Source organism: Sitodiplosis mosellana, unplaced genomic scaffold (genome assembly GCF_009176505.1).
Source record: "Sitodiplosis mosellana isolate CC-2019 unplaced genomic scaffold, AAFC_SMos_1.0 Smas_scaffold_3, whole genome shotgun sequence".
NCBI classification, from domain to species: Eukaryota; Metazoa; Arthropoda; class Insecta; order Diptera; family Cecidomyiidae; genus Sitodiplosis; species Sitodiplosis mosellana.
In genome coordinates this window covers 9,221,693-9,286,281 of record NW_022595246.1, presented here as the reverse complement: position 1 = coordinate 9,286,281, position 64,589 = coordinate 9,221,693, and the positions used below count along the sequence as shown (strand labels likewise).

Genomic DNA, 64,589 nt, shown 5'->3' with positions numbered 1-64,589 from the left:
TTGTGGGCTGTTTTTTTATGGTTAGCCGTGTTAAATGATGTTCTCACCACGATGGACGTATTTGATGTCCTTTTTACTGTTTCGAAAAACGCACAAAAATTCCTTGTAAACACGATAACTTTCGAACCTCTTGAGCGATTTTGTTTAAATTTTGCAACGAGCTGTCTTATATAAATATCTTGAATGTTGGACCCAATCGGACCAGTCTATCTGGTACTTTTGGTATATCATGGAATTTCACACAAGGGTCCCCCTCGGATTTTTCGATCGAAAAAAAATTCTATAATTTTTTTTACTGTTTTTACACGATTTTCCCATGGTAAGTGATGTTAAATGGTGTTATAACACGATGGTCGACCACGATGGACTTCATACCATTTTTACATAGTATAGTCAATATGGGTATCATATGAAAGGTCTTTGAACGGAGATGAACATGAACACCATATCGGTCCACTACGGTTATGTTAACACCACTTAACATCATTTTTTTATATGAATAGTTGACATGGGTGTCATATGAAAGGTTGTAAAATGGGCGTGGACATGGACACTATATCCGTCCATCATGGTGACCATAAAAATCCAAACATACACTGTAAGTTTTCGGAGGGGAATGAGTAATCTAGATACAGTGCGAAATAGCGGTTTCAACTGTTTTTGGATGAATTTATACTAATTTTAGGGGAAAATGTGTTATTGCTTATGCGAACGCTCAAGTGGCTACTATTCATATACGTGTCAATACATGAACACGCACTGGTCACCAAGCCTGTGCAGTTGTATGTATTGTAAATTTTGCACACAGCAACTCGTTCAATACATACAACTGCACAGACTTGGTGACCAGTGCGTGTCTATGTATTGGCACGTATATGAATAGTAGCCACTTGAGCGTTCGCATAAGCCATAACACATTTTCCCCTAAAATTAGTGTAAATTCATCCAAAAACAGTTGAAACCACTATTTCGCACTGTATCTAGATTACCCATTCCCCTTCGAAATTTTGGTGTGTACTTTGAAATAAGAACAATTGCAACATTCTATCCAAGTGATCTATATTTTACATTCTACCGAAAATGTGCGGAAAAGTTCGTTTTACATGGTAAAACATTTTATAAACTTGTCGTCATTATGACACGTATAGCAGAACAAAATTCTTTACGACTGAAATCGAAAACAAATTATTTGAAAACATGTTTTTAATTCGAGCTTCTTGCGTCAATTCGTCGCGTTTTGTTATTTTGACAGGTGCAAATGTTTGGATATGTAAATGAACTCGTATTGACCCAAGGGAAATTGCGCATGCAAACCACATGAGTAACAAATTTTTCTGAAACTTATTTATTTTCGAACTCAGTGAACGTACGATTAAGTGTCCTTGTGTAAATTCTCGCTTGTTCATTACACAGATGCAGATGTGTAAATATGTAAATGAACTCGTGTTGAAACGCAAAAATAATAATAATTCATTATTATTATTCTTTTGCGTTTCAAAATTCCCTCTACTTATTCAGCATTGACGATTTTATTGTGTCCAATCAATTACAATTTGGATTTTTACTCAAAGTAATAAATGAAAACGATTAATAAATATGTTTTGATAAAAACCATACCTAGAATTCTATCAGAATATTTGAGAATTCAAATTGTGGATGAACGGTAGATAAAAGAATACCTGCAACAATTTCATTCGACATAATTTTGAATACATAAAATACAGAATTATTTGTTAAATTTTCTTTAAAAAAAAAATCGAAATAAACATGGAAATCCAATAAATTTGTGGTCATTCGCCGTTTTTGCATTTTTTGAGGAACGAATTTCTTAGTGCGACTCAATTCTTCATGTATTTTCCTCGTTTTTTCACATCTATGGTATCTTGGAATTCTTGATTAGATCGTCTAATCACATTTTTTTTTCAACAGTTTTTCGTCTGACAAAAATTGACATGTTTTTTACATGAAACTTTTTTTGCGATTTTTTTTTTGCACCAAAAGTAATAAGATACTTATTACAATCTTATTACTCTAATAAGATGGACTTATTACTTATTACGCATCTTATTACAAAGTAATAAAATGAAAGTAATAAGTAATAAGTTACTTATTACTTCACTTCTATAATAAACTATCGACATATTCATCTGGTGCCGTTGATTTTCCCAGTACAAAAATGTTCAAAATTTGCTTGATTGATGCCAGCCCTTTGTTCTTTGCTGCGCGTTTACTTCAATATCGCACATTAAACTTAACAAAACTTTGCCATCCGTACGAAATTGGCCTGGAAATTCCGTCAACATTCGTTCGAAAAATTCTTTTTAACTTTCTTTACCCTTCCGCATGTCGATGTCGTTTTTGTCACTCAACTCAGAGAACTAATTGTTTCAATCGAGACTGTCTCGAATCGAGAACGAAATTCAAAATACCAAATTTCATTTGTGCGCGAGACTAAATATTATCGTTAGTTGTTTACATGAAATGCGATTATTGACAATTTGCGAGCAAGCAATATTTCGGCGAACAGCAGTATAAAAAAATGTCGATCTGGCTACACAGTAAAATGTATATACATTTTGCAAACACCATTATATTGCAGAGTTGCTGTTTTGTTTTAATTGATCATGGTTTGTCAAGTCGTGCACAGACGTGTAAACGAGGGGCAAATCTCTCCAAAGTAATTTGTAATAGAAAAAGTAATCGAGAAAGTAATTTACGTGTAAAAATCTCGATTACTTTTCAATTTTTTAAAAGTAATCAAGGTTTTTACACGTAAATTACTTTCTCTATTACAAATTACTTTAGAGTGATTTGCCCCTCGCGTGTAAAGAGTGTTGGGATTTATTCGACGAAATATTCATTTCGGGATATGTATCAATGCTCAAAATATGTATGAAAAGCGAAGGTCCTGCATCTAAGCGTCTGACAGCTCACTTCTAGCGCTACGAGACAAGTGTCAAAAGTTGTGACACAGATCGTTCAATCTATTATTGAATCTTTTTTATATTTGTTAATAAAGTAGACAAAAAAAAAATGTCACGAATGTGCAAAATTGATTTTTTTGAGAGCGTAATACGTGATAAACATAAATTTTATAAGTAAAAAATGTTTCTTTCATTACGGAACATTGTTGATGTGTTCAATTTGTCGCGTTCATGAGTGCGTCTAACGACGTAAAGAATTGAAATGAACTTCACTGAATGCGCTCATCGCAAATTCGTGTTTTACTTTGTTTTGTTAGTGTGGTGCAGGGGTTGTGCCCAAGTATCGTATGTTGCGGCAGCGCAAACAGAAAATTATCGCGCGATAATTATGCGATACTGTTTTTATGCGTTCTGGACAAATTGAATGAAATACTGGAGCATCAGAAAATGTTGTCGAAAATGACAACTGTTTTTCTGATCATTTGAACACTTATCTCGTCCTTACGCGACAGACAAATCATTTGAAAGTGGACTTCTGAAACCGAAACTGTGAACTATGCTATATTAATCCATCAGTATTCGATTGGAGATAAGTTTCAGTTCAAACAAGACAAAGCTCCATGCCAAGTTGAATTAAAATGAAACACTGAAACATCTTCGTCTTTGCTTTGTTAGCTATTTGACTCCTTCAATCAGGCACATTACGAATAAGTAACTTATATTTACTAAACATCACAATAAATCAATAAAAATAGAATATTCCCAATTCGATCGAAAAAAATATAGTTAAAATTAAAATATTTGTTTGTGAGACGATTTTCGTTTGCATGTCTCACATATCGCTTTGACATTTACATGTATTCTGATATTGAGCAACTGCCAACGCCATCTGTTAGTGTAACGAAGTATAACGAAGGAATTGTTGTATTCTATGAACGCTTTGCGCAGCTTACTCTTCGAATCGCTGCGAAGCTTGTGTGCCCGAGGGGCAAATCACTCTTAGGTATTACTTTTACATAAATGGTATTACTTGGTATTACTTGGATATTACTTTTTTTCGGTATTACTTTTTTCATAGAAATATCAAAAGTAATACCAGAGGTATTACTAGAAATAACTGAGGTATTACTTTTCTATTTGGTATTACTTTTGAGTGATTTCCCCCTTGTGTGTGCCACTGGACAAATTGCGTGTAGCGCTCAGATGTTCAACGTCACGCTAACAGATGGCGTTATATGTTCAATATTGATTCATTATTTGAGGCATGTTCGTTTGGATGGCAACAAGAAGTGGATTTTGAACAAAATCAGAGCTTATCTATAGTGAAAATGACTAGAGTGTATCAACCATTCAAGTTATTTTACTTTTTAAGTCTAATTTGGCATTATCATTGTTATTGTGCCATAAGCCACCTATGGGAATCCTTCACGAAACATTAAAAGTGAGATAAATTGCAACCATTCAACGAAAAATTCAGCCGAATTTAATTGAGGATTTATACTAACAACGTTTAAAATTATAGTCAGTTAACATTTGCAAAGATACAAATATAAGAATAATTTCAATTTTATGTCGAATGGTTGCGAAATATTTACGCTAAATTTACTCCAAATTAGCGATGAACGTGAAAAAAAAATCGGATTTGAAAAGGGAATAAATAGCTAGAGGTATTTATATCATTTGAATTTATCGAATTTGACTGTTTTGTTGCAATTTTATTCCGAATTTGCATATTCTTTGAGAACTTCCCACATTCAATTCTTTGTTACTACGAATGACAACTAAAATATTGCCATAGTTGTTACTGTTTTGGATTCGACAAATTCGCAAAATTGTAAAATATTCGAAAGTTTCTGAAGTCGAAATGTATTCGAATGGTGTGAACTCCGGCCAATTCGGTAATAAATATATTTCCCTAGATAAATAAGTGGTCGCGATAAAACAATGCCAAAGTATAAAAGCACGGTTTAAACTTGCGAAAAGCAATCTTATTTCGGATTGGGCTGAACACAAACCTACAATTTATAATGGACTTGAGAGTTGCCGCTTTCAGACTGCTGTTTGTATTGCTGTTGCAGTCAATTTTTGTTGCTTGTGCGACTCCGAGACGATGGGAACGTTTCAATGGAAAGTTTTACATTTTAAATTCGATTTGATATTTTGGATGAACATTCAAAAAATTTAAGAAGAAAAAATCCTGCAGCGAATGATCGACATAATTTTAACATCATTTTTCAATAATAGCAGTTAGAATTTGAAAATTATTGTGAATTTTATGCGCATATAAATCAAACAGATGGTGAATATGGGAATTACTTTGAAGGCGACATGGATTTAACGATCGAACAGGCACGTGCTTTGGATACGTCATCACGAAATGGATTAATCGAATCTAGCAAACGATGGCCAAACAACCGAGTTTTCTATGAAATTAACGACGAACACACGATGGAAGAACTGGTTGAAATTGAAAGAGCAATGCAAGTAATTGAATCGGTCTCATGCGTTCAATTCAAAGAACGTACCCATGAGCACGGATATATTGTATTTGGCGTAAGTATGCTTTCAATTTGGGAATATTTATGCAATTTCTAACAAATATGTAATTTGTTATGTGTTGAATAATTCATTCATTTATTCCATTCATAAGTTAAAAAAAAGTGGATAGGCTTTGATGAATCTTGTCATTGCTTCAGCTTCATTCTATTTGTCAGGCATCAGGATCAGGCTGTTCATCTAAAGTAGGATACCATGGCAATGCACAAACAATAAATTTGGCTCCAAAATGTTTTCAACGTTTCGGAACTATTATCCACGAATTATTGCATGGTGAGAATTATTGTTGGAGATTTCTTCATTTCTTTGGTAGATTATGTACTATATTAATTGCCCAATGATTCAGCTCTTGGATTCTATCACATGCAAAGCACCCATGATCGTGACGATTATATAAAAATCAATTATGAAAATATTCGAACTGGCATGGAGAGAAACTTTAACAAGTATGACTTGCAAAGGGTCACCAATTTTGGACAAAAATACGATTATGAAAGTGTAATGCATTACAGTGGATATGGCTTCTCAAAAAATGGACAACCAACCATTGAGCCGTATGTAAGTGAACGTGATTTCTTCTTTGTTGTCTTAAATACGACTTTCGAATAAACCTAATTGGATCGTTTATTCGGTTTGAATAAAATGTTTTGTATTAATTAGAACAAATCATACACAAATGTCATTGGACAGCGAATTGGAATGAGTAGCACAGACATATTGAAACTAAATATAATGTACAACTGTAATTCTCTAGATGAAACTTATGAATCTGGGCCATTTTGTACAAGGAATCTCAATCTACCAATGTGCTTACTAAAACCGAGTACTTGACTAAAACTCTTGTCCAAAATAGAATGAACAAAAATTGAAACAACTTTTATTTAATAAACTTTTTATGGACATTTATTTAATATCAATGACTTTTTTTTTCGTTATCAAATCTTAGCTAATAATTGAATTCATAATTTCAAATTTTGATAACACTCAAATAAAATAGGACTTTTATAATTCTAATTCTAATCGTTGGAAATCTTAATCAACATCATGTTCTCAATTAGGAATTGGGTAATTACAATGTGAGGTAATATTTATCAATTAAAAAAATACTGAATATGTGTCACATTTCTTTGGCTTCACTTCGATGTTTCGATTATCGAATTTTTTTTTACATAAAAATCCTCCAACTTCCAATCAGTTCAAGTCAAATGATTGCCTTGATGTGCCGAATATGGTAAAAATCCTTGATATCGGTCGGGTGGTGTTGTTGTTGGGTTGTGGCTCTTTTGACACCCTTTGCGATTCGATATCAATTTTCGAACGTATACTTTGCATCATAACCAATTCATTCCTAGTGGCCTTGCGTAGCATGAATACAATTAGACTGACTAAAATCGTTGCGACTACGGTAGCTGATAAGCATACGACTAGTGTGAGAAACCCATGTGGACTACCGTCAGTCGACACTCTTGCCACTGAAATGAAAAGAAAAAAAAAATTAAAAAATGAAATAAAAAAAATTAATTCAGCACAACACTGAAATGATTATGTTCTGTTTTGTGTGTGTTGCTTAAACCAATTTAATCGAGTAAATAATTTAAGCGTTGTGTGTGTGTGATAAGTGACTCTAATCTAATATCACTGACCTATGGCGTAGTATTTTACGATGAATGTTCTTGTTGCGAATCAAATTCGCAATGGAACTTGCCACAGTCTTGTTTGTCGCTTTGTCCTAATTGAACCACTGAACAATGGTCCATATCATCAAAATCGTACTATTTTCCATAATTAATTTAATTCTGCTATTAGAATTTTGCGCTGGTAGAAGTAAGTACATAATAATTTCATGGCAAAGCAAAAAAAAGTGTTTCAACCGAATTCGAAATCATTTTCAGATGTGAATGAGTGTTCTGCGGTGCCATCGGATGATATTTGTTCATTTGGTGAAGGAAATTGGGTAGAACGTTGGTATTTTGATACCAAAGCAAGGAAATGCGAACACTTTCTCTACGATATTGAATGTGGCAGTAGCAACGGAAATATTTTCCTCACCAAACATAAATGTGAAGTAAAATGCTTGTGATTATTGATTGTAATCGCCGCTTTTCTTGGAATTATTGCGTATCAACGGCGAAAACGTATCACATTCGAATATTCCAACGAGCAAAAATTGTATTTCAATCAAATATGCAATAAAATTGATTGTAAAAATTGTTGTTCTTGATTTTACGTCGAAAATTTTCCCAACATCAAAGCATCATCAGCTGGGTTGTTTTTTATTTCGCTCAACATTTTGTGCGTTGTTGTTTGCTATTGAAATCAAGCGTACAATTTCAGTTTTTATCAGCTAAACTGGTTTCATACAGAGAATAACCGCTTCCTCACTGGCTTTTTTGCAGTTTCTCACGTATTGTGTAATCAACGAATGACACAAGTATGACAACATAAGAACGCTTTGTGCCAGTATTCACCAGACAGTCAAAAAATTTGCTTATGTTAGATAAGTTGTGTTGAGTTCTGGTGTTTTTATTTTGCTTTGCTGTGAATTGCTGTAATCAGACGCATTAAAAAAAAATTTCTTTCTTCCCTGGTCTGTGTCCATAGCGTGAGAATTTTTTACATTTCATGAAAAAGAAAATAATGATAGGTTATGGTTGCTATAATTAATGGAATTGATAGGTGCGAGTACTTTTTTACTCTTAACGCTGGTATTGTTATCATGACAATGTGGAAGCGATTAGTATCATGTGTTGTGTGATTCACCAGGGGAAGTGTCTACTGTCTTCGTGTGACTGTGTATCGCGAATTTAAGTATTTCTCATTTAATTACACCTGCACCCACGATTTCAGCCACTTGATTTTTAATATTTATAATTTTTTACGATGAAAAATGCAACCATTTGAAAGAAAAAAACCAAACATTTTTAATCCAAAAAAGCGAAATAATAAAAATTTGTAGATCCATTTTCACGACCATTGGTTTGAATAGAACTGATGAGCCACGATGTGGCCACGAAATATTCGACCACGTTCCCATTTATTGAAATTACTTAATTCAAAGATAACCCATTTTATGTGATGTTCAAAACTCGAACATCACAATGCCATCGCATCGATAATGACCGCAAAATTGGAGACAATAAACTTTATCGATTGCGTCTGGGTAATGCAACTCGTTTACTCCAAAATAAAATGAAAATCGCTGTATTTCTGTAAAAGTCATTGTAGCCAAGTTCAAGTCTGTTGTGCCACGTAACAAGAATAATAATGAATGTGCAGCGTTACACAATTGCATTTATAAACATATGTTTCAAGCACCTTTTTTTTGCAATGTTACTTTAAACAATGCAAAGACTTCCAATGCATATATCAAGTTTTTAGTGCCATTCAGCAAAAGAAAAAGAGACAGACTATTTATTTAGCTGGCGCACATATGCCTTACATTACAGTGCAAACCCGCACTAACATATGAAATCAATGCACAGAGTTAGCGCATAGCAGGTAATCTGATTGTTTTTGAAAAAAAATAATATAAAATTGCATTCATGAGACTGCATTTAATGGATTAGCTCATGCAATTTCCGCTTTATTTTCATCCATTTTAATTTCTAATTAAATTAAAATTGATATTTGCATGTCCAAATGATATGGTTCTAAAATGCACGTTTTAACGGAAGAAATGGCTCAATCCTCCGAACAATAGCAACAAATCTCGCCACTTCCTTGCATTCTATCGCTCACTTTCAATTCGACGCAGCAACAATTTGCAATTGTAGCTATTTTTACGCCTTTAATCCATTCTATCCATTATCAGCGGTAAATATTCCATATGCATTCATTTACAGCGTTAATAATTGCAGCCCGAACCGGCGCATTATCATGAATATGTAAATAGTGTCGGATTCAAAGGCGAACACAATTTCGGTTTCATTGATAACCACAGAAAATTTCCATGGCTTACACAAAAACAACTATTTTTACGTTTTTGCCTGCAATTTACTTGCTTCGCTGCATTTCTTCAAAAATAGAAGGTCAACACTGGTAAAAGTGAAGTTAATGCTCGCATTTATGGACACATTACCATAAATATGATCCAAATTTGACGGCATTTCGAGTATGTATATCGAGGTGTTATACCTACAGCGCGTGGGGTAAATAAACCTTGCTCTTGAATTAGTTTTATGATATTTATGGTGCTTTGTTTTAATTTCGAATTTAAGTGTCTGTTGTATATATTTATTTGCCTTGTATTCGAATTGTTATCAAAACATCACCTGTTTTTTTTACTGCAACGAAAGAAAACTATAAAAACGAAGAAGGTGTGCAACAAATGGCATTTTAATTATTTATTATCAGGTCAAATTTTCTATTTTTTTTCTGTTGTTTTTACTCCCGAACAGGTTTGTTCTCCCGAAAATAGAAAATAAAATTGTTATTGCCACATACTTTAATCAATACTCCAGAAATTTGCAATGAAACGATAAGAAATTATATCATTAGTAACGTGACCATTTTCTATTTTTCTGAGTTTTGTTCCGCTTTTTGTGTGTTGTTTTTATCAAGATATAAATTTTGTTTGCGAAAAAAGTTTAAATGGTCATTTTCTTAATCAGTTGAAAGAAAAAAATTCGGCGGAAATAGCGGATTTTGCCCTTTTTCACATGATCTATTTATTAGGTAATGATAATTTTTAGCCTGTAAATCCCCAAATTTTAGAGATATTCAACGTAAAAACGTGCTTTTTTTCTGTACACAAACATGTTTGTACTCTTGTACACATACAAAATTGCATCACATTCATTTCAATTTAATCGCGTCTATTAAACTAATTTATTACAATTTCAATTGGACATTAACCGAAATATGTACATACTCTGTTGATTAGAAAAACAGATTTATTATCCAAAATGTTCGGGCAAACCGAACGAATGAATCATAAACATGTACGGGACTACGATGTGTTCATCACACGTCCCTCACTTTAACCGAATCAAATGTGATAATTAAGTTAAAGTGTTGCACGTGATCGACGCAAAAAGTTCCTACAGTCCGCCAGCCTATCGACGGATTTTACGGAACGAATTTGCATGTGGTTCGTCAATTGGAAGATGACCGGCTCACATGACGGAAATGAGGCCGTTTGATAAACAAAATTGTTGAAGTGTTTCATGTGGTTCTTCATTGATTGTTTACAATGTGATTGTCACATGCTGTTGATTGAGACAGTTGGTATGAGAAACGGTTAGCCAATTGCCAAGAATCCTGTCTCTCTGTTGCCAATCGATTAATCTGTTGCATTACAGTCGGCGACTGACAACTGGAGAGATTTATCTTGTTAACAACAAACACTACGCTATCAATTCATTTGCGTTCACTTTTGCACTTGATTTGTGTTTTTTTTTTCTTCTGTTCGTTCGTTTATTTGCCATAATGGAAAACGTGTGATTGCACGTTCAGAACTGTTTGAGCTGCACGCATAACACTCGGCGATCTCCGTCTGGGAGTCAATCGGAGCAATGAACATGACTGAGAATTTTTAATGATCGATGTCCAAAGATTTTCAATTGAAATCGAATGAGCACGAGTAAAATCACACAATATCTGTCTACTTTCGATATCGCTGACATTGAATTAGAGAAAAATTTCGACATTTTTCTTCCCCAATTAAATTTCGAATTAAAAAAACGAGAGAAACAAAAAAAAAACAGAACAATGTGGAAACGTACCGGTTCCAAAATCATAGCGATTAGGATCGTTGATTAGTTTTTCCATAGTCGTATCGTGTAATGTGATAGTGACGCTATTGGCTTCAATGTTGATAACAAATCCACAATTTAAACCACCGATCGTGACCACTGTTTGCGATCAACTGACGAACAGCCCGCTTTGTTTACTGCAATAAATGCGGTGATGCCGTTTGTTTTTATACGTCATTCGTGGGCTATTTTACTTTACCGTAGTTACTGCCTGTATTCATGCTGACGCTGAGAGTGGTGCTTTCAGTACACCTACGAGCATATATTACTAAAGAAAGCCGATTCACTCTGAAAGTGGATTAAATGTCTATATTTACATTTTTTTCTGCTCTTATCGCACAACTTAGAATAAATTCCAAGAGATTTTTTTTTTCATTGTTCTGAACAACATCTAGAACACATTTATTTTCATTAAAATTTCTTCTAGAATTTCTGTTGTTGTTCATATAAACATACATATAATATGGTTAATCATTTTGTTTTGGGTGAAATGGAAATTTGAAACGAACGTGATAAACAGCAGCGAACTTAGCAGCGAATTATTTCGCAACGGTTGTTTATCTTCAATTTCAATTCATCTTGGTCATATACGTATCGGTGAACAAAAAACGTGTACATTTTTCCAATTCCCACGAATGCCCTGTTTGAAACTTCTGGATGATTATGACGTCCGGCTATAATCGCACTTCTTTTTGCAAAGAACATTTGTTCGCATGGGACAGCAGACGGTTGTTCGATTTGAGATTAGATAATACACAAATTTATTATCGATAGAAATTTGACGACGCTCGTAATTTGAATAGGTATACACTTATTGGCACAATTGATTGGAAAAACAATGAGAAAAAATGAAGAAAAAAAATTAAAAGAAATAAATAAAACGCCGGCGCAATGCATTTTATTTGAATTGGTTTTGCGTTTTTTTCTGCTAATGTTATTTATTCATTGGAATATAATTGAAGTGTTGGATGTTCATGTTTTAATACAATAGAAAGGGGCATTTTAGAAAAGTCATGATAAACATTTGTCATGTTTTTGATTGTCAAATTGCTTAATTTAATTGAGGTATCTACTGTTGTCGAGAACTTATATCTATTAAACAAATCAAATTCGGTTGACTCAATCGCGCCATGACAATTTTCATAAATAAATAGTTGGTTGATTTAAAAATGCTCAAGCAGTGTATCGGTGTGTGAGTCTCAATTCAAATTTGAAACGAAAAATCTCTCTCAATCTAACACCCGATGTCGGTAGTACAGATCTCGTATACACACATTTTGATCGTCTATGTGTCAAGCGAACGAAGTGTCAACATTTAGTACAGTGGAGAAAAAGCAAAAGCAAAAGCATAAACAATGCCATAGGATTGTCTATCAACGCGATATTTTTAAGTTTTTTTTTTTGTTTTGAAGACAATTGCACAAAGTTTTTAGCTTAAAAAATGAATCGAGATGATGTAATACCGCCGAGTCCGCAGTTGAAAGAGAAAAAATCGCGTTCACGGTCGAAAAACTCCAAAACATCATCTCGTCAGAAGAAACAACCTCGTTCAATACTGAGTTTACGGATGAAAAAATTACAAGTTGCGGCCGCCGAAAATTCGAATGTTGCTGGGTCATCGAGTGGAGCAAGTCCGGGAGAAAGTCATGGTATGCAAGTATGTGATATTTACGCAGGTATTGATGATGTGTCGGCTGAAGAGAAAAACCACACAATATCAGTGTTGAGTGGTTTTGACATTCTGGGACAGCCAAAACTCATCGAACAATGTAACCGATACGATATGACACAAGCACGGAAAACGGATACGTCACAGCGATTTTCACAAACACGCCGTTTGATTTCGCTGAAAGAGCTATTGTCGTCACAAGATTTACCACAATCCGATACGGAATCACCCGATTCGCCATGCGCACAAGGTTTGTCCAATTCGGGCATTGAAAAGGAAGCCAGAGATGTGTCGTGTGAAAATTTTCATTTTTCCGAGTGGCCACATCCAATTTGCAACACACCAAATCAACCATCAAATTCGAATCGAGTTCTCAATTTATCGCTGCAATCTGTGAATGAATCGCTTTGTTCGGTGCATTCAAATGACAATCAACAACAGCCAGTTTCTGCTGAGCAGCCACAAATCAAACAATCAACCACACACAATGAAATGAATGCTTCATCTTTTGTTCAAAGCATTTTGGATGATTTTGACAGTGGTGACGATTCAAATCAAGAGGTTACTACACAATTGCCTCCGCTGTGGTTAGTTAGGCGAACTAAAAGGAAAATGTACGATCGAACACGAGTCGCTCGAGTGAAACAATTGCTGGATGATTCTGATATGGGTTTGAATTTAAGTTTTTCCTTTCGTCAAAATCTAACGGATCTTGCTACAGGTCTCACACAATCGAATTCATGTGACTTTGTTTCCAAGAAAGATTCACTTCAAACGATAACAATTTCGGATAACGGAGACACGGACACAGAACAAATGTCAATGGTATTTTACCTATTTGTGCATGATCAAAAGGATGATTTTCTAAATGCCGATGGTATTTTACCAAAGGAAAACGTTGACAATGACCAAAAAGAGATCGCTGATGATACACCGTGGAGATGTCCAAAAGAACGAAAACCACCAAAAGAAAATGATCCATCAATTCATTTGTTGAATTTGGAAGATGACATTTTTGCAAACATTGAAACACCGAAAGCATCAGCACGGTGTAAAGCGAAAAAACCGAATTTAGTTTCAACGCCTCTTTCGACATCAACAAAAGGGCGTTCTGGAGACTCAGTGATGTACACAACACCGTCCACGTCGAAACAGGCCATTTTGAGTGAACAGAGAATACCAAAACGATTGCACTTCGGTGCTGAAATGGTAAATCATCCTGAATCGCCTGCAATGGAGGCCTTTAAGACGGCTGCGTCAACATTTTCCGGCTTTGCAACGGCACGTGGTAAGACGCTTCAAATGTCGACCGCTCAAATGAAACGAACCGCTGCCATATTTGCCGATATTGATGAAAAATATAAGGAAATCGACCCAACTTTAGAGGAAGTGCCGAGTGCGAAGAAAGTCAAGCATGGAGGAGAAATGGTGCCTGATTCAAATCGAATCAGTGATCCTAGTCGAATGAAACCAGAACGAAATGTGATTGAGCCCAGCAATCAACATCAAAAGTTTGGTGGTTTTGGAAAAGCAAGTGGCGCTAGTACAAGTGTGGCGGCTACGAAGAAAGCATTAAACCTTTTTGGAGAAGATTTCAGTGATTTTGGATTCAAGAATCAGCCACAATCAAATTTCAAGCCATCAAATGTAGCTGGACCAAGTGGTTTGGCTGGTTTTGCCACAGCTCGCGGTTCCAATATCAAAGTATCTGCCGATAATATGCTAAAATACGCAAACACACTGAAAGAAGTCGACCGTGGTGTGCGCGAAGAGTTTGGTATCAAAGAGAATATCAATTTAAATGATGAAAATTTGTTGTGCAAAACGCCATTGGGTAAATTAAATCAGCGAACAAATGCTTTCGCCACTAGTACACCAAACCCGAATTCAATGGCTGGCTTCAAAAATTATCCACCGATCACACCGATTACTAAAAACTCAACCACTCATGATGTCTTGTACGATGATAATGATGAACTATTCAATGAAATTAGTACGCAACCTCAGAAGTTGGAACCGGCCATTGCAAGCAATAACACGTCTGTGAATTTGAACGATACATCCGCCAGTGATTTTCAGCTGCTCAATGTCAGTGTCGCAGGTGTTAATGTTCTGAATATTCCAGAAGAAATCAAATGTGAACGAGAAAAAGCCTTGAATGAACAGCAAGTTGAGTGTTTTAAAAAACCGAGACCAATTCGGCCACTCCATGGTTCAATTTGGATACAGCGATTATTGGAGCCAGTGAAACTTCAGGAATTGGGCCAACCAAAAAAGTGCCAACGCGATGAATTGGAACGACTTGGAGTTCCAGCGAATATCATTGAACTGAGTGCTGAGAATGTGCTGCAATTCAAATTCGATATGTGGAAATTCTATTCGGAGGAAGAGTGCCATACGAATGTCGACGGAATCATTATGTCGGATGAGATGTGCTTGATTATGGATGGAAATTCGCGAGTTGGAATCAAAGAATTGACGAGCGCATTTTTGAATTGTCCATCAGTCGACCCAACATTAGTGCCCGACCATTGGATAAAAAATGCCATAAAATGGATCTTTCTCAAATTGGCCAGCTACGAACGATCGTATCCACACCAGTTTTCAGGAAAATCTTTGACACCGGAAAATGTAAGTAACTCATTTGGTTGAGAGAAAGAAAACGAATTTTGCTCAAGTAAACCGATGAAGCAATTCTAATTTTCATCCTTGTTTTATTTCAGGTTTTGGTCCATCTCAAATATCGATACGACCAAGAAATTGACAACGTACAACGGTCGGCAATTCAAAAAATCGTTGAAAAAGACGATTCAGCTGCCAAACGAATGGTGTTGTTTGTTAGCCGAATTCTCGACAATAACTTGGCCTGCACGCTTGAGCTAAGCGACGGATGGTATTCGATAAAAACGAGTGTATTGGACGCGGTTTTAACCCATGCTGTAATTAATCGCAAAATTGTGATTGGTACGAAACTAGTCATTCAAGGAGCTGAAGTGGTTGGATTCGAAGAAGCGTGTAGCCCGCTTGAAGTAAGAATATCTTCTATGGTTCCCTTTCAAAATTCAAGTTTTCATATTTTCCTGTTTTTTTTCCTTCTTTTTTGTGTGTGTCATCAATTCAGTCTTTGATTAAATGGTGAAATAAATAATAATAATTCTCTATTGTAATTGTCATTGTGCTCTATTTTCAGATGCCCGGTTCAGTGGCGTTGAAAATACAAGCGAATTCAACGAGAAGAGCCAGATGGTTCGCTAAACTTGGCTTCTGCAAAGAAACATGGCCATTCGCCATATCGTTGAATTCTGTGAAAGGAGATGGTGGTGTTATAACACGGATGAAGGCATATGTACTTCGTGTTTATCCACTGGTTTTTATGGTTAAACAAAAAGTTGAAGATGGACACAAAACAGGTAAATATTTTTTTCGGATGGTGAACTATAATTTCAATCAGAACACTAATTACACTTTCAATACTACAGTGTTCCGATCGAATAAAGTGGAGCAACGTCAAAATAAGCAAGACGACAAGAAGCATTTGGATATTATCGAAAAGCTATACGCTGAAGCCAATGCGGAGGTTGAGAAAGAATACGAGGGAAAGCGAAAGAAATCCAAACGAAGATCAAAGCAAAAGATTTGTGATATTGAGGATGGCGAAGAGCTGTGGAATTACTTGGAGGATTCGAACGATAGTATAGAGGTACGATCAGAAGAGATGGGAAATGATGCAGGGAATCCATTTATTTATTTTCCATTTTATTTCTTTTTCATTTCCCCAACAGATGGATTTATCAACGACTCAAATCAAATTATTAGAAGATTATCAGACGAAACTCAGCGATGAGAAGCAGAACAAAATCAAAGCAATAGTCCACGAGAAACTGATTGCAATGGGAAACCCAACTAGATCAGTATCGCTACAAAAACTGCGTTTAATTGATGCAACTTCACCGTGTGCAACGAAGTCAGCGATTCTATCAATTTGGAATGCTGGCGATGCGTACGCTTCATTGCGGGAGAATACATTTTTGGATCTTCATAATGTCACAGCAAATGGAGTGCGTGGTAAAGATCTGCAATTGACGGCCAGTAATTTTACATCGATTCGACCTGTTCAGTTGAGTCCCTTGTCTTCGCATGCTACATTTGCGCGCAAATTGACTCCCCTTGCTGAACTCGATCCATATCGTTTTCATCCACATTTCAACGAGTTTGACACGCTTGGTTTTGTGCTGAAAGTCGAAGATATCGTGCCAAATTTTCCGTTTCAATCGGTGTTCATTGTGGATGCCTTTCGAAATATACTTTGCATAAAATTCTGGGGTAACATTCAACAGCATGCCTATGATGACATTGTCAGAGTGAACAAATTCCTAGTGATAAGCCAATTGGAATGGAGACCACACAATCGATTCAATCGAACTGGTGTGACACAAGCATTTGTCACCGAACTAACAACATTCTCAGAGAGTCCAAAGTTGGCTGAACGGTCATTGGCACTAGATGATTTACGTGAAAAAATCGAACAAATGGATATGAATGAGTTTATCGAAGGCTGTTGCAACAAATTGGGTGAGGGAGTTCATGCGAATAAAGAAAATTCAACGTCAAACATATCGTCAAATTCGACTTTGAATCAATCAATGGTGATTCGAACTGGAGCCATAGCATCGCCAGCGATTCAATCGCCAACAGTGATTATGCAGAAAGTCGATCGGCTTCGACACGTTGGAAGTCCGCCTCCATTCAGAAGCTCATATCTACAAAATGGTCAAACACCAAATGGATCACGTAAACCATTCAAAACACCATCCCGAGCACAACAATCAACATCGTCATGACAAACCATTGAACATTGTCATTTCATAAACCTTTTTTTTTTAAAGATTCATACTTTTTGATTCAATTCTCAAGTTGAAAAAAATTACTATATTCAAAGCGTGATACGATTTATTTATTTTCTTCTTTTTCGTTATCGATTGTTGATCATTACAATTTTAGTCATATCATTTGATTAGCTACCGAATAAATTTAACTTCACGTTGAAGTTGTAACGAACTAATTCGCATGAGTTTGCATTTCAATTGTGTTTCAAAAGTGCAATACTTTTCATTTTGACACAAAACATTGAACATAACCTCCAAGTGGCATACAGTATTTTATCAACTGGCGATCATGTCGGACGAAGTAGCATTGGCTCAAGCCGCTGTACCAACCGAAGATACCATCTTTGGGAAAATTTTACGCAAAGAAATCCCATGCACATTCATCTATGAGGATGATAAAGTAAGACAATTGCATTGACATCATCGATATTATCTTGTTTGACAGTCGCATTGCTATGGTGCATTCCGAAACAAACAAAGCGATTTTTATCATTTGCAAACAATGTGAAGAAAAATTTACGTAACAATGTGATTCATCCTTTTTTTCTGCAGTGCGTGGCATTCAACGATGTGAATCCACAAGCGCCAGTTCATTTCTTGGTTATTCCACGTAAGCCAATTTCGCAACTTTCAAAGGCACAAGAGGAAGACGAAGCATTGTTGGGTCATTTGTTGTTTGTTGGCCAAAAAGTCGCTGCTCAAGTTGGATTGGAGAATGGTTTTCGTGTAGTTATCAATGATGGCAAGGATGGTGCACAATCGGTTTACCATTTGCATCTTCATTTCTTGGGCAAACGTCAACTCAAATGGCCACCAGGCTAATTTCAATCAAAACTGGAGAACATCACATACCAAATGCATTTGAAATTGATGCAATTAGCTTCAACCGAAGCCGATAACTTCAATAAAAAAAAAGGAAAAAATCATTTAAAAAAACATTGTCTTTCATTTTATTCAATTTTTTCTTCAAATTCTTTAGCTTAAATACAAATAAACAGTTGATTCAACTAAATGACACTGTCCGACGATGTGGGTCGGTTAGCTGGTGCATATGACGGCGGTGACATGCTATATGGTGCATATTTTCGCTTATCGTTTCCCAGAGATTCGTGTTTGGAAAAGTATTTACGTTCGATAACCTTATCAAAAAATCGATTCAACTTGGCCGAGTTTGTTGTACCGGTTGCTAGGCTTCTTGCTTCATGGCAGTTCAGGCAAATTACATCAGCACCACATTGCTCGGCTAAAATTATGGAAAATGTACAAATTAATCAGGATAATGTGTATGGTCACGACGGACTTCGCACTCGGACACAACAATTGCAACAACGATTTCAATATTTATTGTGTAAAAGAAAATTACCAATATTTCCACCTCGATTCAGCTCTTTGATACGCTCTTTATCATCCACCATATCGGCTTTGGTTCCAACCACAAAAATTGGTATCTGAAACGATTTTAACTGAATTTGTTTTTGGTTGCTATTAAGAATCACATGAATCACGCTCATTCTACTTTAATCCCAATCAAATATGAAATCCCTTCAAACCAAACCGACAATAAAACTGGAGTTGAAAATCGGTACCTGTGTCGATCCAAGAAAGCATTCGGGGTCAAAGTCACTATCACAACTATTTGATCGATTAATGTCTTTGCCATCTTTGTTGATAATTTCGTAGAGCCATCGCTGTAGATTGTCGTGACTTTTGCGATTTGTGAGATCATGCACGAGTATAATGCCGTGTGTTGGATTATAAAAAACGCCACGCGTATTTTTATGACTGATGGAACCGCCTATGTCGAATAATTCAATGAAAAATGTCTGCTGTTGATTCGTTCCTTCTTTGTATTCGTGAAGTTTTACTTCGACAGAACAACCGATGGTCCAGCCGGGCGACACTAACGCTTCATTGTGTGCCATTAAATGAACGAGTGATGTTTTGCCAACACCTAAAATATTTCACAATCACAGTAAACATTTAGTATTTTAGACGAAATACAGGAATAATTGATTTCAATGAATTTCAAAAATTATTTCGATTTTATTGTTTACCTGAATCGCCGACCACAATAATTCGTACTTTATCTAACGAAGCCATCTAAATATATGTACAAAATAACCGAAGAATTCAACAGTAATTCGTTGAATAAACAGAAAAAAACCACTTTGCCAGCGTCATGTGTCCGGACGATTTTATTTGTGTATTGAGCGAAACAAGCGCATCTGTCATTAACGTGTCACGCACACCAACAAACGCCATTTGACACACATATGGACAATTTGCTACATAACATGTAATACATATTAACAACGCAATAATAGTATACACATATGCTATGCACGCTTATGGCTTTCAATCAAAATCACTGAATAAGCAAATGAAAACGAAAAGACGAAGAAAAAAGAGAACAAATATCGCATGTTTGTTTTTTTTTTGCGGTCCCAAAAGCAGAGGTTTTATTTTTTATGATTTTTCACGGATTGAACACAATTGCAGAATTACATAATTTGTACGATTGTGTGAGACATTTTGTTGGTTGTTCATGTCTCAGCCTACTAAATGTTCTAATCTCCACTGTCTCAAAAATTGACAACCAGTTAAATTAGTATTTAGGTTAATATAATATAAGAGGGAATATATTAAAATTGGTAATTGTATTTTTTTTTGTTCCATCGAAAAACGCACGCTCATTGCAATTTATTTTGTTTCTTTACTTAAATCAAAGTGAAATTGAAATTAAACTAATAAAAAAAAACTTAGAACACATAGAAGAGGAAAAAGAAAATTGGCTATTGGTAACTTATTCAAATGTTTTTCTGGTGTTCCCATTTGAGAATCCGTTACTGTTGCCACCACCGCCATAGCCACCGCCGTTGCGTTGTCTATTGCCACCCCAGCTGTTGCCATTGCCGTAACTGTTTCCATTTCGGAAGCCACCGCCATTCGATCGGCCGAAACCGCCGTAACGTCGAGCTTTGTCAAAACTGTTACCGCCACGGCCACGATTGCGATTGGCCATATCCAACAGTTTGGGTTCGATATCTTGTTTGGCTTCGCGCAACACCGCCACTAAATCGCTGGCCTGTCGGGCATTGTTATCTGTGAAGAATGTGTATGATGTTCCCAATGTATCTGATCGACCTGTGCGTCCAATTCGATGAATATAATCTTCTGAGTTGCCTGGATAATCATAATTAACCACGTGTCGAATGCCGTCAACGTCAAGACCTCTAGCTGCAACATCGGTTGCAACCAAAATGTTCGCTTTTCCCATACGGAATTGTCTTAGTACGAAGTCACGTTCTTGCTGTGATTTGTCACCGTGAATCTATATGATGCAGAAACAAAGGAGAAGAAATCGGTGAAAGCAACAATTATTTACCGTTATGAGTCATGTTTGACATAGTTTTCTGTAAATGGTCATGTATTCATAAACAAATCATTACAAACAAAATGGAAATTAAAAAAAAAAACAGATTGGCGAGAAAAAAAACTGGCCATAAAAAAGGAGAAATAAAATTGAGCTTAAAATGTATGGATAGAGAGAGAGAGAGAGATAACGAGAAAAAAAAAATCGATAATCAAACGATGACATATTTACTTACAGCAACACAGTGAACGTTGAAGCTGCGAATGTAACGAGCGACATTTTCAACACGAGCTTTTGTTTCCGCAAATATGATGATTTTGCCTGGTTCTTTGTCACTGTCATAGATTGACTCAAGCAATGTTTGAAGTTTCTCTTCTTTTTCCGAGTCTGCGCAAATGTTAACGATTTGGCGAATATTGTGATTGGCTGCCAATTCCAATGAGCCGATGTTCAATTGAATGTAATCTTCGCCAAGGAAATCAGCTGCCAATCGACGCACTTCCTTTGGCCAAGTGGCTGACCACATCAACACTTGACGATCGGGCCGAATCTGTTCGATAATCTTACGGATTTGCGGCTCGAAACCCATGTCAAGCATACGATCGGCTATTGAATAATAAATTATAATGAAATTAATATCGACCGTCGACCCCAAAAAACGCAAAGTTAGCTACAGAAATTAAGCAAGGGACAAAGTGTTAACAAAAAAAAGAACTTACCTTCATCCAAAACCAAGTATGTGCATCGTTTGAGATTGGTTTGTCCCGATTCCAAGAAATCAATTAAGCGTCCTGGTGTGGCGATAACAATTTCGCAGCCACGTTGCAAGTCACGGGCCTGTGGACCACGGCTTGCGCCACCAAAACAGCATGTATTTCGTACGTGTGATTCCGATCCAAATTCGCCTGCAACTTGTTGGATTTGCTGTGCAAGTTCACGTGTTGGTGCCAACACCAAGGCGATTGGTCCATCGCCACGGCACAAACGTTGTTGATTGTTGATGTGAATGATGGCTGGCAAAATGTACGCTAATGTTTTTCCACTACCAGTCTTAGCGATTCCGACCATATTTGCACCACTCAATGCGATTGGCCAGCCTTGTGCTTGAATCGGGGTTGGTCTTTCGTAACCCTGTCGTCTGATCTCGTTCATCACGTAGTCTGGCATATTAATCTCATCGAAATTAATGATGGGATTTGGTGCACGTCCACGAATCGTAATACTATGCTCGGTACGAAATGCGTCAATGTCCAACGGGGACCGTTGTTGTACGATTGCATTTGGTTTGTAGAAATCCTTTTTAAATGCACTTAATTGAATTGAGCTCCAATTGGGTTGGGTCAGTGGTGAATTTTCACCAACTGTCTTCTTACCACCAAATCGATCGCCACCATTACGTGAACCACCGCCACCGAAGCGTGCTCCTCCGCTGGGCTTGCCTCTGTCATCACCGTGATGACGATGCGCACCAGATTTTTGTTGGAAATTATTTGTTGGAGCACGAACCATGGTTGTCTTTGTGTTTTTGTTTTTTTTTTTTTCACAAATAAACTCAAAATCGAATTGATCGAACGGAAATTGGTGATGAAAAAAATGAAATTTATTGCGTCGTCGACTGTGAAAAAACAAAACACATGCGTTCACACTAATGGCAGCAAACACAAAGAGAACGATTTAATGACAGCATCAAGCATGCCCCTGTGAACAAGAGAAATATTAATGGCACGTGTGGGAAAAAATGAAATTACGTATTACGTAGAGTTCTTTTTTTATGCTTGCATGCGTGCAGGGTTTTTTTTTAATACTTTCACAGCATTTTATATCGTGTTAAATGAAAAATGAAACGATTTTCGATGGTTTTTGAATTAAAAGTCCATTTTGAGCATATTAAAATTTATTTAAAAAATTAATATCAATAAAAATGCTCACTTTCAACCAGTTCTTTTGATTTTTTCCTCGAACAGACTTGTTTCGAAACTGAATGTGTGAATCGGTCTTAATGAAGACATGTATACATAACCTAAACTCAGAGCACCAATTCATAAATAACAACATTGTCAATGTGATTTTTAGTTGAATAGTAACGGAATGGCCACGAATTTAGAAGTTATTGTCGGTACATATGAGCAATTTTTGCTCGGTTATAAAGTTGAACAGGTATTTTCTGCCATGTCCACTGGAATCAATTGCCATTTTTATTATTTGTTTGTATTTCTTCAGGATGGCGATGATAAATATTCGATGCATCAGTCCTTCGCTGTGCATGCACACATTGCCTCAATCCGAACGGTTCACGCGAAAGGGAAATATTTAGCATCAGGCGGTGCTGATGATCGAGTCTATGTGTATGATATGAAGAAACGGCAGGAGATTCAGGTTTTTATTGCAACATCAACATATCAAATTATCATAACATTACCTGTTTCAATTTTAATTGATTTAGTTACTCACAACACACAATGCCATGATCAACCACATTCGTTTTACACCAGATGCAACCCATTTGTTCACAGCAAGTTCTGATGGTTCGCTGGCAGCAACACGAACCGGCTCATGGATTTCGGAGGGAAAATGGAAGGCACCGCACAATGGCAAAGCGATTACCCAAATTTCGATTCATCCCAGCGGAAAGCTAGCGTTGACCTTAGGCGCTGATTTAACACTGAAAACGTGGAATTTAGTTAAAGGGAGACAAGTATGTTTTATTCTACTAAAGTAATGAGTCACAAAATTGAATTGCTGGATATTGATACTTGGAACTGGATGTGTTTGCTTCAATTTCGATCAGATCAAAATCGTTTCCACATTCATTCGTTCAAATTCAAAATTCAAAAAGAACGTTGACTTCATCCCAACCCTATATATGTCTACTTCCAACTCCATTTCAACATGAATTTCCTTATTTTCATAGATTTTCACAACGAATCTAAAGAGCAAATCAAAATTGGGATACAATATTGAGTTCGTTGAATTTGGCCCATCCGGTGATAACTTCGTATTATCTGGCGCACAAGCGGTCGAAGTGTGGAGTATCGAAAAAGCGGGTGTTATCAAAACAATTCCATGTGAATCGAAACCAACATCATTGTGTTGGCTGGACGAAAACAACCTTTTGATAGGATTGAACGATGGCAAATTAGTTTGGGATCATTTGGAGAAAGATGAGGTAAAATATGAGTTTGAATGTTCAGTTTTTTTTTCTAAAAAATGGAGTACAATTTTTCAAATTTAACATAAAATTTCAGCACAAAAAGGTTTAATCGTATTATTTGATTTCAGCCCGTTACATTTCAAATGTATGAAAATCGTGTGAAAGGACTTCATTACCAAAATGATCATCTTGCCTCCATTTCAAGCAACGGTGACATCACCGTGTGGACAGTGAATATTGACGAGCAAAAGATTACCGAACTCTGTACAACGAACATTGGATGCCGACCAATTTGTTTGACCATAATAAATCTGGAAGATTTCGCTGATGAGTATGTTTTAAAGAGAGAAAGTTCAGACGATGAGACGGTTGAAGGAACCATTGCTCGCAAAAATAATGTTAATTCATCAAAAAAAGTGGGCAAAGTTGTAATAGAAAAAGAGGATGATGATGATGATGATGGCAGGAATAAGTACGAAACGCCAGCAAAGCGACAGAAGTCGAAAGATAAAACACCGAAAAATACACCACAGAATACACCGAAAAATAAGGTAGATGAGCAATATCAAAGTGAAGCTAAATTTCGGAAAAGAAATTGAAAATTATCTCAAAGATATTCATGAATACAAATAATTCATTCGAATTTGTCTCTTTTCAGCCCAAGACACCAAAAGGTAAAACTCCAAATGGAAAAACTCCCAATGCTAAACCAGCCAAGCCTAGCCAAGTCGTCGAAGAGTCGACTCCAGTGGCGATGAAAAATAAGCGAAAAAGTCTGTCAAGTGAGCAGCCGATGTCAGCAAAGAAATCCAAATTGAAGCGTGCATCAATTTCGAATGTGAAAAACAGAAGCGGTTTTATCGAAGAGGACATGTAATCTAACGCAGAAATACTGTTGATAACTTTGAAGAAATAATAAAAACCATCAAAACATTTTACAAAAATTTCGTTTAATTTTCTACGATTGTAAACAAGTAACATATAACTTTAATTAGTTTAACCAGAGCGTAACATTTTCGCTTCTCGTTCCTCTTCTAGAGCTGCTTTCTGTTGTGCAATGATAATCTTACGTTCGGCCAGAAACTTTGCATATTCGTTTGGGTCCAAATTGCGAACGATTTGCACTCCACAGGATCGTGCGACACCGACTAACATTTCACACATTTGTTTATGGGTCAGCAGAGCATTTGGTGGATCTTGGAGTTTGATTTTGGCTATTTCATACAAATGTCGAAGCGTGATTTTGCCAGCAATCTCATGTCCAGGCTTCACTGCGCCCAAATCAATTCCAGCCGCTTGCTTAATGAAATATGAGGCTGGTGGCTGGTGAATATCCAAATCGAATAATTTATCTGTTGTTGCTTTGGCGCGAATCGGTAACGGGAGGCCTTTTTTAATTTTCGACGTTTTTTCGTTGAATTCCTTGCAAAAGTTTGCAATATTTATACTACGTTGACCCAACATCGGACCGAGTGGTGGTGCAGAAGTTGCCATTCCAGCTGGCACATATGTTTGCAAACGACTCGTGTGCTGAACATTTTCCTGCATCTTTTTCAATGCACGAAGACGACTCGATATTTTCAACGGCATTTTTAATTTATTTCAAAAATTTATTCACGATAAAATAATTGGTTGGTAACGAGTTTAGCAAAGAAAGAAAATAGAGGAAACGCTTAGGTTATGAAACGAGCTCACCACACCAACTGTCAAAATATCTCCAGTTGCACAAACGTTTCAGCGCAACTTCACGGCAATCGTTACGTCAATATTTACAAATTTATACGAAAACAATTGCGAGAAAATCTAACAAAATTCGCCAACAAAGGGAAAATTTACATTTGCGTCGAAGTACCATCGAATATTTTTCACCAATTTCCCAACAAATTGACGAGAAAATTGCAGAAGTGCAATCAATAGTTAAAATTGGAACGAGAAAATTTCGCAATTCACTAAAATAATTCTGAAGTGATAAAAACATACAAACAAAATGAGCCACCATGCATCAACTTCCAACAATAATGACAAAGCGGAACCGATCACAAAAGAAGAATGGCAATCGCGTCTCGAAAGTTTCGAGTTTAAGCAGGCGGACATGAATAAATTGATCATGAACTATTTGGTCACTGGTAAGTGAAATGCACTATTTTTTTTGCTGCAGAATTCCATTTTGAGTGTAGAGAGTATACTCAACTTTTGCGTTCTTCCATTTTATATAGAGGGATTCAAAGAGGCCGCTGAAAAATTTCAAGCTGAGGCTGGTGTCGAGCCATCAGTTCCATTGAATACGCTTGACAATCGAATTTTGATTCGTGAAGCCGTCCAAAGCGGTCGCATTCAAGAAGCCACACATTTGGTCAACAAACTCCATCCATGGTTACTGGACAATGATCGTTACTTATACTTTCACTTGCAACAGTTGCACTTGATTGAATTGATCAGGTTGGTAGTTCATTTCGATATGTATCAATTTTTCATTTTTTTTTTCCTGCAGTTCATCGAAATGTGTTTGCTGCCTTAAAAAAAAACCATTAAACGTCTCTGATGCAAAATTAATTGCAATTTTTTTTCCATCATTTTGTCACCCTAACTGTCAAAATGTATAACCACAAATTTCTCCTACTCCACAGAAATGGCAAGATCGAAGAAGCGCTACAATTTGCCCAAACCCAAATGTCTGAAGCCGGTGAAAAGAATTCCGAGGTACGAAGCGAATTGGAACGAACATTGGCACTGCTTGCCTTTGAAAAGCCACAAAACAGTCCATTCGCCGATCTGTTGGAGCAATCACATCGCCAAAAGGTGGCCAGTGAATTAAATGCAGCTATTTTGAAGACACAACACTGTGAAAACACCAGTCCTCGAATCATCAATTTGCTAAAATTGATCTTATGGGCACAGAATGAGCTCGATAAGAAAAACATTACCTACCCGAAGATGACTGAATTGGCCACAGCAACCATTGAGCAAAAGAATGTCGAATATATTTGAATTGTTCAGGATTAGTTTTATATTTATTTCGTACGATTACAAATTTTAAAATTAAGACCAACCAAAAGCCAAACGAGAAACCGAAATGAAGAACGATATATTTCGACCCCATAAAAAACGGAGAGAATGGATTCTTAATTATGGACATTTTTTGAGTTAGAAAAATAAAATATTTTCGGTATATTTGTCATCAATTTTTCCCTACTTCAAACATTAACCAAATCGATTTGCAATGGATCATAATGGTACAGAATATGACACTCAACCAATAAAACTGAGAATAAATTGAAAATTAAATCAAATCTGATCAACAGCTGTTTAATATTCACAAGTATCAGATAATAAATAGTCAGCTACCGTGTCGATTTCATTATCAATTTTGCAAATACTTGAAAGAGAGACGTATCGACGACACCTATAGATTTCCATCCGTATCTACGCCGTCGATATTTTCTATATTGCATATATATATTGAGTTGTATTCCAGTTTATTAATATTCCGAATTCAGTAACCTTCACCTTGAGTCGCTGGCCTTGTCATTGATTTGAAGGTAACGAATGGCCGCCCGTGATTCAAAGCATCAACGTATGACCTTGCATGGGGTTTTAAGTAGTTTTTTCTCTATTTTATCAAAATGCTAGAATTGAAATTGAGTTAAATCATCGGAATGCACTCAGAAATGCATCATCAACAGATGCAGAGGCATAATTTGAGTTAAAAGTTGCATGTTATCGCTAATCATGACGAAACTGGTATTATTCGTCGCTATTCAAGGTTGTCAATCATTTTGAATAGTGTACAACTAACCTACTGAAGTTTTGACGTTTCCGAGTGACATTTGCTCTATGCGTTCTACTATTCACTTCAACTTCACATATTATCATATCAACGGCATACGGCATTGTTTCATTCGGTCTGTAGCGGACTTGTTTTTTCTAATTACAACTTGAACAAATCAACGTGAAACGAAAATCATGGCATTCGTAAATAAATTGACAATGTTAAAAAATCTAACGAGCCAAGCAAGTGAACCGTGTGACATAATCAATAAGAAGAACATTTGATAACCGTACTTTTGCTCTGTTTTTTTTAGGTAACAAGAGTCGGCTCACAAGCAAAATTACTTCACACTGGTAAGCTCCAATTTTCGATGTTTCTGCTCATGTTTATCCAAATTTTTGTTACAAATTTCTCAATTATGTTATTTTCAAATGTAAAATGTTCTATTTTCGAATAAATCAGGCGTTCGGCTATGCACTGCTGACGTTCAGAAACCGGCACCGGATTTCAAGGGGACAGCTGTCGTACAAAAAGACTTTAAGACCATTCAATTGTCTGATTATAAAGGCAAATACTTGGTCCTCTTTTTCTATCCACTTGATTTGTTTGTATCTTTTTCTTCTCTATGACTTCATTCATTTGAAATTTTCTGCGATGAATTAATGTGTTTTAATTTGTGTTTCTTTGCAGTACGTTCGTGTGCCCGACGGAGATTATCGCATTCAGTGACCGTATCAAAGAATTCGAAGCATTGAACACAAACGTTGTTGGTGTTTCAGTAGATTCACATTTCAGCCATTTGGCATGGATCAATACACCGAGAAAGGCCGGCGGCTTAGGTGATTTACAATACCCACTGTTGGCCGATATCACAAAGAAAATCTCCATCGACTATGATGTTTTGATCAAAGAAGAAGGAATCGCTTTGCGTGGTCTGTATATTATCGATCCAAACGGTGTGATCCGTCAGAAGACAGTCAATGATCTGCCAGTCGGACGTTCAGTTGATGAAACATTGAGATTGATTGAAGCTATTCAGCATTTTGAAAAGCATGGCGAAGGTGCATTTTTCAAATCATTTTCTAAGATGAATCAGCATATCCACGAAAATGTTTTCAACTTCTATTTTACCAATTTTATTTAACCATAATTTTGTGTGTCCATTTTTTCTTTCCTATAGTTTGCCCAGCCAACTGGAGCCGTGACAAGAATCCAGCTACAATCAAACCAAGTGTAAAGGAGTCGCAAGAGTATTTCAGCAAACAACATTCTTAATTTATGAAAGTGTACATTTTTGATACCATCCCAAAGGAAAGCCACGATGATGCCTCGATTTGAACCAATAAAACCATAGAAAATGTTAGAAACAAGTTTTGTTCTTTCTTTTATTATTATTATCATTAAAATGTCAAATAACATTGAATCCTTTGCTTTACAAGTGCTTTTTCTTTCGATCGATTGCATTGAGTTCACCTTGTTGAATTGACGCTTCGGAGAAGATACGTTTGACTTTATCTCTGCGTTCAACATCACTATAAGAAAAAGAAAAGGAAAATGTTGATTAGAATTTAATTCGGAGATAATAAAAAAAATTGGACATAAAATTGAACATTCAGAGCTCAATACTCTTGAAATCATTGCGACATACCTTTGTAGTCTTCTCTTAAGTTGAACCTTAGCCAAGAATGCGTTATCACGTCGAATTTCACGCACAGCGCCCTTAGTTTCCTTCTTAATTTTCCGTTGCAGTCCCTTGCGAACGGCTGCATTGCCAGCATTCTTGCTACGATCTCTCCGATCATCGTAGACACGTTCATATTTCGGTTCGAGTTGTCGAAGTGTTTTGGGCCGTTTCAGTTCGGGTACTAGATAGGTCAATGGTTCGCTATTTATTCTATCAATAACCTTTAGCAAGGCTGAAACATTCTCTTTGCATTTCTCTGGATAGTGTTTCAAATCGATTTTATCCAAATATTTGGAGAATGGTTCGGCTAAAAATTGCAAGCCACAATTGTCCAAATTCGAAAGGATCTGTTTCGTTAGCAGAACAGCCGTGTTAAATGCCCGCACTTTGAATGAATTATCTATTTCCACTTTGGTTAAATCTATGGCCATAAGACGACTCTCTTCATCGAAAGCGGTTTGTTTTTTCAGTACTAAAAGTGAACTCAATTCGCCGACCGACTTAAATGGCGGCACAACTTTCATTTGATGGACGCTTCGTTTTCTAATGCCTAAATACAAAACACCTGCCAAAAAATTGAGCGCCGCCGGAAGGTATCGTTTGGACAATTGTGTGTATTCTAATAAAACCGTTACTAAAAACAACCCCGAACTGATGTCTGAGCGATTGGACACACGAGAACGGGTTAGAATTTGACTTATAAAAATCACACAAGGCGATGCAATTCCATGCCGAAAATCGGATACCGAATACAAACTGGAGACAATTTTCAAAAACACCAACGTGTCTAGTTTGGGGAATTCTTTTGAGTTTCTGAATTCGGATTGTTTTTCCTTAATCACTTCCAAGAAGCATTTTGTTGTTTCGGCCGGCACTATGTGGCTTATATCGTACAAAAATGGTAATATTCGATCTAAAACAGTGAAACAATGAACTGGATCACTGTCAGATGCCAAATCGTTGATGTATTGCAATAAGAAAGCGAATAAGGAAACCATTCGTTCACGGTTTGCCGGTTCGAGTTTTGGATGATTGCATTTGATCATTCGCTCTAAAATTACGGCTTGATAGTCGGCACTGTATTTTTTCAGCTGTTTGTCTAAGTCATTGTATTTTTGAGGCAATTCGAATGTGTACGGCAACTCTTTTTTCGCCTTTTCCATCATCGCTTTTCGCTCATCATCGGTTAGTACTTTGACTTTGGCACTTTTCTTTGTATCGGATGGAGCAGCCTTTTTGGTGACACTTTTCTTAAGACTAGCATCTTTGGACTTATTCAATTCTGGTTCGGAGTCACTCTCATAAACCAAGTCACTGAATGCATCTCCTTCGCCACTGCTTTCCTCTTCTTCACCCTCCACGTCGGAATCCTCCTCAGAGCCTTCCTCAGAATTACCGTCTTCTTCGTCACCGTTTTCAACGTTTCCATTTTGCGCATTTTTACTCAACGCTATCAATCGATCCAACTCTTCATCGGTATCGTCGTCATCACGATTTGCTTTGCCTACGGCAGAAAATTTATGAAAATATTTCCGATTAATAAGAAACAAGATTGATGTGTTCAAAGAAAGAAACCACTTTTACCATCTTGATTATAAGCCAAAGTTTTTTGCTCTTGAAACGTGGATTCTAAAAAGTATCCGTCATCCAAATCGTCAGCCGAACGATGTTTGGCTTGTTTCTCCTCTTCCGTTAATCCATGCATTCGGTCGATTCGCTCTTTTTCCAGCCGTTCCAATTTTGCCTTCTCTTTTTTCAGTACTTTCTCATCTGTGTCCAGTTTATCGGTAACTGTACCGCGACGATCGAACACCATTTCTTTCAATACCTTATCAAAATCGTCCGGTTTTGGTGCATCTGCATTTTGATCCTTTTGCAAACTCATCAGCGGCACTAAGTCCTTCCAATTGGCATCCAATTTATGTGTTAGATTCGAAACGACTTCCTTCTCTATCGATATTTCGGCTTTACGACGCTTTTGATCGGCAATCAAGTCTTCAATGGCATTTTTACGTTTGCCATCTGTATCACCTACGCCTTTGCCACCGAAATGCGCAGCGCCCGTGAATTCAGCGTCCAATTTGCCAATTTCATCATCATCATCATCGTCGGATATTGTGTCATGAAACTGTTCCACTTCCTCCAATGTTTGACCTTTGTGCGTGAGCACTTCCTCATTTTCATTCAAATTAAACTTCGATTGCTTCTTTTTCGTCTTGAACTGTTCAAGTCGTTCAGCAATGAAACGTGCATTAGCCGCATCTTCTTCGGACATTCCCCTGCGACCGATACGATTATCCTTGAACTTATTGGTTTTATTTTTCTGCAGAAACTCTCGGCCTAGCGTATCCTTTCGTCTTTGTGTGGCCTTTGCACGCGAGATACCCGGCATACCTTTGTCATGTTTCAATTTTCGTCCCAATACCGAAATTTTCTCACGATTTGTATGCAACTCAAATGGATTCAAAGACTTTTTCACATCTTCCACTTTCTTTTTACTGGTGAAAGCTTCCGCTTTACCACCTTTTTTCGATTTAAATTTGCCCATTCCGAATTGATTTCACTCTATTTTGAGGTTATAAACACGTTAATCTAGTTTCAATTCGAATGATTTTTATTATTTATTCCATTGATCAAATGAAACCAATTGAAAATTGAAGAAGTTTCTAATTAAATCGAATGTTTGGGAATTATTTTTAGTTTTTATTGAACAATTATTTTCTGTTTACGAGCATTCAATAACTGTTTCAGCCACTACAAATGATGTATGTGCTGTGTAAATGCTTTAAAAACAAATCCACGTGAGGCAAAACATTGACAGCCAATTCACACAAATGACACTGGAAATGAAACACACTTCCATTCGATCCAATGGATAACCCTGCCACAACACTGCGACTGCTGTAAACATTTGTTTTGTGACTTGAGTGTGTGCGTGCGTCCTATTGTCATTTACACCGGCTAAACGAATCAAATGTGTGCATGTATTGGTGTGCGCTTCTGACAGTCACTACTATGACAAATGCCATGTTGCAATTCAGTGCTTGAGTCTCTTTATCTGTGTTCAGTGACGTGTGGATTGACGAGAAAACATTTTTTTGTTGAAATTTGTGCTAATTTGATTTTTAGCAAAAGACGCAATTGAAAAAAAAATATGAGTAAACATAAGGACAAGGATAAGAATCGTTCGCGTTCACGATCAAAATCCAAAGACAGGGAACGTCGCGAAAAGAAAAAGTAAAATTTTCATTTCTCTTTTTTTTTCTCTCGCTATATGTATACTGTAGCGTGGCAGCCATATTGAATTTAATTGGAAACATTTTGCTAAAAGAATTTTTTTTAAAAATGTATTTAATAGGTCGAAAAAGAGTAAGCGTAGCCGAAGCAGGGAACGAAAACATCGTAGGAGCCGTAGTAGAAGTTATAGCAGAAGTCCAAGCGGTGAACGCAGAAGACATCGTCGCGAAGAGAGATATGAACGCGAAAGAGAACGAGAGGCAAGAGAAATGCGAGAAAAAGAATTGGAAAAGGAACGATTACGGGAAATTGCGTTGGAATTTAAACAATCGGGAGCATTTAGTTCGATATCACAACAGACGCAATCGTTTCAATTACAAGACCATGCATTGAACAACGTTTTATCATCGTTCCCAACATTTAATTCGTTCCCAATGGCCATAGTTCCACCGGTGATAGAGACACCGCAACCGCCGCCAAGAGAAATGAGTCAAGCTTATTTGGAGGCAGTTGAAGCGAGTAAACGTATTGCTGCGTCAAAGAATTTCGTCGATGCATTCAGCTGTTCAAATAGCAACGATTCAACCAGCAACGGAGCTTCATTAAACAATGAAGGATCGTCGAATAGCAGTAAGTTGAAGTCAAAATGCAAAAAAAAAATTGTTTCATTGCAAACAAACAATTTTTTCGCAACCAAAATGTTGAATTTACAATATTGCAATTTTGATTGAATGCTTAAATATTGATGTAAACTTGTATTTCCAGTGAATTTTGTGCTTGGCGGAGAAGCCGAAACAGCCAGACAGCGTAAAAAGCGTTCACGTTGGGGTGGCAGCGAGAATGATAAGACATTTATTCCGGGTATGCCGACTGTTTTGCCGTCATCGCTTGACTCGCACCAACAGGAAGCCTATCTAGGTAATTATAATATTCATGCTATTTTCTTAGTAGATTTTTAAACGAAACTTATTTTATAACATACAAATTCTAATTATAAATATCTCTAATCATGTCCTTTGATTATATAATATTTTGATATTCCACTGGGTTCAGCGAATTTATCTGATGAAATTTTCAGGGCCATAATCGATTCAATTTTGCTTGATTTTAATGCCTCCCCACTAAACCAAACGTTATTTCTAAAAAAAAAAAACTGGTCAACATTTTTGACATTTCAGGATGAATTTTAACATTATTTCTTTATTTTTTTAGTTCGTGCATTTTATCATTTCAAATTCTTCAACTAAATTTCAAATAATTCTTTTTACTCATCTTGCTACAATATTTTTGTGTGAAAAAAAAATCGAAAATATTTTTGTACAAAATGTATCAATCACTTATATTACTTTTTGCGATCAAAACAAAAACGAAATTGCAAAATTCCATAAAATGTTTGTTTCAAAATTAAGCCAATAAATAAAACACGAGTATCGTAAGTATTTGAGGGTATCATCGAAAATCATGGCTGGATTTTCCGTGTAAAAACAAGCGGCTAAAAATTAATCAAATTTTCTGTTGTGTATATTTTGCAGTACGACCGTGTCCGAGTGCAATTCGAATCGAAAATCGTTAGGCTCAAAATATCGAATCAAGCAAACAATCAAACAAACAAATAACGTTATAACATTTATTTTTTCAGTTCCCTTATTGCTTTCTCTCTCTATTTCTCATATGAATTGATTGTGTTCTTTTTTTCTCGTTTACATTTTTTTTCTTCTGAAAAAAAAAACATGAATGTCATTTTATCTATTTATTTAAAACGTTTTTTTTTTGCCGGAAAATGATTTCCGAAATTGTGCATCGTGATAGTATGTCTAATGTCGAGGCTTGCCTCGTTCTTTTTCTTTTTTCTTAACCCGCTTCATTTCAGTTCAACTTCAAATCGAAGAAATCAGCCGCAAACTACGTACCGGAGACTTAGGAATTGCTTCAGTCGAAGAAAGGTTTGACACACATACACACACACACACATACTTTTCCTTCTATTTGGAAGGAACATTGAACACACAAAATTACTGTGATAAAATCGCCTAGTCAAAATGTCGATTAATCAATTTGAATAAATTAGAATTTGATTTAGAGAGAATGAATTTGGAGACGGAACAATGACAATGACGCAAACACCGAGAGCCAGTTGTGAAAATATGTTAATGACAGTGAACAGAAGAAGGAAAAAAAAAGAAAGAAAAACACAAACTAATCTCTATATTTCATTATAAAAGTCAGGTAGATCGGCACGCATCAGTCAGCCGTGTACAGAGAGTCAAACGATGCTCCATGGCTTAGATACATGCAAACCAAGACGTCACGTCAACATTTTTCTCTTTAGGCTGCACCCAACTCAGACCTGATCGAATGACTTCAAATTCAATTCAACTTTCAATACTAATCAAAAACCAACCCGTTTTTTCACAGCGTTTTCAATTTTTTTTACCATTAAAAAAAACAAACTAAAGAATAAATTAGACGTAGTTACAACGCGCATAACGATTCAATAGACGATAGGCGGTTTTATCACATAGCACGTGTTTTGTTCTTGTCTTTCTTTTCAGATCACCGTCCCCGGAGCCTATTTACAGTTCTGATGGTAAGCGAATGAATACACGTGAGTTTCGTACACGCAAACGTTTGGAGGAGCAACGTCACCAATTGATTCTTCGAATGCAATGCATGAATCCGGATTTTAAACCACCGTCGGATTACAAGTAGGCAAATTGTTTTCGTTAAATATTTTATTTTGTTGTATTGTGAAAATTTAGCATGATTCAAATTGAAATTTAGCGCTGGAATTTATTTTAAAACTCGATTTTTTTTTTGTCACATAGAGCCCCCATTGTGCGCGTCAGCGATAAAGTATTAATTCCTCAAGAGGAGCATCCAGACATCAATTTTGTTGGTTTGCTGATCGGACCGCGTGGCAACACTTTGAAGGCGATGGAAAAGGAAACGGGAGCCAAGATCATCATTCGTGGAAAGGGATCGGTGAAAGAGGGAAAAGTCGGCAGAAAAGATGGCCAACCATTGCCGGGTGAAGACGAACCGTTGCATGCATTTATTACAGCGGCCAATGCGGATTGTGTCAAAAAAGCGGTGGAGAAAATCAACGAAGTCATTAAACAAGGAATCGAAGTACCAGAGGGTCACAATGATTTAAGACGTATGCAGTTACGTGAATTAGCTCAGTTGAACGGGACACTGCGTGAAACTGATGTACCGAGATGCACAAACTGTGGCTCAAACGAACATAAGAGTTGGCATTGTACAGACAAGCCTAATGTTACCAACAACATTATGTGTTCATCTTGCGGCGGTGCCGGCCATATTTCAAAGGATTGTAAAGCAAAACGGCCCGGCCAAGGAGGGCCACCGGTTGTGAATGCCAATTCCCAAGCCAAAATCGATGAGGAGTATCTCAGTTTGATGGCTGAACTCGGCGAAGGACCGCCAGCAACCAAAACAAACGATACACCATCACAAAGCAGGTAAGAGATGGGAATAAAATAGATAAAGAAATATATGAAGAATATAAGAAATATGATGAGATAATTGTGAAGAAAATATCCCAAAATTAAAAAAAAAAAATTATCTCAAACAAAATTAATGAAAAAATGATTCTTTATTGCAGCGGTTCGTCAAATCGTAACCAATTTTCGATATTCGAGCGTAATCAAGGTCCTTTAAAAGCAATTCAGCAAGTTCCATCCTCAGCACCAGCATCCAATTCAGCTTCACCAGTCCAGCAACCGCCTCCACGTATGCCACAGCCTCCAAATTGGAATGGACAGCCGGCGATGCCAGTTCCACCATTGCCACCAGGAGGATCATTTGTAAGCGATTTAATTTCATTTTCATTCACAGACTTCAATACGAACAGAAAAATGTATCAAATTGCTAATGAATTCCAAATGACTTTATTCCATAGGCAATGCCTCCACCATCGATGCGACCACCAATGTGGAATAATCAGCCGCAGATTCCAGGCACTGATCTACCACCGGTGCCAAGTTCTACTTCTTGTCCACCACCTTTTGTTCCACCACCGCCGCCTGGAACTTCTGTAAGTATCCCATTTGAGATTGTAGCTTTATGGCTACGATCATTCTTTAACTGAAAGAAAACCTTTGCCGACTTTATCGAATATCCTAACTCATCCGTTTTTTCTTACGCAGAATTGGAGTGCACCGTTGCCTCCACCGGCACAACAGTATCCATGGAGTAATGGTAATTTCGTGCCACCATTACCAGCTGTTCCACCTCCACCACCGCCACCGCCTGGAAGTTAAACGACTAAAATAATGATTTGAATGTTTTTCGATTAAAATTATCTACCAATTAGATAAGAAAATTGTTCGTTTCCAAAATGGAAAGAAGTTCTTTTCAACCACCTAACTAATCTCATTTTAAAAATCGATTGAATTGTCATTGGAATCAGTTGTCTGCATATAATTAGCATTGTATTTATCAAACGATCGGAATAAAGTGAATGAACATGAACAAATTGTGTGTGGTTTTGTTTTATATTCGGCAGATAGTTTGGCGATATATGTTGAAGTAATCACAAGTAAATCGTATTGAAATGACAAAATGTTGCTTTTGTTTAGAATGTTCAAGATTTGGTTTCAAATCAATACAACGTGCCGAACTAATGACGTAAATTTGAAACCGTATTAAAATTGAATGAAACTTAAAGACGATCGACACTTGTCTAAACATTGAGTTTGTGAGCTTATTTGTTGTTACCAATACATTCAAAAACCATTTGAAATAAGAGCAATTGGATGAATTTCCATTCAATTTGATTCCATAAAATACTGAAACAGACTTGCAAAATCGTTGTTCCAACAGGGACGAATTCCAGTTTTTGGCTTTTCTCATAGTTTCTCAACACGTCTCAGATTTTCACTCTGTAAGCATTGGAAGGTATAGCCCATTTGAAAATGAGCATAGAGGCTGGTGTTCAGAATCGTGAACGAGAAGCGTTCAATTTGAAAAAATTGCCCGAATTTATGAGCTTGTGTGTTTATATTTTGAAAAGAAAAATTTGGAGAGTGCAAACAATATTCGTGATTCCAATAATAATGCTTGTGGTTTTGCTGTTAATATTAGTCCATTATGATGCTCGTTTGCGCACATCACTTCGTCACAAAGATTTTCATGAAATACAGGTAATAAAAAGTGGTCATTTTGGTTTTTCTTCGGTTCGATAAGTGTAAATCCACTGTCTGACTATGTTGTCATTTCTTCAGCCAAAAAGATTTCCTAAGTATTATGACGATAGCCTGCGAACCGGATGGAATTTCAAAATAGCCAAACACTACGATGAGAAATTTTTCTTGCGAAAATGGGTCGATCCATTTACATATAAACGGATAAATCGATTGCGTCCTAGACCTGGCGACAATGGATCGGCATTTGTTGTTCCATTTGAAGAATTGAAACCATTGATGATGGAACTGCAGAAGAAACACAATTACAATGTGTTGGCTTCGAACATGATTCCGTTGCGTCGAAATCTACCTGATCTACGTTATTCAGAATGTTTGGATTTGTCCTATCCGGAGCGGCTTCCAACGACAAGTGTCGTTATCATTTTTTACAATGAAGCATTGAATACTCTGATGCAAACTGTTTGGAGTGTTATCGACCGATCGCCACGGCAATTACTTGCGGAGATAATATTAGTTGATGATTTCAGTACGGAAAAAACGTTGAAAGAACCACTGGACAGCCGTATCATACAACTTCCGGTCAATGTGGAAGTCATAAGGAATGAGAAGAGAGAAGGTCTGATACGCTCCAGGTTGATTGGCGCCAAAGAAGCTATTCTTGGACTCACACACCGAGTGTACTGATGGGTGGCTACATCCGATTCTCGCTCGCATCGCTTCTGATCGTTCATAAATTGAGTGGCAATCAGTTTTTTGCATATGCAAAAATTGGTCAAATTATCACTGTCGAAGAACTTTGCGTCGGTATTTCGACCAACAGAAATGTCGTTGTTCTAGTTGAAAGTTCCGAGCAAGACCCAACACAGTTATGGACATATTACGAAAACGTAAGTGAAATATTGGAATTTAAAATCGATGTCTTTACTACTATTCAAACCAAGACGCGATAAAACTGTCAACTGTTGAAGTATGAAGAAAATTGAACTCATATTTGAATGATAAATGAATAAATTGTGAAAAATTCAACATCTGTTTTTAATTTATTTTTTATCTCATATTTCTTAAACATTTAAATGCGAAATAAATTTTAAATATGAAATACAAATTTGTCAAGCGAAGAATTGTTAGGGAAATTCGATTTCAATAATTGGTCAATTCCTGGTAGGGATCGTCGTGGCTTATGTTGTTTTCATAAGCAAGGAGCAACCTCGATTCATGGATTTTAATTTTGTCAAAATATTCAATATCTTTCGGCAGATGCACGTAAACATTTAAATATGCGTACCCCCTGAAAAAAAAAGAAAATTATACGCATTAATAATCTCGGCATGTACGTGCACTACGTGATAGTGACGTTCACCAATCATTTCCACTATTTTTACGAATATCCAGCAGTTTAATCTGATGCCTTCTTCTGGTTCAGCAGCTGGTGATTCAACCGAAACAGTGTGGGTTCTAGGGTCTATATTGGTATTTAAATGTACTATTTGTCTAAACGCCTAGCTGTACAACTGAACTCAGAACATTTTTCGTTCAATCTTCAATTTTTGAGTGTGGCATACACTTACATCTCAGCGCAGCGCATAATGTCACTAGTGCTACTGCCAATAATAATCTATTTGGCGACATCATCTTAATTTCATTCGATTATACTGAATTCATTTTTATTATAGAACGTTTTATATACTCTCGCGAACCAACGAATTTTGCATAAAGAACCGCATAATACAAAAATGCAATTGTATATTTTTTGGTATGTTGAGCGTGATAAGATTAGATGTATAGTACGTGCTTGTTGCATTTTTTTTTTGAAATCACATATAACATCGATAGGTAAAATTCTTCAACAAAACGTGAAAAAAAAAGAGTTTATGGCAAATGATACCGATACTGTAATGCGGGTTGAGCACGCACAATAACAACTACACACTAAACTTATGAACGAATTCAATTTTTTCAGATTTAGACAACAATAGATTGTCGAAAAGAAAAAGAAAAAGAAAAAGAAGAATCTAGATATCAAATAATAGTGAATAATTCTTTGCCATCAACAGCTGAGCGATACATTGCTTTCATTCATATGGCGCAAATTCAAATATGCAGAATCAGCAAAGATCGTAAAATAACCTTTAACATATATGCAAACAAGCACGTCATTGCAGTCAAACGTTTTACACGTTTTTCTTTCTTTTTCTTTTATGCTCTGTTTCAATACGGTCTAGATTGATTGGCGCGAGAAATGAAAGTTGAAATGAGATATTTTATATATATAAAATACCGAAAAACTTTCTCTTAGCCAGAACATTCATTTTGTAAGTGTCTTTTGGTGTTTCATTTTGTTATCTATCTAATTGTTCTTATTTTAAATACTTTAATATATTGGCAAGAAGTTCTTGCCAAGAACGTATTTCAACACTAAAACTCATAGGTTCTGACACCAAAAAATTCAGGGGGGGTCAAACCAAAAATTCAAGGGGGGGTCAAAAAAATCAATTCTATCTAGTGTAAATTTCTTCCCGAAAAAAATTGCTGCCCGGGGGGGGGGGGGGTGACCCCCAATTTCAAATTTAAAGAGCAAAAAAAAAAAAAAGGTCCTCACTTTCGAAAATCGATTCTATCTAGTGTAAAACCGGTATCCAGAAAAAAGTGAGGTCTAAAACAACAAAAAAGGTCCGAAAATGTCAACGGGTCCAAAAAAATCGTTGGGGGTCAAATTTTTCCAGGGGGGGTCAGGATCAACGAGATCAGACTATGTCAGAACCTATGCTAAAACTCAATATGTTTACATAAGTGTTAAATAGTTTTGAAGTAATTCTTGGACATTTCGACACGATTAAGTGTGCTTACTTCAATAAACACCGCCAGTTAGTAATATTGTCATTGCTAATGAAGCTAATGAACTATGCTGAAAAATAAGAATCGATGTTTTGGTAACATTACTATTCGAGTTTATCTGCACACTTTTCAATTTAAAAATTTGAACTACAAGCAAAAAACACACGAACAATTGTTCAAGTTCGTTCAATTTTATTCCGATTGTTTGATAAATACAAAAACTAATTATATACAGAAATCGATTTTATTGGAGTTTTGAGTGGTGTAAAACATATATTTTTTATAATTATGGTGATTTACTGCATGCAGATAACATTCAATGGAAATTTAACAAAGTAAACCAATTTCGTTGACATTTGTTACATTTGAAAACTAGCAGATTTTAACTTGATCATTTTAGGAATAAATACGCTGATGCATCAACTAGATCTTTATTCACTTGCTGTATGACCGTAACGTTCCAGATGTATCCACCAATTGTATATGGCTGATGTTTCCCATTCATTTCCATATTTGGCTGGTACTTGCCATTCATCTCCCAAGCGTTCTCGTAATTCATCACGCCATTTTCTGGTAGATTCTGATGTTCGTATAACAAATTTTTCAAGTAATTTGAAACTGGATACTAAACGCACAACATCATCAACTGACATCAATTCCAAATAATCAATTTCAATTTCCGTTAGTGATGGTATTACGTTCATTAGTCGTGAGACGTCAATAATGGAAGTGAATGATCTATTTTGATGACTCCTGAAACTTAACGCCTTAATGGTAGGATGTTGGTAAATGAAGTTATAAACATTTTCAGTCACATCATCATCCATACGAAAAAATTCCAGCTGATTAAACAAAAATGGATAGCTTAAATTTTGACCAAAATGTTCGAATCTTTTGATGCTGTTCAAATGAATTTTGTCGCCAGTGAAATTAGAAAATGATGCAAAGCTGCTGAACAATACAAGTTCTTCAAGGTTTTTCATTGGTTCGATTATATCACGAAATGTATCTAAACCAAAAAAATATTCTCTGTCGGTGCCAGTTACTCGTCCAGCAAGATATAGTCTTTTCAATTGTGGATTCAAACGTAAAACGGATGCCATGTGCTCCTTTGTTGAGTCTAATAAAATTTCTACGCGACAATTAAACTTGAATCGTTCTAGATGAGGAAAATGATCCACCACACAACCAATATTATGTATGGCCATTTCATTATGATTTCCGTTACATTTGAAATATTTTACATTCGGAAAAATTCTTCCAAGCCATCCAGTTTCGAGTAAATAGCTCCTAGCGAATACCACTCTTTGAACTTTTGTAAATTTCTTTGTGAGTGGTTTAAGTTCATCTTTTACAACATTATAAAACTCGAACATGACTAACGACTCGGCACAATATTCATTGAGGTAAGTAAGCACTTGTTCACCGAATCTAAGCAAAATATTTCTATACCACACATATTTGATGAAGCGACCAAAACAGCGCAAAATTTGTAGTGAATTTCTCAAATCTCCAACAGATAGTCCACAGATTGGGTCAAATCTAATACATCGGACATATCTTTCGTCAACATCAAAACTTACGGTCATTTCACTATAATTTCGAAAGTAAACAGACTGAGCCGCTTTACGCAGTCTTATATTTGCATTGGCCACATTCACAAGAGCACTTAATCCCAAATACTCAAAACATTCTTCGAGACAAACGAGATTCATATCTGTAATTTTCATTTTGGCAATGGTACCTATGAAGAAAATTAGAAGTAAATTAATTCAGTAGATTTGAATTTTGAACATTTTGTTAAATTGAATCGATTAAACGAGAAAAAAAAACGTTTAATAGTACGTGAAAGGAAATCCATCTAAATTAAATTTAATCAAAGTAGCATAAAATATTGAACACTAACCTTTTCTTTATGAACACAATCAATTTTTGTCGACTTCTTCGATTTTTTTACAAGTTTATGTTACTTTCGTTAAATTGAAATCAAATAAATTAGTCTTATTTGCAAAAAAAAACAAGCTGTGACCTCGACGGCTACGACTCAACTGATTTCAATGTCGAATATTTCGGCCTTCGTTTTACTATAAGTCATTAGAAGAAAGTAAATTAGGCATTTTTTTGAGCAACGTTACCTCTAATGAATTTATTTTATGTATTTTTGTCCAGTTTGACTGAGTGGTGGTCATAATGCCCCGGACGGACAGCAGCAATCTCTAATGGATATAAACACAGCATATTGTCCGTCTGGGTCGTTATGACCGCCTCTCGTTTGACTATATGAATGGTTTGGAGCGAAAATGCAATACAGAAAAGTTGAGCGAAAAAATGTCGAATGAAAAGGGATAGCTATATAACACATCGGTCAATAAGTCCCGAGCCTAAGTAGGAAAACAACATTTTTTTGCCAAAATTCAATTTTATTCATCAACATAGTCCCCTTTTAGAGTGATACAATCATTCCAACGCCTTTCTAGCTTTTCGATACCAGTTTTGTAGAACGATTTGTCCTTGGCCTCAAAATAGGCTTCAGTTTCGGCAATCACCTCCTCATTCGAGCCATATCTTTTTCCCTGGAGCATTTTTCTGAGATCGGCAAAAAGCCAGTAGTCACTGGGGGCCAGATCTGGAGAATAAGCCGGGTGGGGAAGCAATTCAAAGCCCAATTCATGCAGTTTGGCCATCGTAACCATCGACTTGTGACACGGTGCATTGTCTTGGTGAAAGAGCACTTTTTTCCTTGCCATATGAGGCCTTTTTTTGGCGATTTCCTTCTTCAAACGCGTTAGCAATGCTATGTAATATTCACTATTGATGGTTCTTCCCTTTTCAAGATAGTCGATGAATATTATTCCGTGCGCATCCCAAAATACTGAGGCCATAACCTTGCCAGCTGACTTTTGTGTTTTTGGGCGCTTTGGTCGACTTCCACCGGCTTCTGTCCATTCAGCTGACTGCCGATTTGACTCCGGAGTGAAATGGTGGACCCAGGTTTCGTCCATGGTCACATAACGACGCAGAAACTCGTTCGGATTGCGCTTAAAAATGGTCAAACAGCTCTCCGAATCATCGACACGATTTTGTTTTTGTTCCGGTGTCAACAAACGCGGCACCCATTTCGAACACAGCTTTCTCATGCCCAAATGATCATGCAAAATTGTGTACACACTGCCTTTTGATATCTTTAGGATGTCAGCTATCTCCTGCAATTTCAGTTTGCGGTCGGCCATAATCATTTTGTTGATTTTTGTGATGTTTTCTGGAATAACTGCCTCATTTGGCCTACCAGAGCGTTCAGCATCATCGGTGTCCGTACGACCACGTTTGAAATCGGCAAACCATCGTTTGATGGTTGCAATTGATGGAGCAGAGCCCGGGTAACACTTTTGAAGCCATTCCTCAGCCTGAACGGTATTTTTACCCATTAAATAGCAATGATAAATCAACACACGAAATTGCTTTGAATCCATTGTTTTGAAAATTACAAAAGTAGCGTCACTTAAACCACTGTAACTAGGTAAATAATAGTCCAAATGTCATGAAATTTTGACAGTAATCTTTTGAAGGTTGGTACTTTCGAAAAATCATGTGGATATTTCATTAGTGGCGCCATACGGTGGTTAGGCTCGGGACTTATTGACCGATGTGTTAGTTCACTATAGTTTACTATACAGTTTACTGTATAGCTATCCCTTTTCCGCTCATTCATCCTCCAAACCATTCATATGAACCACATAGTATGTTTTCCTGCGTTTCACATGTTCTGCATATATATAATTATCCTGAAGTTCTTTCATTTAATTTTCTAATGACTCTCCAATTTAAATCATACAATGTGACATTCAGGTACTTTTGCAACAAGCTATTTGTTGCTGCTTTGAACGAAGAGACACCACCAGATAATTGCAGGTGTTACTCGAATAACTGAAGAAAATTTTCCATACATGATTCTAAACACATTCAAAAATAAAACAAACGTCGAAAAATAATTCAATTTCAACTGACACAACATTTTATTGATTTTCTTTAATTTACTTTTGAACCAATTCCATTTCAATTTATTTCGAAAATGCTGGAAATAATTTATCGGTCCGCTTAAATATTTAGTATATTTCCAACGAGTCAAATCATTGAATTCAATTTAATTGGATTCAAACAATAGGATTTTTTTTTCAATTGAATTTGAAATTTTCTCACTTTTCTAACAATCAAATTGATTCGAAATACTTAACAAAAGAATCGTTTAAAAGTCGAGAGTTTGAACAAGTGGATAGATCTAATTGTCCAAATTCGAAAGGACGTGTTTCGTTAGCAGAACAGCCGTGTTAAATGCCCGCACTTTGAATGAATTATCTATTTCCACTTTGGTTAAATCTATGGTCATAAGTAAACGATCGGAATAAAGGGAATGAACATGAAAAAATTGTGTGTGGTTTTGTTTTATATTTGGCAGATAGTTTGGCGATATATGTTGAAGTAATCACAAGTAAATCGTATTGAATTGACAAAATGTTGCTTTTGTTTAGAATGTTCAAGATTTGGTTTCAAATCAATACAATGTGCCGAACTAATGACGTAAATTTGAAACCGTATTAAAATTGAATGAAACTTAAAGACGATCGACACTTGTCTAAATATTGAGTTTGTGAGCTTATTTGTTGTTACCAATACATTCAAAAACCATTTGAAATAAGAGCAATTGGATGAATTTCCATTCAATTTGATTCCATAAAATACTGAAACAGACTTGCAAAATCGTTGTTCCAACAGGGACGAATTCCAGTTTTTGGCTTTTCTCATAGTTTCTCAACACGTCTCAGATTTTCACTCTGTAAGCATTGGAAGGTTGAAAATGAGCATAGAGGCTGGTGTTCAGAATCGTGAACGAGAAGCGTTCAATTTGAAAAAATTACCCGAATTTATAAGCTTGTGTGTTTATATTTTGAAAAGAAAAATTTGGAGAGTGCAAACAATATTTGTGATTCCAATAATAATGCTTGTGGTTTTGCTGTTAATATTAGTCCATTATGATGCTCGTTTGCGCACATCACTTCGTCACAAAGATTTTCATGAAATACAGGTAATAAAAAGTGGTCATTTTGGTTTTTCTTCGGTTCGATAAGTGTAAATCAACTGTCTGACTATGTTGTCATTTCTTTAGCCGAAAAGATTTCTCAAGTATTATGACGATGACCTGCGAACCGAATGGAATTTCAAAATAGCCAAACATTACGATGAGAAATTTTCCCTGCGAAAATGGGTCGATCCATTTACATATAAACGGATAAATCGATTGCGTCCTAGACCTGGCGACAATGGATCGGCATTTGTTGTTCCATTTAAAGAATTGAAACCATTGATGATGGAACTGCAGAAGAAACACAATTACAATGTGTTGGCTTCGAACATGATTCCGTTGCGTCGAAATCTACCTGATCTACGTTATTCAGAATGTTTGGATTTGTCCTATCCGGAGCGGCTTCCAACGACAAGTGTCGTTATCATTTTTTACAATGAAGCATTGAATACTTTGATGCGTACTGTTTGGAGTGTTATCGACCGATCGCCACGGCAATTACTTGCGGAGATAATATTGGTTGATGATTTCAGTACGGAAAGAACGTTGAAAGAACCACTGGACAGCCGTGTCATACAACTTCCGGTCAATGTGAAAGTCATAAGGAATAAAAAGAGAGAAGGTCTGATACGCTCCAGGTTGATTGGCGCCAAAGAAGCTAAAGTGTGGTTTTCTATTTTCTGGAAATTAGATAGTCTTTCAACTGATGTGATACATATTTGGCAATTTTTGTCATTTTAGGGAGAAGTGTTAACATTCTTGGACTCACACATCGAGTGTACTGATGGGTGGCTACATCCGATTCTCGCTCGAATCGCTTCTGATCGTTCAGTAGTGGCAGTTCCAGTCATCGATCGAATATCAGCATTAGACATGTCTTACGGTACTTATGCCGACTTTTTTGCCATAAATGGATTTCGTTGGCACTTAATATTCAGCAAGTAAATATTTGCACATTTTAAAGCGAAAAACACACCATTAACCAATCATTATTATTTCATTTGCCACATTTTTATCATTTTCGAAGTATGAGCATTCCACAAAGAGAACAAATCCGCACCAATTACGATAGAACAGCGCCATTACGAACGCCAACTCACATCGGATGTGCCTTTTCAATCGATCGAGAATTTTTCTATGAGATTGGTTCATTTGACCATCAAATGGACATTTGGGGTTCGGAAAATTTAGAAAGTGCACTCCGAGTAAGAATTTGACGTGACATATCATAAGCCACAAATGATATTACATGAAAAAAAAGAAATAAGATTTATTTTCCACTTGTCTCCTCCATACACTTTATTAAAATTTGATCAATACAATTCATGTAATTAGATATGGCAGTGCGGTGGTTCACTGGAACTAATTCCGTGTTCTCGTATCGGCCATTTGTTTCGAATCTCAAATTATGGCTTTGATGGTGATGCTTCCACAATTAAGGCACGGAATAACGTAAGACTTGTCGAGGTTTGGATGGACGAAAAATACAAAAATCTTTTTTATGCCGCCAATCCGAGTGAGATCTCGTACTAAGTTGATACTAACTCAATTAAATCTTTCAATTTTTCTTACAATTTTTAAATTCCCAATCGAAGTCATTGAATTTACTAAGCCTTTCAATTTTGTTTTAGAATCAAAAGATGTTTTACCAGGAGATTTGTCAGAGCGAATAAATTTGAGGAAAAATTTAAAGTGTAAAAGTTTTCGATGGTACTTGGAAAACATCTATCCAGAAAGCAACTTTCTCAAAGAGTATTCATTCGTTGGGGAAGTAAGGAGGCAAACATGTGCTCTGTTTTTCTGTTTGAAAATTCTAATTCAGCTTATTTCAAGGTAGTAAGCGTTGCTGATGAAAGTTGCTTGGACATATACAAGGCACGGTTAAACAATCAACTAGCCACATTTGGTTGCCATAAATTGGGTGGCAATCAGTTTTTTGCATATGCAAAAACTGGTCAAATTATCACTGTCGAAGAACTTTGCGTTGGTATTTCGACCGACAGAAATGTCGTTGTTCTAGTTGAATGTTCCGAGCAAGACCCAACACAAATATGGACATATTATGAAAACGTAAGTGAAATATTGGAATTTAAAATCGATGTCTTTACTACTATTCAAACCAAGACGCGATAAAACTGTCAACTGTTGAAGTATGAAGAAAAGGTAGAATAAAGAGAGCATTTTCTGTAGAAACAGCAAAAAAATCATTAATCCCAAAGTTGTAATAAGGCGTGTCATAAGCAAAGTGTTGAAAATTTATGGAATCTGAGGCGAGCAAAACAATGAATAATAACTGTATGTTCTTTCAGAATATGTGGCTTTTACATAAAGAAACACAGCTTTGTTTGAAAAATGCCAAGTCAAAGGCGGTATTAGCAAATTGTGACCCAATCGATAAACAAACAAAGTGGAAATTGAGCTCAACGAACTGAATCTAATGTCGGATAATCGACAGAACCAACTGATCTCAAATGAAAATTGAGATCGATCGAGTATTTTGACGATAATTCAATCAAAAATATACTTTTTATTTGAAAATGTTTCAGATTATTGTAAATATTTCAGTAGATAAACAAAAAAAAAACAAATGAAAATATAATATATAAATTACCAGCAAGTATAAAACACTCAAGCGACTTTAAATTATTTCAAATTGCGTTAAAAAGTGGCATAATGTTCAATAAATATCAGCGTCGTTGCTTATTAACGGAATACATTTAACATGAAAAAGATGTGAATGTGTTGAATAATTGAGCGAATCGCAGTAATAAAATCTCCGTATTAAACGACTAACGACAATAAATTCACGCAATTAGTTGATACATTTGAAATATAGAGCGTAGAAGCGGTTGATGAATCGCAGTTTCGGGTTTTGCCACGATTATTATTTGAACAGATGCAAGACCGTTGCGTAAACAAATGGTTTAGTCCGATTCGGTGCAGTTTCTAATGAGTATATTTCACGTTCTTATCTAAGATTGTCCTACGCACTTGATTGGAGCAGACAAAGTTTTGATCGATTATGCATTTCCTCAACAAAAAATGTAAGTTTTATTTCATTTGAATCGCCTCTTTTTTGTTAAATCCAACAATCATCTGCAAATAACACGATAAATTAAGTTGAGCAGTCAAACTAAAAAATAATCACAAAATTTGACGTATTGCTATCAGTTTATTGTTATAGATATATAATTTATTTAATCTTTTATCGCGATTTGATATCGAGTGATTATCCTGATAAAGAAAAAAACTCGCACAAATCGTTATTATCAATCGACATTGAACTTATCCATTAAGTTATAAACGTTTTATTTGCCAGCCGATGACGTTGAAAAATGGAAGGGTCACAGTTATGGATGTGCTTTGATGAACGACGCACAAGGCACCGTATTTGGACTGATTTTAAAAGTAATGGCGCTCGCTTTTAGGCGATATTGGAGGCTACTCTGGGTGTGCTTCATTCTCAGTGGAATCTTTTGTATTTGTTTCATTATTTTTCAAAACAATGAACCATCGATTGAAATTCGTGACGAGGCACCCGTTGCGAGTCGTCAAAATGTTTTCTATCAATCTTTAAGTGAGAAACTGGCATTGCCATTATTTCATCCGAAGCAATTGAAGATTGAAAATAAAGAGAAACCAAAAAATTCACCAATATCGAAAGAAATTCAGCGAAGTAAACATACCCAAATTAAGAAACCAATCGATATCGATGTGAGGAAACTTGTTGAAATCGAGAAGCATGCTAAGAAACCACAAAGAGCTCAAAATCATGGTGAAATATTGAATAAAGTGTTTGATAAAAAATTCGACAGCAATAATAAGTTAGAACAAAAACACAGTTCGCGGGAAATAATCGCACAAAAATCTATTAAAATTGATAGAAAAAAGCCAGTCGAAGTCAGCGGTAGTGTTTTGAAACACACCAATTCAAGAGGTCGAATTGTACAAGACCAAATGAAAATGAGATTCAAAGTTAAAATACAGGACAAGGTAAATATGTTCAGCATTTTCGTTTGGAGTATTATAATTGTTTACACAAATGGATCGTCTACTACAGAATAAACGACTGCCAAAATATTATGACGATAATTTACGACCAAACTGGACGTTCAATATATCGCGAGAATACGATGATAAATTATTACGTCAATGGACTGAGCCAATTGCAGTGAATGTAGAAGACCCATCGGCTCCAGGAGAAAATGGAAGTGGATTTGTTGCATCAAAAGATGAGGAAGAACTTATGCAGAAGCTCAAGCACGAACACAACTACAATGTTCTGGCATCCAATCGAATTTCATTGCATCGATCATTGCCCGACTCTCGATCGTCCGAGTGTCTAAATCTCATTTATCCCACAAAGCTGCCCACAGTAAGTGTGGTGATTGTATTTCACAACGAAATTTGGTCAACATTATTCCGAACGGTATGTATATCGGATTTTTCTCCATAATGCATTACACTTCGCCGAGCATGTGTTATATTACGTTGCAACTTCCATTAGGTATGGAGTATAATTGATCGATCACCGCCTGAGCTAATTGAGGAAATAATCCTAGTAGATGATGCAAGCACATGGGATTTTCTTCAAGGACCACTTGATAATTATATCAAAACACTACCAGCCAAAGTGAAAGTCCTTCGAATAGCAAAACGTGAAGGTTTGATTCGGGCACGTTTAGTTGGCTCTAGAATTGCTAAGGGAAGCGTTCTCACTTTCTTTGACGCTCACATGGAATGTTCACCCGGCTGGTTGCCACCAGTGCTCGCTCGCATCGCCAGTGATCGATCTGTGGTTGTTGTACCTCTCATTGATGGAATTGATTCCAACAATATGGCCTATTACCCTATTCGGGATGTGCAAATTAACACCCTACGATGGCATCTTATATTTAATTGGTATGCACGAAATTGACACATTCATACCGCAATTAATACGTTCTAAAATAGTTTTTGCGAAACATTGAAGTCTTTTTGAATATGAATTTCTCTATTCCATAGGATGTCCGTTCCGCAAAGAGAGTTGAATCGTACCCAAAATGATGTAACGGCTCCCATTCGTATTCCATCGCATGTTGGATGTGCCTTTTCAATAGACCGTGAGTTCTTTTTTGAAATTGGCTCATATGACGAAGGGATGGATATCTGGGGCGCAGAAAATGTTGAATTGGCATTTCGGGTAATAATTCAGTTCTTTACAACAACAAGAAACGATTCTCTTATGTGAGATAATAGATTGACCATTCATTTTTCACTGCTCAATGCTCTGCCGTTTTCTTTTTAAAAAAAGGTTTGGTTGTGCGGTGGAGCACTTGAAGTACATCCCTGTTCACACGTCGGCCATCTTTACAGAGTGTCAACTTATTCTTTCAACGGCGACGCACAAGTTATTAAAGAACGAAACAATAATCGACTGGTCGAGGTGTGGTTGGATGAAAAAAGTAAGGAGCTTTACTATGCAGCTAGACCAGGTATGAATCAAATTCAATTGAAAAATTGAGCATAAATCGAGGATTCTAATTTGTAATGCTTTAAAAATGATTTCAGAATCAAGAAAATATTCACCGGGCAATTTGACGGAACGATTCAATCTGAAAAAGCGTTTACAATGCAAGAATTTCCAATGGTATTTGGACAATATTTATCCGGAAAGCCTCTGGAATCGAGAGTATCACATGATGGGACTTGTTAGTAGATGTTCACTCATAAACACTGGATAGTATATTCATTAAACCTTTCGATTTCGTTTGATTTTAGCTGGCAAATGTGGAACGGAAAGCATGTTTGGATATTTTTACAGCAGCAATTAGAGGAAAGCTTATTGTATACCGTTGTCATGGATTTGGTGCAAATCAGTTTTTTGCATTTGCAAAATCGGGCCAAATCATTTCGGTGGAAGACCTGTGCATCGGCGTCAATCATGATAAAACAGTGATTTTGGTGCAATGCTCCGACAATGACAAATCACAACTTTGGGATTTTGATAAAATGGTGTGTGAATGTTCTGTTCATTCTTTTGAAGCATTTCTTATATTTACGAGCTGTTTTCTTTCTGCTCAAACAGAAGGGATGGATTGTGCACAGAGAAAGTAGTTTGTGTATGCAGAACAACCAAAGTGATGTAATAATTGGAGCGTGCAACGCAACCGATATACGAACGAAATGGGATTTCAAATCCACCTGGCGAAAAGAAGTGCCGGAGGCAGAAAAATTAACTATAGAGAAGGTTAATTTAAAGAGCAACCCCTGAAATCGAGGATAATAAATTGATTGTCAGTAAGATATAGTGTAAAAAAGAAACATCTTCGATTTGTATTCAAATATAATTTTATTGTTGTTATGTATTTCGAATTACTTTTTCATTCACGAAATCGTTTCCTACGATTTGCTTTATTTGAAGAGCAGTTCAGATTATTCAGGTACATTCGTACATGTAATTAAGTTTCTGCTTGTCTTCTTTAGACATACCCTTCCGATTACCAATAACATTTTGTTTGCTTGGATCCTTGAAAAAATATCAACACATGAATAGAACTTCAACAAAAAAAATCCAATTAAATTGTAATGTACTTTAGTTTTGATAGTGAGTTTGCCATTTTGCGAGAATGATTTTCCAGCATAATGCATTATGCTGCTATAATCATATTCGCCACCCATGTGTGATACTACGTTGTCACCCATCATTTCAAATTGTCCAGCATTACCTGGTTCAATGTTTTCCCATAAAATCTCAACATATTTATCCCGATCAAATGAACTTTGCATATGCAAGAACCCAAGAGCTGAATCGGTAAACAAACAATACAGTAAATAATTAACCAAAGAAATGAAGAAATCTGAAAAAATTCATTCCCACCATGCATTATTTCATGGATAATAATGCCAGGAAATTGGCAGCCCTTTGCTAAGTTCAATACTTGTCTTGTGCCTATATAGCCTACATTAGAATAACATCCACTCTTGGTAGCCTGCAACAAATGATAATTCGAATATTTGATGTTTTATTTGAATCAAATTATACACAAAACGATCAATTTTACCTGAAAATGAACATAGTTTGGTTCATTGGTACGTTTTTTAAACTTAATGCACGAGCCCGATGATATATGTGACATTGCGTCTTGGATTAACTTTTCCTCGCCACTCAATTCATCTCCAATATCATAAATGAGTGTATTCCCAGGCCAACGTAAATTTGGATCAATCACCCCATTGAATTGGTTAAAAGCGAGTTTTTGCTTTTCCGTCAATACAATGTCTCCCTGGAACCATTTTCCATATTCAGGATCTAAAGTATAAAAAGAAAAATACAAAAATTCAACAGTTTTCTAAAATTTTTGGCTTTTTCAATTGTGATTTTGACAACTTTCCTTCTTCGACTGCATTTACTGCAGAATCCAGAATGAAATCTAGTGAAAGAAACACGCAAATTAACACCAACCAACTCATGTCACAATGCAATGATCGATATATTAAGCTGAAACGTAATACTTCTTATCAAACAAGCCTCATTTTGGCTTTTATACTTTCTCTTTCTTCGGTCTATTTGTTTTTCTAATTAGTGCAATTTCGTCAATTTTTGATTAGAAAATTCCGCAAAAATTCATTCGACATGCACCAAAACAACAGTTACGACATTTCACAGATTAGAAGCAAACATGTAATATATTACTTTTCCGTACACATAGTGTCAAGAGAAAGTATAGGAATTGGTCCCGAAAACGTTTTTTTCCCGTAAAATTAGTTTAGATCATGAAAAATCATGAAACGCATAGAAAACAAGACCGCAGAGCTTCGCTTCGTTCCGCTCTGTGTTCTTGAGTTTTTAGTGACTTAATCTATTTTGTTGTTTCACAAAAAACTATTTTTTGGTGCACTACATGAAATGTATTTCATCAAAGTAACTTTGAAGTAATATATTTATTTGCAAAATGAATTACAAGATCTTCGTTTAATTTCTTTTTTGAAATATACTGCCTTTGGTTTAAATTAAATAAATAATATGAGCATAGAATCTAAAATCACTTTAATTCTAGTCAAGACTAGTAGCTCTACATTTCATATAGTGCTAAAAAGTACGAACAACAGTATGTACGAAGATTCTTTTTATTTCCTTCATGTATTTATAGTAGAGTGGGCAGAAAAGGTGCAAGACTAGCGCAGCGAACGGAATTAATAAATATCAGAATAAATCTCAAGAATGAATCAGAATAAAAAGAAAATTGCAATAATGTGTCAAAGTGTGGAATTTCATGTAAATCTATTGGCAAATATGAGGTGTGATCAACAGTTCAGAGTTCAAAGATCTGATTTCAAAAAAAGAGTGTTACTTGATTGTGTGTGATGAAACGAGCAATAGCTACGTCGAGCAAAACCTAATATTGCCTTGAATTCATAGTATTATGAAATGCCGATTAGAGCTCGCAAAATCCTACTGTATCCGAGTGAAAATAGTAAAGTTAGAAGTGAAGTTTTTTAAACAGGCTTCATGATTATCACATAATTCATTATTTAAACGCAATAATTTACTATGCTCAATAATAATACAATACCGATGTTGCGTAGGGCTACAATACTGAGGTTGTCTTTCTGATAAGAGGCCAGTGACAGAATTCTAAAATTCGTTAGAGCATAATCACTGGGGTACTAAACTCAACCGAATATGGTTCAAAAATCGCATTAAAATTGGAAAGAATGATAAGTGTTGTACGCTACAGTTTGCACATCGTCTAAAGGTCTCTTCCGATTATTCTACTGGGCACATATCAGCTAGCATGGTGATACGCTACAAACATGAAATCAGTATTCATTTGACTGTAGCCGAAGTAACGTCACTTGTCAAATAGTGTCCATTTTTGAGCATGATTAAGATTGCTCTTTTATTCATTTGCCGAAAAAAACGGAAATACAAAGAGATGTGAGCATTGTGAAAACAAAAATCGTAAATTTTGGCACTTGAACTGATATTTACCGGAACCAACAATCATTGTAGTAAAGTGTGTATCACACTTCACATATTTCGACAGTTACGATAATCGTCGCAGCAAAACGATTTGAAGCGAGTGAAAAAAAGATTGTGTAAAATTCAACAGTTAAAATGTCGTACGTGTTTTTACTTCCGATCGCCGTATTTTTGGTGTGTCAAATTACATTTTTTAGCACAAGTTTTGCTGCCATTTGGCAAGGGCATGCATCTGCGCCGTATATTAGTGATGGTGCGACACTTTCACCCGAGAGCTGTTTTTTCGGTCAGTTTGTGAATATGGGTGCCGTTTTACTTGGAATCGTTGTCTACATTCGATATCGCCAAATTGAGGAGCTCATGTACGATTACGCTGACCTCATCAAATCCGTTGAGAAAATGAACAAAGCAGCAATGTGGTATGGGTTTGCTGCATGCTTGGGCTTAAGTATGGTGGCCAATTTTCAGTTGACAAATGTGCCTAGCGTACATTATTTTGGTGCTTTATCCTGTTTTGGAAGTGCAAGCGTTTATATTTGGTTTCAAGGGCATATAACGTATTATGCACGCGCCTATACTGGATCATTGCGGATGGCTTACTTTCGATTTGGATTGGCTTTTTTGTGTACGTACTTTTTCTTCGTCGCAATTCTCACGAATTGCGAATCTGTTCGGGTGATATTTGGGGAGAAGCCACCGAAACACTGTAGCTACCATGAAGTGAGCGTTACATCCGAATGGATTGTTGCGACGATACTTTGCATATACATACTGTCATTTACCGACGAATTCCGGCGAATCTCCTTGAACCATCCGAAAATTATGATAGACAAAAGTGAAAATCTTAGTTTGACTGAATCCAGTCAAGCCACTGAATCGGTATCCATTTCCATTGGGATAGCGTCAACCATTTCAACGGTTTCGGATGGATGTCGTTACATTGAAACTCATATTCAGCTAGACGATTCACCACTATGTCAAAAAGGAGTGTCAACAATATGCCCACAAAAGCGAATCGTGTGAAATGCTTTAGTTAATTTTAGTGTTTCAGATGATTTTAAGTTGGTCATGCTAATTATTGAATCCAAAATGTAGCCACTTTTGAGGGGTTTTGTTTTGAACAGTGTTGCAAATCAGTAGACATCAATATACTATACCAGCGGTATATACCGAAGTATTCTTTTATACATAATATGAAGAAGAGCCTTTTGCAATTAAAAAAAAATGATGCAAAGTCATTAAAAATGTTTGAAATGTAAAACTTTAACAAGTTTGACAGTTTTTAGTTTTTTTGAGATTGTTTTTACTATGTGTTTAATGATTCTAAAGGCATGGTATATTATTCGTTGTATAGACCGGTATATACCGTCACAGTATACGGTATATCTCTCAACACTGGTTTTAAAACTATATCGCTGTTCACATGTTTTAAGTCAAAAATAAACTGATTGCCATTGAGTTTGACATAGAGTAACGGTTAACTGATCTCATTGAATCTCAGCAAAATAATGATATTCAAATAATGTTGATAAATCGAGGGAAACTTGTAATTTATACGATAATAGTACGGACACAGTTAAATGTGTGGAATTGAAAAACCAAATCAATTTATTTGACAAAGTACGCACTAGATAGACTTTCGACGTATTTGAAAATAGAAAGTATAAAAGTAGTGCAAATTTATTTCCTCATTGCCGCTAACTTATTAGAATGAAGTGTGTTCAATTTAATGGAAAAAAAAACTGTAACGGAATATTCCAAATTCGATGCAAATGATGAGATTAGCAAATAAATGAAAATATTCAATCGAATAAACCATTACACTGAGTTTTGATTTGTTTTGTTTGTGTTTTGTTTTTCAGTTAAGATGGGATTATCCCACGCGGGAACGTTCCGATAAAGCTTTGTTTCAACAGTGAAATTATCTGACGCAATAAAATCGTCGGTCTGTTGACTACGACCGATTATCAAACGAAACGCTCAGCAACATAATTGTTGTAATTTATTTGACTTGCTATTGTATCCCAAATGATCAGTAAACATTTTACTACGAAAGCTACTTTCTCATATCACACAAAAAGATGATTTATTTTTGATGGGAACGAGACTATCTATTTAGTCTATACTGGAATGCGAAAAACAAAGAAATGGAATCACACATGCGTTATCATTTACATGTTGAAAACTAAGCAAAAAAAATGTTATATTCGACCGTTCCCTATCACAGGCCAATAATTACCATATACAAGTTCATTTGAATCGTATTACACGAACTCAATTGCATAATTTTTACAAAATACACATGTTATACTTGGATTATTTGCATCCAGGCTTTGCTACAGCATAAATTCATCACGCTCAATACATTTATGGCATAAATACGATGGGCTCGCTTTGCAGCGAACGAAATCTGTTTGTCTTGCGTGACCAACTTTGAATCATATAGTAAAGACACCTTTCGTTCACCGCAAAGCGAGAGCATCGTATTTATCCCATAAATGTATTCGGCGCGATGAATTTATACCGTAGCAAAACCTGTATGCCATGTGCAAAATTTTGTGTTATTCAAGTATGAGATGTGTGAAATTTTGTTTCGTAAATACTTCTTGTTATAACTTTTGTTGATATTCACTTACGCAGTATTAAAACGGCGATGACCTTTGGCTTAAAGAAAAAACCCAACGGAAGTTCTTGATATTTCGCATTCGGAAATTTAGTGATTCATATCAAATGAATCGGTCAGAATTAATAGAAATAATGAAATGAGGCTCGTGAAGAAGTTTTTGCGCAAAAGTGTGCTTTGCCTATGTCATTTTGCATTGGTAGAAGATGCTTTTGCGTTTGAGCATTTTTTAAAATCACATTTCGATTATGTTATTTGATAATGTTGAATAAATTTTAATCGATTCAAATACTGAAAAAAGAGGTTGGTCTAAAGGAGATGTTTAAACTCTGTATTTTTCTGTTTCCGTCTTCAGCAGGAGATTACGCATCGAAATAAGCATTTCTGATTTTATTTCTACTTACTATCTGAATTAGATTATATGTACCTTTATAGGCGAGTTCGACTCTGCTTTCATCACTCGCGCCTGCTGTCGCCGGTTGTGATAAAATTTCTTGAGAAATATTTATGCTTACTATTTATATACAGATACAGTCATTCTTAATTTATTTTTAAGCCATTTTTAACTAGTGATATTCATCGTATTAAAAAGTTTTCTCTGTAAAATTATTTATCCGGTCCATGTGATTGAATCAGCATTTAATGAACAACAATTCAGAATTCGGCAATATTATAGAAAAAAACTTTTTAAATTAAACTTCAGTCAATGAAAAAATGGAATGCTGTAAGATTGGTCTGTATATCGAAGCGTTTAATTTAAAAGTAAACAGTTATTGCTTCCAATATGTCAAAATTATTTTGGTTTCCCATCATTACATTTGCATTGTGCCTGCTAACTTTTCTCTTGACAAATATTGCAGTGATTTTTCAGAGCAATATTACATGGCCTTATATCAGTGAAGGCGGAACGTATCCACCAGAGAGTTGTATTTTCAGCCAAGCCTTAAATATGGCCAGCTTGTTGATAGGAATTATTATTTATATTCGATATCGTCAAATTGAACGACTTCCATATCATAATGATGGGCTGAATGAATCAGTGATGAAACTAAATCTGGCCTCAATATGGATTGGCTTGACCGCTTGTCTTAGTTTGAGTATGGTGGCTAATTTTCAAGCATCGAAAACGATGGGTGTACCGCATTCTATTGGTGCATTCTCTTGTTTTGGTCTTGGGAGTATCTACTTTTGGTTACAAGGATTCATTTCGTATACTGTCCGACCGTATACGGGATCTACAGAGATGACATACGTTCGATTTCTGATAGCTCTTGTTTGCACGTGCAGTTTGTGTGTCACAATTTTTACCAGTTGCCAGTTGGTTGGATTATATTTTAACAAACATCTACCGCTCAGTTGCAAATACAAGCGTTTCAGTTCATTGGCAGAATGGATCACTGCCATTGCATTCTGTTTTTTCATATTGTCATTTACAGGTGAATTTAAAAAAATCACAATCGATCGACCGACCATTTCAGTAGTTTGTAGAAATGAGAACATTAGTGTATCAAGTGCATCAAGTCAAACTTTATTATTTAATATTTAAAAGTTTTAAAAATTCAATATGCCAATCAATCAATTTATTCAAATAATGTTCTACTAACTTGATTTTGCTGTTATACGTTTAATATGAGATATGATATTTTTACAAAATAATTTCTATTCACTGAAAAAGCTTAGGAAACTGTGAAAAAATGAGGAATAAATGCAAAATGGTTTATTGTTATTTATTCGAAGTTTATATTTTCTGAAACATTTCTACTAGCAGAGCAAATTCATAATATAGCATGTTTAACATACGAAATATTGTTTCAATCATAGTAGAGGTAGTAATTCGACAATTTACTGTCTTTTGCAGACGGTTGCTGCAAGAGCAATATACCACTGGCGATCCTTGTGGCACCGATTTTAATCTGTTGAAAAAAAAACCTTGTAACACATAGGCATATTACTATCGGTGCCATAAGATGTCGCTAGTGGTATATGCTCTTGCAGCAACGGTGTTGTCTATTGAAATATCACAACTATTTTTTGGAGTTTAATTTCGAACTTTGACCGTTGAAATCCAATGAAAGGGAAGCATAGTGTAAAGCTGTGGGAAGTTCTTTAAATGGCCATCATATACCCCTTGAATCGCTACCATCGCCACAAACAAAACCGTTATGAATCTGACTTTCCTTCAATACAAAATAATCCAAGTGTCCACTCAAAGTGGACGGATCCAACCAGATAAATCGAAAATTCTCGACGTAGTTTAACGATTTGACTGCTTGTTTTCCTTCGATTTGCCGCGAAAGTAGTGCGAGTGTAAGTAGACATTTTCTTTCCTAGAATAAAAGATATTGCCCAACATGGCCCAACATTTGATCAGCAAGAGATGCATATAAGAATACATACAACTATATTTTAGAAATATCATCAACAATCTCTAGTATTGTTTCATCGAGCACAGTAACATAATATTGAACGCAATCATACTCTAGTGGACCCAGAATATTATCGAATAAAAACGTTATCTACACATTTATGGGGGTGTGATTGAGAATAGTGTATGTTTTTCTCGACTTATAGTTTGATAAAGTATAGTACGTTTCAATCGTGTTTTTTTTGTCGATTTTTATTTCAATGACAAGAAATGTTGAATTTATGTCTTCACAAAGATTGTTGGTTTTGTCAAACCAAACAACTTTGCGAGAGACAATAAACCTATGTCTATTGAAATAAATGAACTATTTCAAGATTTTCTGACCGCTTGAGATTATATTCAACTCTTTGTAATACAAAGTTTGTGAATCATACACCATTCTTAATCCCACCCATATCGTTATCTATCACATTTATCGGATCAAATTGTTATCGACATAAAATTACTTCGTTCAGCTCATGAGACTGATTCATGCTTTATTTTAAAATGATTTGGTGTTGGCAACCATGCAAATAACCAATTTTTAATACAACATTTCAGTCAGTGAAAATCTGTCCATACATCTACATTAAATGTCTAACTTTTTAAGAGTATTAACTAGAATCAGTTAGTTCCTACTATTTAAATGCAATATTTCATCAGTTATAATTTGTAATATGTCAAAATTATTTTGGATTCCAATCATTACGTTTGCATTGTGTCAATCAACGTTTTTCTCGACCAGTATTGCGGTGATTTTTCACAAAAATATTACATGGCCTTATATCAGCGAAGGTGGAACGTATCCACCAGAGAGTTGTATTTTCAGCGAGCTTATCAATATGGCCAGCGTGTTTTTGGGACTCATTATTTATATTCGGTATCGTCAAATTGAACGACTTCTCTATCATCATGTAAGCCTGTTGGAACAAGTAGCGAGAAAAAATGTGGTGTCATTATGGATTGGCTTGATGGCATGCATTGGCTTGAGTATTGTTGCTAATTTTCAATTGACAAAATTGCCGCAAGTGCATTATTTTGGTGCATTCTCTTGCTTTGGACTTGGAACGGTATATTTTTGGTTCCAAGGATTTATTTCATACTCAGTGCGATCATATACCGGATCCATGCACATGACATACGCCCGATTGGTGTTGGCTACGATTTGCACGTGCAATATTTTTGTCTTTATATCCACGACTTGCACAGCGACGGAAATCATTTTCAATGAACGTGAGCCAAGTTGCAGGTACAAGGAAACTAGTGCAATGGTGGAATGGGTTATGGCCACTGCATTTTGTTTCTTCATATTATCGTTTACGTCTGAATTCAAAACCATCACAATGGATCGACCGATTATTTTAGTAATTAGACGCGAGACCAGGCCGAATCTGGATTCAAGTGAACCAAGTGGATCAATTCAAAGTTTATCAATTCAAGTCACATAATTATTCAGTCATTAATTGAAATATAGTTTTTTTTAGAAAGAACATGTGAAGGCTTTATACCATTTGTGCTTTTTGCAATAATATGGAGCCGCCATGTTTATTTACCAATCAATAGTACTGAAGTACAGTGTATTTGAGTCCGTACCTTCTCCACTACTGCTTCAAAGCATAATGGTATAAAAATCTGCCAGAATTTACGCCTAGTTCTTTTCTTCGTCATCTTTATAAAAGTATGTTTTTATTATTGGAATAATCTTTATTTTACAAATCATGACATTTTCATTGATACGCCTTGATGGGGATACCATGTAAGAAATATGATTCATATTTATTAAGTGATTACATCGCTACGATAGTCTTCGTGAGCAATGGAAGCATAACAATGATTCACTGAATTTTTTATTTTCATTCTCAAGAATTTGGGAGCTATCTTGAAACATATTTGTTTTATTCTAGAATTCACGATACATATAGATTAAACGAAAATTTATCAAAAGTTTGACAAGTCACATGTTTGTAATCGTTTATGTTAAGTTTAAAGCCAATTTATGGGTGGAATCTAGTCGATGTAATTGTTTAAAAATTAAAATAAAATTGTTCCATTTAGCATTCAAACTTCAACGTACTATTCAACAGCTTCGTATTTGAAATGTTCATAAAAATTAGAATTGGCAATCTGTGTTAATTAGATTGTATAAATAAAAAAGGGGAAATTTAAAGACTGACAATAAAGCTGAGCAACACGTCACTTTTAATTCGAATTCACGATAAAAATGTCAAAAGTGTTTTTATTTCCAATTGCGGCCTTTCTCGTGTGCCAAGCAACGATAATAGGCGTCGTTCTGTCGTTAAATCTGAAGGATAGCTTGCATTCATTTTATATTAGTGATGGTGCTCAGCAGCCGCCAGAGAGTTGCATTTTTGGTCAACTGATAAATTTGTATGCCGTTTTGTTCGGGATTATCGTTTATATTCGTTATAGTCAAATCGAAGAGCTCGTGCTAAACCATGACGATATTGAAAAAACGGTTCGAACCCATAATGAAATCGGATTGTGGATGGGGTTGGGAGCGTGCATCGGTGTGAGTGTAGTAGCTAATTTTCAGCAGTCTAAGTCACTTATCGTTCATACAATCGGTGGGTATGTCTACTTTTGCTTTGGAATCTTTTACTTGTGGAATCATGGAATTACTTCGTACTACATTGATCGATATGCTGGATCTCGAAATAACGCCATATTTCGATTAATTCTGGCATTTATCTATACATTCGTAATATTTCTGGCTTTGATGACAAGTTGTAATATTGTTGCATTGATTGATGGACTTCCTAAGGAATGCGGCAAACACAATTATAGAGTGTGGAGTGAATCTTCAGAATGGATTGCCGTCACCCTGTTCAACATATACTTATTATCATTCACCAGTGAATTCAGATTTATTTCATTCGACCGACCGAAATTGATATACAACCATGAAATAAGCGCTTAAAATGAGTCAAAGCGAACGTATTTGCATGAAAAATGTAATGATATCGTTGTATTTCGAGATCATGAACGATCAAAATCCGAATTGTGATAAACACAAAACATAAATAAGAACAACAATTGTAAATCCAAGAGTGAATCACATTAAATGAATAAAGCTATCGAAAACAGCAGATAAAAGACTCGTTTAAAAATTAAATTCCAGACTTAATTTCAAAAAAAAGACGAAAAGAAATAAAAGACATACTTTTCTCTGACTTCGAATTTTCTGATTTACTCAACAACACTTCTTTTTATATCACATAATCCATTTGATGGAGTTTTTATCTTTCATAAATACATGCATAAAAGGCCACAATTTTAAAACATTTCTAGTGTTACCTGCAAATTCACACAGCTCGTTGATGCGAAATATAAATCATGACTTAATTTTAAAAAAAAATACAATAATTACTTTGAAATTAATTAAATAATGAACAAAACGTTGCACAAAATACTTGCTCTTAAGTGGAATTATTTGATAGCTTTCAATTCGATTGAACCATTTTTCATTTATTTACACAAATAAAATTAGAATGAATACTGAACCAACCACTTGAATTGAAATAAATTGATTGAACTATCTATTGTTTGCACTACGATTATTCTGGGTTTCATCGCGTTGGAATTTGGTGAATGACAGAAATACTTGTTCCAGCGACGTTTGACTGATCGAATAATCTTCGATGTGCAGCGTTTGTTTTGCTGTTTCCATTAGGCCAAACATTGACGACCATCTCAATTTATTATTTGGCGGCACATAATATGTGAGGAGACCTAGGTATTCCTCTCTGTAAAACGGAACGAATTGAATGAAAATGTGTTACGATTAATTTTAAACTAATAAAATTGCATGCAATTTTTTTCTTTGTTTAAGCATAAACTAACTTTAGATCGGCGCCGATGAAATTTCGTTGTACAAATTCCTTGATTCGAATCACTTTCAGGTGTAGCTGGTCTGACATCTGAATGTCAGCCGCACGAGAGTCAATGCTGAAATAAAAACGAAACGATATTAGAGTTTGCTTAAAAAGATATATATCTCCGCAAGAATACCGTATCTAGTAAATATCAATTCATTTAAAATGTTCATTAAAAATGTTGTTAAAATTCAAATATTCATAAGATTCTTATCTTATGATAAGATGGTGCAAACTACGTGAATTCTATGGTAGATATCATTTCTATCGAAAAGAGTGACATTTGTGTATGATGCGCAGCAAACAATAAAAATCATTTACCTTCCGGCGACACTTCGATATTTGATCAGTTCTCCAAGAACATCTTCAAAACTTTTACTTCGATTGAAAAAAAGCCAAACACAAAGAAGAAAACATATAAAAACCACAAAAAGAAACAAAACGATTTCATGCCAAACAAACAGTTCTTTTTTTTTAAAGCACACCATGAGCACGCAAATCAAACCACATGAAAAAAAAACTAAAAATAGAACTTACTCGATTTCAGTGTTTTTCTGCACTTTGATGGTAAGTAAGAATCCTTTGGAGAATTTACTCTTTAGATGTTGTGTTGACCCAAGGC

General features: G+C 35.9%; 18 protein-coding genes and 1 long non-coding RNA gene across 31 annotated transcripts in view; 12 read left to right on the top strand and 7 right to left on the bottom strand.

The window, feature by feature from the left end:
- Window positions 1-5,242: 5,242 nt before the first annotated feature.
- LOC129566281 (zinc metalloproteinase nas-13-like) lies at window positions 5,243-6,362 on the top strand. The gene is made up of 4 exons (XM_055442070.1): window positions 5,243-5,477; window positions 5,639-5,753; window positions 5,827-6,038; window positions 6,141-6,362. Exons 1-4 carry the CDS (start codon window positions 5,253-5,255, stop codon window positions 6,309-6,311), a joined length of 723 nt encoding a protein of 240 aa, XP_055298045.1. The 5' UTR covers window positions 5,243-5,252; the 3' UTR covers window positions 6,312-6,362.
- Window positions 6,331-11,339, bottom strand: LOC129566285 (uncharacterized). The gene is made up of 2 exons (XM_055442076.1): window positions 11,204-11,339; window positions 6,331-6,952 (listed from the first exon to the last, which is right to left on the bottom strand). The coding sequence occupies exons 1-2, from the start codon at window positions 11,247-11,249 to the stop codon at window positions 6,672-6,674; spliced, it is 327 nt and encodes a 108-aa protein (XP_055298051.1). The 5' UTR covers window positions 11,250-11,339; the 3' UTR covers window positions 6,331-6,671.
- LOC129566287 (uncharacterized) lies at window positions 7,112-7,688 on the top strand. The gene is made up of 2 exons (XR_008687722.1): window positions 7,112-7,304; window positions 7,373-7,688. It is a non-coding gene; the product is annotated as an uncharacterized LOC129566287 (long non-coding RNA).
- Window positions 11,340-11,503: 164 nt separating the features above from the next.
- On the top strand, window positions 11,504-17,964 carry LOC129566276 (uncharacterized). The gene is made up of 5 exons (XM_055442062.1): window positions 11,504-15,533; window positions 15,626-15,931; window positions 16,093-16,312; window positions 16,382-16,602; window positions 16,685-17,964. The coding sequence occupies exons 1-5, from the start codon at window positions 12,675-12,677 to the stop codon at window positions 17,741-17,743; spliced, it is 4,665 nt and encodes a 1,554-aa protein (XP_055298037.1). The 5' UTR covers window positions 11,504-12,674; the 3' UTR covers window positions 17,744-17,964.
- A 63-nt stretch (window positions 17,965-18,027) lies between these two features.
- Window positions 18,028-18,724, top strand: LOC129566284 (adenosine 5'-monophosphoramidase HINT1). Its single transcript, XM_055442075.1, has 2 exons — window positions 18,028-18,188; window positions 18,341-18,724. Exons 1-2 carry the CDS (start codon window positions 18,078-18,080, stop codon window positions 18,608-18,610), a joined length of 381 nt encoding a protein of 126 aa, XP_055298050.1. The 5' UTR covers window positions 18,028-18,077; the 3' UTR covers window positions 18,611-18,724.
- Window positions 18,712-20,022, bottom strand: LOC129566280 (rab-like protein 3). Of its 2 annotated transcripts, none has more exons than XM_055442068.1 (4): window positions 19,843-20,022; window positions 19,375-19,739; window positions 19,152-19,251; window positions 18,712-19,031 (listed from the first exon to the last, which is right to left on the bottom strand). In XM_055442068.1, the coding sequence occupies exons 1-4, from the start codon at window positions 19,886-19,888 to the stop codon at window positions 18,796-18,798; spliced, it is 747 nt and encodes a 248-aa protein (XP_055298043.1). In that variant the 5' UTR covers window positions 19,889-20,022; the 3' UTR covers window positions 18,712-18,795. The 2 variants fall into 2 exon arrangements, with proteins under 2 accessions (XP_055298043.1, XP_055298044.1); XM_055442069.1 differs by having other exon boundaries at window positions 19,152-19,236; window positions 19,843-20,021.
- A 190-nt stretch (window positions 20,023-20,212) lies between these two features.
- Window positions 20,213-23,148, bottom strand: LOC129566278 (ATP-dependent RNA helicase p62-like). The gene is made up of 4 exons (XM_055442066.1): window positions 23,091-23,148; window positions 21,881-22,859; window positions 21,397-21,767; window positions 20,213-21,119 (listed from the first exon to the last, which is right to left on the bottom strand). The coding sequence occupies exons 2-4, from the start codon at window positions 22,668-22,670 to the stop codon at window positions 20,592-20,594; spliced, it is 1,689 nt and encodes a 562-aa protein (XP_055298041.1). The 5' UTR covers window positions 22,671-22,859; window positions 23,091-23,148; the 3' UTR covers window positions 20,213-20,591.
- Window positions 23,149-23,182: 34 nt separating this feature from the next.
- Window positions 23,183-25,256, top strand: LOC129566271 (p21-activated protein kinase-interacting protein 1-like). The gene is made up of 6 exons (XM_055442057.1): window positions 23,183-23,318; window positions 23,382-23,537; window positions 23,605-23,856; window positions 24,073-24,327; window positions 24,441-24,863; window positions 24,971-25,256. Exons 1-6 carry the CDS (start codon window positions 23,250-23,252, stop codon window positions 25,187-25,189), a joined length of 1,374 nt encoding a protein of 457 aa, XP_055298032.1. The 5' UTR covers window positions 23,183-23,249; the 3' UTR covers window positions 25,190-25,256.
- Window positions 25,244-26,032, bottom strand: LOC129566275 (39S ribosomal protein L11, mitochondrial). The gene has a single exon (XM_055442061.1). It carries the CDS (start codon window positions 25,900-25,902, stop codon window positions 25,309-25,311), a length of 594 nt encoding a protein of 197 aa, XP_055298036.1. The 5' UTR covers window positions 25,903-26,032; the 3' UTR covers window positions 25,244-25,308.
- An 8-nt stretch (window positions 26,033-26,040) lies between these two features.
- On the top strand, window positions 26,041-27,607 carry LOC129566272 (glucose-induced degradation protein 8 homolog). Its single transcript, XM_055442058.1, has 3 exons — window positions 26,041-26,438; window positions 26,529-26,751; window positions 26,940-27,607. Exons 1-3 carry the CDS (start codon window positions 26,300-26,302, stop codon window positions 27,298-27,300), a joined length of 723 nt encoding a protein of 240 aa, XP_055298033.1. The 5' UTR covers window positions 26,041-26,299; the 3' UTR covers window positions 27,301-27,607.
- A 392-nt stretch (window positions 27,608-27,999) lies between these two features.
- On the top strand, window positions 28,000-29,451 carry LOC129566273 (peroxiredoxin-2). Of its 2 annotated transcripts, none has more exons than XM_055442060.1 (5): window positions 28,000-28,323; window positions 28,395-28,434; window positions 28,544-28,685; window positions 28,772-29,013; window positions 29,262-29,451. In XM_055442060.1, exons 1-5 carry the CDS (start codon window positions 28,276-28,278, stop codon window positions 29,354-29,356), a joined length of 567 nt encoding a protein of 188 aa, XP_055298035.1. In that variant the 5' UTR covers window positions 28,000-28,275; the 3' UTR covers window positions 29,357-29,451. The 2 variants fall into 2 exon arrangements, with proteins under 2 accessions (XP_055298035.1, XP_055298034.1); XM_055442059.1 differs by having other exon boundaries at window positions 28,058-28,323; window positions 28,772-29,142.
- LOC129566269 (nucleolar protein 14 homolog) lies at window positions 29,440-32,745 on the bottom strand. The gene is made up of 3 exons (XM_055442054.1): window positions 31,350-32,745; window positions 29,730-31,269; window positions 29,440-29,613 (listed from the first exon to the last, which is right to left on the bottom strand). Exons 1-3 carry the CDS (start codon window positions 32,311-32,313, stop codon window positions 29,514-29,516), a joined length of 2,604 nt encoding a protein of 867 aa, XP_055298029.1. The 5' UTR covers window positions 32,314-32,745; the 3' UTR covers window positions 29,440-29,513.
- Window positions 32,746-32,812: 67 nt separating this feature from the next.
- Window positions 32,813-37,500, top strand: LOC129566270 (splicing factor 1). Its single transcript, XM_055442056.1, has 9 exons — window positions 32,813-33,002; window positions 33,124-33,632; window positions 33,768-33,920; window positions 34,873-34,945; window positions 35,555-35,707; window positions 35,828-36,484; window positions 36,628-36,829; window positions 36,925-37,059; window positions 37,172-37,500. The coding sequence occupies exons 1-9, from the start codon at window positions 32,920-32,922 to the stop codon at window positions 37,283-37,285; spliced, it is 2,079 nt and encodes a 692-aa protein (XP_055298031.1). The 5' UTR covers window positions 32,813-32,919; the 3' UTR covers window positions 37,286-37,500.
- A 319-nt stretch (window positions 37,501-37,819) lies between these two features.
- Window positions 37,820-38,893, top strand: LOC129566268 (polypeptide N-acetylgalactosaminyltransferase 5-like). Its single transcript, XM_055442053.1, has 2 exons — window positions 37,820-38,167; window positions 38,257-38,893. Exons 1-2 carry the CDS (start codon window positions 38,115-38,117, stop codon window positions 38,852-38,854), a joined length of 651 nt encoding a protein of 216 aa, XP_055298028.1. The 5' UTR covers window positions 37,820-38,114; the 3' UTR covers window positions 38,855-38,893.
- Window positions 38,894-45,691: 6,798 nt separating this feature from the next.
- On the top strand, window positions 45,692-48,632 carry LOC129566267 (polypeptide N-acetylgalactosaminyltransferase 5-like). 3 transcript variants are annotated; one of them, XM_055442049.1, is made up of 8 exons: window positions 45,694-46,085; window positions 46,167-46,745; window positions 46,824-47,023; window positions 47,110-47,287; window positions 47,418-47,598; window positions 47,714-47,853; window positions 47,916-48,152; window positions 48,392-48,632. In XM_055442049.1, the coding sequence occupies exons 1-8, from the start codon at window positions 45,858-45,860 to the stop codon at window positions 48,512-48,514; spliced, it is 1,866 nt and encodes a 621-aa protein (XP_055298024.1). In that variant the 5' UTR covers window positions 45,694-45,857; the 3' UTR covers window positions 48,515-48,632. The 3 variants fall into 3 exon arrangements, with proteins under 3 accessions (XP_055298025.1, XP_055298026.1, XP_055298024.1); XM_055442050.1 differs by lacking the exon at window positions 48,392-48,632 and having other exon boundaries at window positions 45,692-46,085; window positions 47,905-48,032; XM_055442051.1 differs by lacking the exon at window positions 48,392-48,632 and having other exon boundaries at window positions 45,692-46,085; window positions 47,920-48,014.
- Window positions 48,633-48,897: 265 nt separating this feature from the next.
- Window positions 48,898-56,863, top strand: LOC129566263 (polypeptide N-acetylgalactosaminyltransferase 13-like). The gene is made up of 9 exons (XM_055442046.1): window positions 48,898-49,126; window positions 49,402-50,075; window positions 50,143-50,511; window positions 50,590-50,984; window positions 51,087-51,264; window positions 51,376-51,556; window positions 51,633-51,772; window positions 51,843-52,076; window positions 52,150-56,863. Exons 1-9 carry the CDS (start codon window positions 49,105-49,107, stop codon window positions 52,333-52,335), a joined length of 2,379 nt encoding a protein of 792 aa, XP_055298021.1. The 5' UTR covers window positions 48,898-49,104; the 3' UTR covers window positions 52,336-56,863.
- Window positions 52,451-54,177, bottom strand: LOC129566266 (zinc metalloproteinase nas-13-like). Its single transcript, XM_055442048.1, has 6 exons — window positions 54,169-54,177; window positions 53,458-53,494; window positions 53,126-53,375; window positions 52,942-53,053; window positions 52,656-52,867; window positions 52,451-52,590 (listed from the first exon to the last, which is right to left on the bottom strand). Exons 3-6 carry the CDS (start codon window positions 53,198-53,200, stop codon window positions 52,501-52,503), a joined length of 489 nt encoding a protein of 162 aa, XP_055298023.1. The 5' UTR covers window positions 53,201-53,375; window positions 53,458-53,494; window positions 54,169-54,177; the 3' UTR covers window positions 52,451-52,500.
- Window positions 56,864-60,647: 3,784 nt separating the features above from the next.
- LOC129566264 (DNA damage-regulated autophagy modulator protein 1-like) lies at window positions 60,648-61,640 on the top strand. The gene has a single exon (XM_055442047.1). It carries the CDS (start codon window positions 60,752-60,754, stop codon window positions 61,520-61,522), a length of 771 nt encoding a protein of 256 aa, XP_055298022.1. The 5' UTR covers window positions 60,648-60,751; the 3' UTR covers window positions 61,523-61,640.
- Window positions 61,641-63,255: 1,615 nt separating this feature from the next.
- LOC129566262 (phospholipid-transporting ATPase ABCA3-like) overlaps window positions 63,256-64,589 on the bottom strand; it is a 13,777-nt gene continuing 12,443 nt past the window's right edge. For 7 of the 9 annotated variants that reach the window (XM_055442041.1, XM_055442043.1, XM_055442042.1 and 4 more), the window contains 4 exons: window positions 64,505-64,589; window positions 64,289-64,345; window positions 63,936-64,040; window positions 63,256-63,838 (listed from right to left, as the gene is read on the bottom strand). The exon at window positions 64,505-64,589 is cut by the window's right edge and continues 165 nt beyond it. In XM_055442041.1, coding sequence (XP_055298016.1) covers window positions 63,628-63,838; window positions 63,936-64,040; window positions 64,289-64,345; window positions 64,505-64,589 — 458 coding nt within the window. In that variant the 3' untranslated portion in view covers window positions 63,256-63,627. The remainder of the gene's footprint in view (window positions 63,839-63,935; window positions 64,041-64,288; window positions 64,346-64,504) is intronic. The other 2 variants (XM_055442039.1, XM_055442040.1) reach the window with 1 other exon arrangement.

Bases quoted from the DNA above. Each gene is read 5' to 3' on its own strand.
- LOC129566281 (XM_055442070.1), top strand. From the start codon at position 5,253: ATGGATTTAACGATCGAACAGGCACGTGCTTTGGATACGTCATCACGA. The intron at 5,478-5,638 runs GTAAGTATGCTT...TCTATTTGTCAG, and splicing joins ACGGATATATTGTATTTGGC to GCATCAGGATCAGGCTGTTC. The intron at 5,754-5,826 runs GTGAGAATTATT...CCAATGATTCAG, and splicing joins TATCCACGAATTATTGCATG to CTCTTGGATTCTATCACATG.
- LOC129566285 (XM_055442076.1), bottom strand. From the start codon at position 11,249: ATGGAAAAACTAATCAACGATCCTAATCGCTATGATTTTGGAACCG. The intron at 6,953-11,203 runs GTACGTTTCCAC...TTTTCATTTCAG, and splicing joins TCGCTATGATTTTGGAACCG to TGGCAAGAGTGTCGACTGAC.
- LOC129566276 (XM_055442062.1), top strand. From the start codon at position 12,675: ATGAATCGAGATGATGTAATACCGCCGAGTCCGCAGTTGAAAGAGAAA. The intron at 16,313-16,381 runs GTAAATATTTTT...TCAATACTACAG, and splicing joins TGAAGATGGACACAAAACAG to TGTTCCGATCGAATAAAGTG. The intron at 16,603-16,684 runs GTACGATCAGAA...TTTCCCCAACAG, and splicing joins ATTCGAACGATAGTATAGAG to ATGGATTTATCAACGACTCA.
- LOC129566284 (XM_055442075.1), top strand. From the start codon at position 18,078: ATGTCGGACGAAGTAGCATTGGCTCAAGCCGCTGTACCAACCGAAGAT. The intron at 18,189-18,340 runs GTAAGACAATTG...TTTTTTCTGCAG, and splicing joins TCATCTATGAGGATGATAAA to TGCGTGGCATTCAACGATGT.
- LOC129566280 (XM_055442068.1), bottom strand. From the start codon at position 19,888: ATGGCTTCGTTAGATAAAGTACGAATTATTGTGGTCGGCGATTCAG. The intron at 19,252-19,374 runs GTACCGATTTTC...AAACAAATTCAG, and splicing joins GCTTTCTTGGATCGACACAG to TTAAAATCGTTTCAGATACC. The intron at 19,032-19,151 runs GTAATTTTCTTT...CCATAATTTTAG, and splicing joins GAATCGAGGTGGAAATATTG to CCGAGCAATGTGGTGCTGAT.
- LOC129566278 (XM_055442066.1), bottom strand. From the start codon at position 22,670: ATGGTTCGTGCTCCAACAAATAATTTCCAACAAAAATCTGGTGCGCAT. The intron at 21,768-21,880 runs GTAAGTTCTTTT...ATTATTCAATAG, and splicing joins ATACTTGGTTTTGGATGAAG to CCGATCGTATGCTTGACATG. The intron at 21,120-21,396 runs GTAAGTAAATAT...TGCATCATATAG, and splicing joins TCAACGTTCACTGTGTTGCT to ATTCACGGTGACAAATCACA.
- LOC129566271 (XM_055442057.1), top strand. From the start codon at position 23,250: ATGGCCACGAATTTAGAAGTTATTGTCGGTACATATGAGCAATTTTTG. The intron at 23,319-23,381 runs GTATTTTCTGCC...GTATTTCTTCAG, and splicing joins TCGGTTATAAAGTTGAACAG to GATGGCGATGATAAATATTC. The intron at 23,538-23,604 runs GTTTTTATTGCA...TAATTGATTTAG, and splicing joins AGAAACGGCAGGAGATTCAG to TTACTCACAACACACAATGC.
- LOC129566275 (XM_055442061.1), bottom strand. From the start codon at position 25,902: ATGCCGTTGAAAATATCGAGTCGTCTTCGTGCATTGAAAAAGATGCAG.
- LOC129566272 (XM_055442058.1), top strand. From the start codon at position 26,300: ATGAGCCACCATGCATCAACTTCCAACAATAATGACAAAGCGGAACCG. The intron at 26,439-26,528 runs GTAAGTGAAATG...CATTTTATATAG, and splicing joins CATGAACTATTTGGTCACTG to AGGGATTCAAAGAGGCCGCT. The intron at 26,752-26,939 runs GTTGGTAGTTCA...CCTACTCCACAG, and splicing joins CACTTGATTGAATTGATCAG to AAATGGCAAGATCGAAGAAG.
- LOC129566273 (XM_055442059.1), top strand. From the start codon at position 28,276: ATGGCATTCGTAAATAAATTGACAATGTTAAAAAATCTAACGAGCCAA. The intron at 28,324-28,394 runs GCAAGTGAACCG...TGTTTTTTTTAG, and splicing joins TAAAAAATCTAACGAGCCAA to GTAACAAGAGTCGGCTCACA. The intron at 29,143-29,261 runs GTGCATTTTTCA...TCTTTCCTATAG, and splicing joins TTTTGAAAAGCATGGCGAAG to TTTGCCCAGCCAACTGGAGC.
- LOC129566269 (XM_055442054.1), bottom strand. From the start codon at position 32,313: ATGGGCAAATTTAAATCGAAAAAAGGTGGTAAAGCGGAAGCTTTCACC. The intron at 31,270-31,349 runs GTAAAAGTGGTT...TTTCTGCCGTAG, and splicing joins TTTGGCTTATAATCAAGATG to GCAAAGCAAATCGTGATGAC. The intron at 29,614-29,729 runs GTATGTCGCAAT...TTTTTCTTATAG, and splicing joins CTTAAGAGAAGACTACAAAG to TGATGTTGAACGCAGAGATA.
- LOC129566270 (XM_055442056.1), top strand. From the start codon at position 32,920: ATGAGTAAACATAAGGACAAGGATAAGAATCGTTCGCGTTCACGATCA. The intron at 33,921-34,872 runs GTAATTATAATA...GCTTCATTTCAG, and splicing joins CCAACAGGAAGCCTATCTAG to TTCAACTTCAAATCGAAGAA. The intron at 37,060-37,171 runs GTAAGTATCCCA...TTTCTTACGCAG, and splicing joins CACCGCCGCCTGGAACTTCT to AATTGGAGTGCACCGTTGCC.
- LOC129566268 (XM_055442053.1), top strand. From the start codon at position 38,115: ATGATGCTCGTTTGCGCACATCACTTCGTCACAAAGATTTTCATGAAA. The intron at 38,168-38,256 runs GTAATAAAAAGT...TCAGCCAAAAAG, and splicing joins AAGATTTTCATGAAATACAG to ATTTCCTAAGTATTATGACG.
- LOC129566267 (XM_055442049.1), top strand. From the start codon at position 45,858: ATGAGCATAGAGGCTGGTGTTCAGAATCGTGAACGAGAAGCGTTCAAT. The intron at 46,086-46,166 runs GTAATAAAAAGT...TCATTTCTTTAG, and splicing joins AAGATTTTCATGAAATACAG to CCGAAAAGATTTCTCAAGTA. The intron at 46,746-46,823 runs GTGTGGTTTTCT...TTGTCATTTTAG, and splicing joins TTGGCGCCAAAGAAGCTAAA to GGAGAAGTGTTAACATTCTT.
- LOC129566263 (XM_055442046.1), top strand. From the start codon at position 49,105: ATGCATTTCCTCAACAAAAAAT. The intron at 50,985-51,086 runs GTATGCACGAAA...TCTATTCCATAG, and splicing joins TGGCATCTTATATTTAATTG to GATGTCCGTTCCGCAAAGAG. The intron at 51,773-51,842 runs GTTAGTAGATGT...GTTTGATTTTAG, and splicing joins AGTATCACATGATGGGACTT to CTGGCAAATGTGGAACGGAA.
- LOC129566266 (XM_055442048.1), bottom strand. From the start codon at position 53,200: ATGTCACATATATCATCGGGCTCGTGCATTAAGTTTAAAAAACGTACC. The intron at 53,054-53,125 runs GTAAAATTGATC...CATTTGTTGCAG, and splicing joins CAAACTATGTTCATTTTCAG to GCTACCAAGAGTGGATGTTA. The intron at 52,591-52,655 runs GTACATTACAAT...TATTTTTTCAAG, and splicing joins AACTCACTATCAAAACTAAA to GATCCAAGCAAACAAAATGT.
- LOC129566264 (XM_055442047.1), top strand. From the start codon at position 60,752: ATGTCAAAATTATTTTGGATTCCAATCATTACGTTTGCATTGTGTCAA.